General features: G+C 37.6%; 2 protein-coding genes across 2 annotated transcripts; both read right to left on the reverse strand.

Annotated features, from left to right (window-relative positions):
* Window positions 1–20,979: 20,979 nt before the first annotated feature.
* LOC111914997 (rac-like GTP-binding protein RAC2) lies at window positions 20,980–23,526 on the reverse strand (the record flags this gene model as incomplete). The annotated part of the gene is made up of 3 exons (XM_023910697.1): window positions 20,980–21,092; window positions 23,269–23,356; window positions 23,443–23,526. Coding segments are annotated over 3 exons (285 nt in total), but the record flags the coding sequence as incomplete, so codon positions are not given.
* A 45,615-nt stretch (window positions 23,527–69,141) lies between these two features.
* LOC111914999 (guanylate kinase 2) lies at window positions 69,142–71,979 on the reverse strand. The gene is made up of 11 exons (XM_023910700.3): window positions 71,671–71,979; window positions 71,312–71,347; window positions 71,115–71,222; window positions 70,962–71,032; window positions 70,741–70,870; window positions 70,284–70,646; window positions 70,076–70,197; window positions 69,847–69,982; window positions 69,719–69,764; window positions 69,559–69,640; window positions 69,142–69,468 (listed from the first exon to the last, which is right to left on the reverse strand). Exons 2-11 carry the CDS (start codon window positions 71,312–71,314, stop codon window positions 69,387–69,389), a joined length of 1,143 nt encoding a protein of 380 aa, XP_023766468.1. The 5' UTR covers window positions 71,315–71,347; window positions 71,671–71,979; the 3' UTR covers window positions 69,142–69,386.
* Window positions 71,980–72,089: the final 110 nt, after the last annotated feature.

Consider the following 72,089-nt stretch of genomic DNA (forward strand, 5'->3'; position numbering starts at 1 on the left):
AGGTAATACCCACTCTTGTATGACGTCCCATTTGCTACAAACGGCACATGATATGATTTGCCAAGGTAGATGTCGTTGATTAACATTGATGTCGTTGTTGGCATCCGATGAACCAAAAAATGCATGCCAAATTCAATGCTCATATGGTGCCACTACTTCTAAAATAATCGGCGGCTGCTTTTGATCACCTCGCATAAACTGACCGCGCCATGTATTAGGGCACACTACCCACCCCTAATGCATAAAATCAATACGACCAAGCATTCGAGGGAACCCATGCTTGTTTTCATGTGTTGTATATAGTTGATGGATGTCACTAATTGTAGGATTACGTAAATAGAGACTGTGATATAGGATAATCACAACTTTAGCAAATTTGTATAGACAATCCGTGTCGTGCGCTATAATATCCTCAAATACTTATCCCATGATTCCGGTCTCATGTTGAATGCTAGTTGACGAATTACAGCCGTACATTTTTGGATTGTGGAGAAACCTTTTTCTCCTCTTCCGTCAACCCCCTGCCGAAAATATGGAAAAAGATTTTGTATATCATCAACAATGCGTAAAAATAATACCTTATGCATCCAGAACCGACGCCTAAATTTTTCCGCGAACACTGCATCATCAGAAATGTAGTCGTTCACCAGTTGGTTGTGCCCGACTTCACAATTTCTCCGTAGAGGAGTATTTGTTGTGAAATTTTGCCTTCATTTTCTTGTAAATAAGCAAGTGTTGTACGCATGACGTCCCCGATAAACCCTGCTTCCCGCAATGCCAACGTATTGAACGAAGTAGACAAAGAAGAAGACATTTTAAAATAAAGTTTTTGAAAAATCTAGAGAGAGTTTTGTGTTTGTTGGTGATTTAAATTTGAGAACTGAAGTTTAATTTATAGGGAAATTAAAAAAAAAGACAACAACTACTTTCCAAACGGTCAAAAGAAATACTATGCAGCAAAACCATCACCATCTTCCCGCATATCTCATTTTTTTGGTGCCTCGGTATAGTGTTTACTGCATACCACGGCTTACCGTGATATGTGATACAAGGTGCACCGTCTAGTCTTAGCAATAAACAAGTATCTTACATAGTTACATTAACTTTATATTTTTTAAACCGATGTATAAAATTACATAAAATCAGCCAAATAAGCAGTTTAATAATAAAACCATGGATAGATAGGTCTCATGCCTCTCTGCCTCTAACAAACTTTTATATAAATTTAAAAAACATGATAAACCATTGATTTTTTTTCGAGGCCTTCAACATCTTATACTATACACTCATAATGTCTCAAATTTTACTTGTCATTTCAAATGAGTGTTGCGACAATATGTAGTATGTGATGTCATTGGAGAATGCATGTTTTGGTTATTGAGATATCTTCATGTGAGAGGGGTGCGTGACATGTTATCCTAACTCTTTTTTTTTGAAAATTTTAAGATGGTTTTTTTCTTTATTAAGAAGATATCTTAATTCGATTTATTGAAAGCCTCATATCTATGAGACATATTATCCTTGCTCATTTTGTGATATTTTTAAAGTGCTTCTTTGCTATCTCAATATATAGATGTAAACATGTAAGATAAGTTTGCTTATATTATTGATAGGATCGTTTGTATAGATTAGATCCTAGAGTTTAGGATCTATTGTTAGTTCTTATCTATAGCCTCATGTACCTATATATTTATCAATACAATCCCATTGGGATATTCACGCTAAATACTCTGATTTTCTTGGTATCAAAGCCAGATCCTTTCAAAACCCTATAACACCACATCGACTCTCTGGTTCCTTTTCTAAACGAGTATCTCTCTCAGAATGTCTACATCAAGCGCACCAGTAAAATCATCCACCATCGCCACTGCTATTTCTTGCAAATTAACTCGTACAAACTTCCTACTATGAAAGGCTAAAGTCATTCCTATTCTACGCGGTGTTCAGTTATTTGGCCACCTCGATGGAACCATCCCTGCGCCACCACATACCTTACCTGTACCAACCAGTGCTGCTGCAAAAGAAACCACTGAGGCTCCAAAAGAAACACCCAATCCCGCATACAATACTTGGGTGATTCAAGATTAGGCTGTTATTGGGGGATTGTTATCCTCCATGACTGAAAATGTCTTACCTCAACTAATTCGTTGTATTGGCACAACTCAACAGCTGTGGACGTCTCTCCACACTATGTTTTCAGCCCAACACCATGGAATTTCGATTCAAATTCGTACTCAATTATCAACTACAAGGAAGGGCGACATGAGTGCAGCAGAATACTACCAAAAGATGACGGGTTTCGCTGATACTATGGCAAATATTAATCGGCTATATATTAGCCGGTTTGGGACCTGGACATGGTGATCTTTTCACAGCCATTACTATTCTCAGTAATGAATGCAAGGTAACTCTCCGTGAATTCTATTCACATTTGATTGCTCATGAGGATCAATCCACTGCCATGGGCACCACAGTGGAGTTCACAACATCAGCCAATAATGTTACTCGACAAGATACATCATCAAACCCCCCCTCGTCGCAATTTCAACAACACCAACGGGTATACCAACAACAATAATACACAGCAAAATAATTACAGAGGAGGCCATGGCAGGGGACGTGGCCGTGGTCGTGGAAGGAGCAATGGTACGCGATGTATTGTGTAACATACCTGGTCACACAACATTGAACTGTCGCAACAGGTTCAACTACTCCTATTAACCAGAGGAGTATCAGAGTGGAAATAGTGTAACCAGTGCAGGTTACAATCCCCAAAGCAGTTGGTACATCGACACAAGAGCTACAGATCACCTTACAAGTGATCTGGATCAGTAACTGTGCACGACCATTATCATAGAAAGGATCATGTTCAAGTTGCAAATGGAGCAGGTCTGTCAATTTCTCATATTGGTCAATCAAAAATTCCCAGTTTAGGTCGTCCACTTGTTCTTAAAAATGTCTTATATGTTCATAATATCAGTAAACATCTTTTATCTGCTCATAAGCTTGTTACTGATAATGATGTTTTCATTGAATTTTATCGTCATATGTTTCTTGTTAAGGATCTGGTCACGAAGAAACCACTTCTAATCGGTAGAAGCAGAGGAGGTTTGTACCCGGTTCCAATCAGTCGTTTAAAGTCTCAACATCATGCAACATCTAGTGTCAAAGTCTCCCCATCACAATGGCATCGGCGTCTCGGTCATCCCGCACCAACAGTTGTCAAGTCTATTTTGAAGTCAAATAAGTTAGAGTGTTCTTCTAATATTGGGTCGTCTGTTTGTGATGCATGTCAACGTGCTAATAGTCATCAACTTCCTTATAGTACTTCTGTCCGTGTCACTTCCTCCCCACTTGAGCTCGTCTATACCGATGTCTGGGGACCGGAGCAAGTATCTAGTGGAGGTTTTAAGTATTATGTCAGTTTTTTGGATGATTTCAGTCGTTATACTTGGATTTATCTTATTAAAAATAAATCAGATGTTGAGAAAATCTTTTATAATTTTCAAAATCATGTTGAACGTATGTTGAATGTGAAAATATGTAGTGTCCAATCTGATTGGGATGGTGAGTATCGCAGGTTACATACTTATTTCCAAAATACCGGAATCACTCACCGTGTGTCGTGTCCTCATACATCACAATAAAACGTCATTGCTGAACGCAAACACCGTCACATTGTTGAAACAGGTTTAGCTCTTTTGGCACATTCATCTCTTCCTCTGCGTTTTTGGGATGAGGCATTCTTAACAACATGTTATCTTATTAATAGAATGTCTAGTCGTGTCATAAGTAATATTGCTCCTATCACACGACTTCTAAATAAAAACCCTGATTACTCTTTTCTACGTACTTTTGGATGTGCATGTTGGCCTAGTCCTAGGAAATATAATCATCATAAACTTGAGTTTTGGTCTAAATTGTGTGTTTTTCTTGGATATAGCTCTTTGCATAAGGGCTATAAGTGTCTAGATCAAAAATCTGGTTGTATCTACATCTCACGAGATGTCATATTTGATGAGTCTTTGTTTCCGTTTGCTCAATCAGTAACTTCTATTAGTCTGTCTCACTCATCCAAGTTTGTTTCTTTTCATACAACTGAACTGGGGATTCACAATGACCATGTGAGACACTATGACCTGTCTCTTTTACTATCTAATGATATTCATAAACCTGCAGCTCCATCAGCCTTATAACCCAGCTTGGTGCCATCTCAACTACCACCACTAAATGCTCCTGTGATACCTCCTTCACCTGGTCATACAACATCTAATTCCCATGATATAGCTTCTTTAAGTACACCTGATGCTTCACCAGCATCCCAGTTGATCAGCGATCTTGAATCACCATCAACACCACTGATGGTTCATGAGTCGTCATCATCATCTCCTGTTTCAGCTACAGGCTCTCTGCCAACAATTTTTGTTCCTGCTGGCAGCTCTTCTGTTACTCCTCTGCTAGGTATGCCTACACGAGGGCAAGTAGGTAAAGTTTTTCCGAAGAAGTTCCATGATGGCACCATCCCATATGATCCAAAGAAACGAGCTTTTTTGGCTGAACCGACATCATAAGATCGCTTTGACTGATCCAGCTTGGCGAACTGCAATGGAGGATGAGTTTTGTGCTCTTACAAAGAACAATACATGGTCTCTTGTTCCAAAACCTTCGGGTATCAATGTAGTTGGATGCAAGTGGGTATTTAAATTAAAACAACATACAGATGGAACTGTTGACAAACATAAGGCTCGTCTTGTTGGCCGTGGTTTTACTCAACAACATGGAGTAGATTATCATGATACGTTCAGCCCCGTGGTCAAACCCTCTACAGTTCGCTTGGTCCTTTCTGTTGCTGTCTCACGAGGGTGGTGCCTTCGTCAAGTGGATGTTAGTAATGCGTTTCTTCATGGACTCCTGAATGAAGAAGTTTATATGCAACACCCCCTGGCTTTGAGGACTCACAACGACCTAACTTTGTTTGTAAATTACAAAAAGCAATATATGGTCTAAAGCAATCCCCACGTGCCTGGTTCTCTTGGTTGAGTGAAAAATTATTTCAGCTTGGTTTTCATTCATCCAAGGCTGATACATCTCTTTTCTTGTTTCATCAAGATGGCATTACTATCTACATGTTGGTTTATGTAGACGACATTGTAATTGTTGGATCATCTCAACACGCAGTTGATCAACTTCTTCGTGCCTTATCCACTTCTTTTCCGATCAAAGATCTGGGTCGGCTGAATTATTTTCTGGGCATTGAAGTACTTCACAATTCAAGGGGCATTGTATTGATGAAACAAGATCTACTTAATCGTTTTAATATGATGAATTGTAAAGGCGTTTCAACCCCTATGTCAGTATCTGATATGCTTGCTCTTGACTATGCAACTACACTAAATAGTGATGATACAACCAAGTATAGAAGTATGGTGGGAGGACTGTAGTATCTTACATTGACAAGGCCATATATCTCCTTTCCTGTCAATAAAGTATGTCAATATCTGGCTCGACCCACGACTGTACACATGGAAGCTGTGAAGCGAATTTTGCGATACATCAAAAACACTATATCAACTGGGCTTAGTATACAGAGGTCCTCTTCTACATTGTTGAGTGTATTTACAGATGCTGACTGGGCAGGTTGTTTAGACTATCGAAGATCAATTGGAGGTTTTGCTATTTTCTTGGGTCCAAATTTGATTTCATGGAGCTCAAGAAAGCAACCTATTGTTTCTAGGTCCAGCACAGAGGCAGAGTACAAGGCTTTAGCTAATGGTACATCAGAGGCAACATGGATACAATCGTTACTCAAGGAATTGCGGATTAATCAGCCACGACCTCATGTGCTTTGGTGTGACAACTTGGGAGCTACATATCTAACTGCAAATCCGGTTTTTCATGCAAGAACCAAACATATCGAAGTAGATTTCCATTTTGTTTGAGAGAAGGTGGCAATGGGTGCTTTAGATGTTCAATTCATTTCTTCTAATGATCAACTTGCAGTCGGATTCACAAAGCCGGCTACACGTGACATGTTAAATCGTTTAAGATACAATCTTAACCTTGTTACGGTTAAGATTGAGTGGGAATGTAAACATGTAAGATAAGTTTTCTTATATTATTTATAGGATCGTTTTTATAGATTAGATCCTAGAGTTTAAGATCTGTTGTTAGTTCTTATCTGTAGCCTCATGTACCTATATATTTATCAATACAATCCTATTGGGATATTCATGCCAAATACTCTGATTTTCTATAGATAATAAAATATGGGTTTTTAGTACCAACAACCATAAAAAAAATTATGGTGTAATATTTGTCGATTCTCCATGTCATTAGGTTTTTTGCACTAAGGCTGTGGGGAGTGGTCATCACCAACCCACCGAAAAAGTTGTGCCACCTTTGCGCCACGTCAACTCCACCACCAACCTACTAGACATTCGAAATGGTTACCACTTCACAATATTTAATTTTTATTTATTAACATTAAGTTAAATAAAAAAAACATAATTAATAAAAGCGTAGATGATGATAATAATAATAATAACTAGAATGGTTTCCCGCGCGTTGAGCGGGACGGAAAGTGTTAGTTTTTTGTGTATGTTCATTTGTTTTATACATTACTATTATCTGAAGTACAGTGGCTGAATGACATCCATAGTAAAATACGTTGCTATTCTATGTAATTTGCCATGAATCGAATGAAACAAACTTGTCGTTAGTGGCTAGCAAAACAACATCAATAGTTCAATACCACCATCAACTTTCTTAGTGAATTAATTACAAAATTGCAACCATTTTGAAAGTTAAATGTTTATTTTCTCTAAAAGTCAAAACCATGCAAATTTATATCATGTACTTATACTTGAAAGTACAGTTGGTCCATTGCTCCAACATATCACCAAGATATATTACAAATGCTCTGAAAAGGATATTTTAAGGCCATTAAATGATTTGTAAATGCAAAAAGACACATAATTTATCATCTTAGTGACAATCTTCTTATCCAATGGTGTAAAGTGTCAATTTTTTTATTTTTTACTTAATGGTCTTACCCTTCTAACAGTTCAACACACAAAAATCCAAGGGCATTTTGGAATCCTATTATGCAAAATGAGAAATTTTAGTTATATTGATTTTTGAGTGTAAAGTGTTAGGACAAAAGTATACAATCAACAAGATTAACAGAAATAAAACAAACGAAATTGAAATATATGTATGAAATATACAAGAATCAGTTTGCAGAAAACATACTTGATGGTTTATGCTTACAACAGAAACACAAAAACGAAATTATGTAGATTGAGGCCTGCAAATTGCAGTGTCCTAAGACAGAAATTTCCCTGGTGGGGATCTGTCTAGAGGATACAACAATCAATCAAGAACTTCTCTTGATTCTGACGAAATTCCTATGTTCCCTTCATCTTTGGAAGAACGAATTTTTAAAGAGAATTCTGTGGTGTGAATGATGATATTTTCCAACCCCTTTCAGATGAATGAAACAGGTATTTATAGGTATTAGTTATGACAGTTGGAAACTGTCAAAACCGAAAATAACTGTTAAAAACCTGTCATTCAGTAATTACGAATTTAATAATAAAAAATAAAAATTAATTTCGTAATTAAAAATTATCTAATTAATCAGGAAGACCCCAAGGCCCAAGGCCCATCTTTTGACCATTAAATATTCTCTTGATATTAGCCCATTTTCAATCCAATTAGGCTAATCCAACACCACAACCCAAGCCCAATATGCTTAACCCCTTACTTGACCCATTTAGTTAAATGAGTAGGACTAGACATATAAGGTGGGAGAAGGTTTTCTCTTTCACCAATGTGGGATAAGTCCCACATTGTAATTTTGTAGTCAAAGTTCCAACATAAAGTTACTTGGGTTGTGTGTAAATGCGGCCCCAAAAGCCGATGTCTTTTAGATAAAAATATGTAAACACATACCTGCATGTTCTCCATCAAAACACGACGAAAAAAATACACCAGGGGTTCAAACACACAAGCTGCTTACTAAGCTGAAGAGGGCAAGACAACCCAAGTAAGCATGACTATAGTTTAAAAACAACAGAAAACATTTATAAAATAAAAGAGTAATAATAAAAGTTTAGTTAAATAAGTACCAAATTAGAGAAACTATTAATTATAATAAATCTATGATGGTTTACCATCTTCATCAAAAGCATAGCGTCAACAAAGTTGACCGCATCCGACTTGAAGCTAAAAAAAGTCGGACATTGAGTCTTGAAAATGAGAAAATAATGACAAAAGAAAAGAAAGGTAAGAGAAATATGTGAGGTTGAGCCATTTAATGTAATCCCATAACCAATCAATTTCTAACAATACGAATTCTGCTTCAAGCCCAACTATAACTTGATAAATATCAGGAGTAGCAATAGTCAAGTACCCAATGAACCGTATGTTGCATCAGATGATAACCGCAATTTACACATAAAAGAGTATTTCAGTCATTTACATAAACGAAAGAAAACGTACTGGGACTAAACGTCGATCCTCGCTCCGCGAGGGATGACAATGCTTTTTTTTTTTTTTCTTTTTTTTTTATCAAGTATATTTACTTGGGTTTCTTTTATACCTCTAACCTAAAAAGAAACAAATTTTGGGTTGGATTTTTACGCTCACATTATCATTTTTTCATTCAGCTTGTTATGCAGGAAAATGGAGATGTACCTGTCGTTTCATTGTAACGACCCGTTTCCGGTATGTTAATTCCTTGGTAATTGTTGTAAGTTTTGCAAGAGGAACTCGGCGAGTTCATAGCCTGACTCGCCGAGTAGGGTCGCGGCTGCGTGCACGCGTGAGCCGGGGACTCGGCGAGTCCATATCCTGGACTCGGCGAGTCCATCCGTCTGGGTGAAACCCTAAATCCCCGGGTTGCCCACTATTTAAACCACCTTATAGCCCCATTCTCGCCTCCCTCACCCTGAGAACACAGTGAGAAAACCCTAATCCTCCCTTGAGAGCTTATAAGTGATTTGGTGCCATTTTGTGAAGGTGTGAAGAAGGAGAAGAAGAAAGAAGCAAGGAAACGAGTTGTAGTGCAAAGATCCAAGGGCAAATCTGAGTTTATTGAGGTATTTTCGGAGTTCCCTTCTTGTTATATGCTTTAAACTTCCATTAGAGCTCTTCTAAGAGCTATTTGATGTTTGTTCCAAGCCTTATGTTTGCATGAATGTCTTAATAAGTCGAAATACCTTTGGATCTGAATGTTGGGGTGTTGTAGAGCCCAGATCTACTGTCTTTTTGGAGTTACTTTGCATATTAATCATAGATCTACCCATTTTATGCATCTTTTAGCCTTATTTCCCTTATTCATGAGGTTGTGCACGTAAAGTTGGAAACTTTACGTGGTAAATCAGCTTATTGGACTCAGATCTATCAATTGTATGTGTTGGATTCAAACAAAATCGAGTAGAAATCAGTTGCATGGCGGCAACTCGGCGAGTCGGGAAGAACGACTCGGCGAGTTGGGTCGCGAGTTCCTGAGTCCTTCATTTTGATCAGTGTCGAGTGAATCCAGTGAGTTAGAGAGTGGACTCAGCGAGTTGAGGGTAGACTCAGTGATGGAGGGACTCGGCGAGTTGTTCATACAACTCGGCGAGTCCAAGGCAATCTTCTTAGGATCATGAACAACTCGTCGAGTTTGTTCATACGGCTCGGCGAGTCGGATGAAGATTGTCTGAGTTCTTGGATCAAGAGTGTACTCGTCGAGTCGATGCCACACTCGACGAGTAGCAGCGTGTAGAACTGAGAAGTGAGAGTAGGACTCGGCGAGTTGGGTGGCCCAACTCGGCGAGTCAGCCCCAAAAGTAAGTTGACTTTGACCAAGGGTAAAAGAGTCATTTTACCCCAAGTGCAGTGTTTAGTATTTGATTGAGTGTGTTCATGGGCTTGTAGCCGAGGAGATTCAGGAGCAGCAGCCGGTAGCTTTCAGAGACACACACTCAGCCGCCAGTTTACGAGGTGAGTTTCCTTCCAGTAGGGACGGGTCTAAGGCCACAATGCCGGCCCGTCCAGTTAGTAGTAGTTTCCGGACTTGATCCGATGCAGTAGTTAGTATGTTTGATGCCTTCGTGGCTCAGACAGGATTTGTGAGCTATGTTTTATGTGTTATGTATTATGTGTTCCGGGCTACGGCCCGATGTAGTATGCAGTATATGTGTTCATGCTAGTTGTTATGATATGCTATGCTATGTTCAGTCCCGGACTTCAGTCCGATGCAGCCAGTTCCGGACTTCGGTCCGATGCAGTTAGTTCCGGACTTTGGTCCGATGCAGGGGACAAGGTCCCAGTCAGTTCCGGACTTTGGTCCGATGCAGGGGACAAGGTCCCAGTCAGTTCCGGACTTCGGTCCGATGCAGTTAGTTCCGGACCTTGGTCCGATGCAGGGGACAAGGTCCCAGTCAGTTCCGGACTTCGGTCCGATGCAGTTTCCGGGCTTCGTCCCGATGCAGTGGGCAAGGCCCGATATGTGTTTATATGATAATGCTATTGTATGGTATGTGGTATTTTGGGGGAGCTCACTAAGCTTCGTGCTTACAGTTTCAGTTTTGGTTTCAGGTACTTCCGCAAGCAAAGGGAAGAGCTCGGGATGACGGCATCGCACACACCACCGCCTCAGCTTTAGCCTGGGATTGATTTAGTTGTTTTGATTTGATGTAGTATGATACAGTTTTCCGCACAGTATTTTATTATGTTTTGGAATACATCACGCATGGTTTTATTATATGATGCTCTGATTACAGTTTTGATTATATTAAAAACAAAAATTTTTGGGTCGTTTCATTCATTCTCTATAAAAAACTGAATTCGATTCTGATTCCTTCTACAACTTAATATTTCAATTTGATTATCCACATGTTAGATGTTAATGGCAGAGGGGTATAATAATCATAAAAATAGATATATCATAATTATATTATTAACGCACTATTCCAATTGTTTGTTACAGACTTTTCCATCTGAAATCAAATAGTATTGGCGCCCCTTCTTCTCCATAGACATTGACCTGTTTTACACAAAATTTCAATCTGGGTTAAAACTATAACACCCCAAAAATACGAGCCAAAAATTTTGTTTTTAAAAAACAAGTACACGGCAAAACATTAGAAATAAAGGGTTCAACGATGATATCATTTCACAAAAGATATTGCATGTCTAGAAACATTTTTATATAACATTAACGTGTCAGAGTACAATTTTCTAGGAGGATCTCATGATGCGGAAAGCAAAGCATGTGTGTGACGTATTGCTACCGCGCCGGCTCCTTCCCCTTCGAAGAAGAGGTACCTGAAACCAAAACTGAAAACTATAAGCACGAAGCTTAGTGAGTTCCCCCATTGTACCACATACCATATAACCACATATCATACATGTATTGTCAGGCATATTTGGGTGCCCAACCTACCCCTTCGGTCCTCTCGACTGGATGTTGCCTAGCATATCTGGGTGCTGGCCTCCCCTTCGGTCCTCTCGACCGGATACTGCCTAGCATACCTGGGTGTTGCCCTCCCTATCGGTCCTCTCGATCGGATACGGGGGACTATCTCCCCCTACTGTCACTAGCACATAGCATCATATCATACTAGCACATAAACATAACACAGGTAGCAGTAATCTCTAGATGAATATCACAGAGACAATCATCTACATACAACTCCTACTGGTGGGCCGGCATTGTGGCCGTAGACCCACCGCTACTAGAAGGTAACTCACCTCGAAAGTAACTGCGGAAGTCTGCTTGCTAAGCGCCTGACTGCTGAATCAGAAATCCTCCGGCTATAAATCATAAACATAGGTTAGCCTCTCATTCACACCCTTAGGTCAGATGACTGACCCTCCCTTCGACCCAGGTCAACTCCTTAGTCGAGGTCAACTTCCAGTTGACTGGACTCGCTGAGTCATGGCACCGACTCGCCGAGCCCTTCTCCACTAACCCGGTTCCACTCTACAAGCCCCCTTCTTCCACTCACTGAATCGTCCTTAACTCACTACTCGGGACGATGGGACCGGCTCGCGATCCGAATCGCCGAGTCCATGAACAACTCGCCGAGTCTATGAACAACTCGCTGAGTCCATGAACAACTCGTCGAGTCCATGCAAGCAGACTTCCCACTCGCTTCCAGATCCTTATCCAAACATCCTTCATGAGGATCTGGGGTTTCTGGGACTATCGGAACACGTTAGATTGCTAATCCTTCGTGCAAACGCGAAGGGTTGGACTTCTGACACTTAAACCCTTCGTACACAATACAGTTCATACAACTCGCCGAGTTTGAAGAACAACTCGTCGAGTACTAGGAAATCTTCATAGGACTCACCGATTTATTCATCCAACTCGCCGAGTCTAAGGCCATATTCATAGAACTCGCCGAGTTCCACCTTGGGACTCGCCGAGTCCCTTGACCCATTTGCCATATGAGCCAAATCTGAGACATGCAACTCTTCAAAACCACAGATCTATGATCCTAGGGCATGCTTAACACGTAAAGTTGCAAACTTTACGTGCATGCATGGCCCTATAAGCTCAAAATGCAATTCCAAGCTCTTTAAGAGGTCATGCACTCCATGGGGGTCCTCAATCACTTCAACCACAACAACTTTATGCTTCTAACACGTCCATAAAGTCTAGATCTGAAGTCCTTTCGGATTATTAAGCACAAACACATGGAGTTTGGTGTTTTAGGGCTTGAAAACCACCAAATTGGGACAAAATGGGATCTAATGAACTAAAGATCAAGGTAGAGACTTTACTACCTGAATGGAAACTTCTCCCAAAGTAGATTTTGGATCTACTCCCTCTCTTGCACTCTTCAAACTCTTCTTTTCTCCTTCTAAGCGCCAATGTGCCCCAAAAATCCTTCACAAGGCAAAAAATCACTCAAGCTTACAAATGGAGGCTAGGGTTTCGACAAGGAATGCTCTGAGGATGATAGAGGCTGAGATGGGGCTATAAGGACATTTAAATAGGGTGCAAACCCTAAGGATTTGGGTCTCCTCCTGATTGGCCTACTCGCCGAGTCCAGGCGTGGACTCGCCGAGTAGATCACTTAAAGCCCGCACCCATCTCGACATCTACTCGGCGAGTTAGGGCTACAACTCGCTGAGTAGCTCTACCAAAAAGAACCTTTAATCAAAACAAATACGTACCAGGAACTGGGTGTTACAAATCTCCCCCACTTATCTTAGACTTCGTCCTCGAAGTCTGCTGACTCCTGAAAAAAATCTGGGTAGTGCTCCCTCATCTCCTCCTCCGCCTCCTAGGTCCACTCTGAACCCCTCCGGTGCTGCCACTACACCTTCACCAACTGAACCACCTTGTTCCTCAAGGTCTTCGTCTTTCGATCTAAGATCGCAACTGGTCTTTCTATATAATTCAAGTTGCTATCAACCTGAATATCCTCCAAGGGTACAACTGCCGACTCGTCCACCAAACACTTTCTCAACTGAGAAACATGAAAAGTGTTGTGGATCTGGCTAAGCTCTGCTGGAAGATCCAACCTATAGGCGGCCCGACCCACCCGGGCCAAAACCCTAGAAGGACCAATGAACCTGGGGCCCAACTTGCCCCTCTTCCGGAACCTAATGACACCCTTCCAGGGTGATACCTTCAGGAGGACCATGTCACCCACCTGAAACTCCAAGTCTGAACGCCTTCTGTCGGCGTAACTCTTCTGCCGACTCTGCGCAGTCTGCAGCCTGCTACGAACCTACTGGATCAACTCTGTCGTCTTGAGCACCACTTCGTGCTCCCGATAACGCGCTGACTGACCTCGCCCCAACAAATCGGGGTCCTGCACTTTCTCCCGTAGAGCATCTCGAAAGGAGGGCGGTCAATACTCGCATGGTAGCTGTTGTTATACGAAAACTCAGCCAAGGGAAGATAGGTATCCCAACTGCCACCGAAGTCTAGCACGCACGCTCGCAACATATCCTCCAGAGTCTGGATGGTCCGCTCGCTCTGACCATCTGTCTGCGGGTGAAAGGCGGTGCTAAAATGCAAACGAGTGCCCAACTCGTCATGAAATCTCTTCCAAAACTTGGAAGTAAGACGCACATCCCTGTCCGAGATAACCGATACTGGCACCCCGTGCCGCGCCACGATTTCCCTGATATAGATGTCGGCCAGTTTCTCGGCCGATATGCTTTCCTGAATCGGAATAAAATGGGCGCTCTTAGTTAATCGATCCATGATGACCCAAATCGAATCTACTCCACGCGTAGTTCTGAGAAGCTTTGTGATAAAATCCATCGTGATATCTTCCCATTTCCACAACGGGATGTCCAACGGCTGCATCTTGCCATGCGGTCTCTAATGTTCGGCCTTGACCTTCCTGCAGGTCAAGCACCGCTCAACGTACCAAGCCACATCCCGCTTCATGCAGGGCCACCAATAATCTAGACGAAGATCCTTATACATCTTCGTCGCCCCTGGATGAATAGAGAATCGGGATTTGTGCGCCTCCTCCATCAAGATCTGGCGCACGCCCCCGTGATACGGCACCCACACCCTACGGTGTAATGTCAATAGTCCTCGACTATCATAATCGAAGGAGGAAACCTGACCCACTACACGCTCGCTCTTCCGATGTTCCTCCTTAATAGCCTCCCACTGAGCCTCCCGAATCTGCACTAACAGTGGAGTTACCACTTTCATCCTCAGACAGATATTCCTGAGTGGCGCTGCCTTGCGGCTAAGCGCGTCGGCCACCACATTGGCCTTGCCCGGATGGTAAAGGATCTCGCAATCATAATCCTTCACCACGTCTAACCATCGACGCTGCCTCATGTTCAGATTCGGATGATCCATAACGTACCTCAAACTCTTATGGTCCGTGTATATGGTACACCGGACTCCATAGAGGTAATATCGCAAAATCTTGAGGGCGAAAACAACTGCCCCCAACTCCAAATCATGCGTCGGGTAGTTCGCCTCATGAGGCTTGAGCTGCCTCGAAGCATAGGCAATGACATGCCCCCTCTGCATCAGTACCGCGCCCAACCCTGAAATGGACGAGTCGCAGTAAACCACAAAATCCTCTACGCCCTCTGGCAGGGCTAAGATTGGCGTCTCGCACAATCTCTGTCTCAGCGTCTCAAAGGCAGCCTGCTGCTCGGGTCCCCATCGAAAGACTACAGCCTTCTTCGTCAGCCGTGTCAGGGGTACGACTATCTTGGAGAAATCCTGAATGAATCTCTGATAATAGCCTGCTAATCCCAAGAAGCTCCGAATCTCAGATGGAGACTTTGGAACCTCCCATCTCATCACGGCCTCGACCTTGTCCGGGTCGACCAGAATCCCGTTCTGGTTGACAAGGTGTCCGAGAAATTGCACCTCACGCAACCAAAACTCACACTTGGAGAACTTGGCATACAAGCTCTCCCTCCTCAGGGTCTCCAAAACCTCTCTCAGATGCTCCTCATGCTCTTCCTGTGTTTTGGAATAAACCAAGATATCATCAATGAAGACTATCACAGACCGATCCAACATCGGTCAGCATACGCGGTTCATGAGGTCCATGAACGCGGCAGGAGCATTGGTGAGCCCAAACGGCATCACCACAAACTCATAATGGCCATAGCGCGTCCGAAACGCGGTCTTCTGCGCATCCTCCTCTCTGACCCTCATCTGATGATAACCCGAGCGCAAGTCAATCTTGGAGAACCAAGATGCTCCCTGAAGCTGGTCAAAGATGTCATCAATTCTCGGGAGTGGGTACCGGTTCTTCACCGTTACCTTGTTCAGCTCCCGATAATCTATACACATCCGATGCGACCTGTCCTTCTTCTTCACAAACAGAATCGGGGCTCCCCAGGGTGAACTGCTCGGTCTAATGAATCCCTTGTCTAGCAGCTCCTGCAGCTGCATAGACAACTCCTGCATCTCAGGAGGAGCCAACCGATACGGTGCCTTGGCTATCGGAGCCGCACCAGGAACAAGGTCAATCTTGAACTCCACCTGTCGCTCTGGAGGTATCCCAGGAAGCTCCTCTGGGAAAACATCTGTGAAATCTCGCACCACCGAAACCTCGCTCACTGTCGCCTTACCCGCCTCCCGGGTATCCATCACGTGCGCGACATATCCTGCGCATCCCTGCTGAAGGTAGCGTCTAGCCCTCGCCGCTGAACATATTGCGGGTCCACACTGCGGCCTCTCGCCATGAATCACTAACTCTCCCCCACCTGGGGACCTGACTCGCATTAGCTGCTGCGCGCAATCTATCACCGCCCCATTAGGGCTCAACCAATCCATGGCTATAATCACTTTGTTCCCACGCAACGGAATGGGAACCAGATCCACCAAATAGCGCTCCTCGAATAACCTCAGAACACAATCTTTGAACACTGATGACGCTCGCACTGATCGATCGTCGGCAATCTCCACCTCCAAAGGGCAATCCAACATGCCCGAAGACTCAGTGAACTTCTTGCTAAGCGCAAGGGAAACAAACGATCGGGTAGCACCCGAGTCGAACAACACCTGGACTGGGATACCGTTCACATGGAACGATCCTAGCACATATATATACATATACCGAGCACATATCAATATCATAACATCATCTAAATAAATGAGAGGGAAAGAATCATACCCGTCACTACATCGGGTGCTGCGCGTGCCTCCTCGGCGGTCAGCTGAAATGCCCGGCTCCTCACCACTGGAGCCTCTTCCTTTCCATGTCGGCCATCTGTGATCCGCAGGGTCGCTGGAGCTGGCGCCTTCACTGGCACTGCAACTATCAACTGGGGGCAATTGGCCTTCTTGTGGCCCCTCTGGTTGCAGTGGAAACACAACAACTCAATCGTCTGAATAACTGCTGCCGGAGCAGTGCAATCCCTGCTATAGTGCCCAGACTTGCCGCACTTATAGCAACCTGATGATCCTAACCTACACGCCCCCCTCGTGCGTCTTGCCGAATTTCCTTTAGCGGCCCCGTCCCTGTTGGCCTTTCGACCCCAAATCTGATCCCTTGGGCTTCTTCCCCGAAGCCCCTCCAGACTGTCACTCTTCTGCCTTCCATTTCCGGATGTGCTCCAAATCTATCTCCATCTCCCTCGCCCTGGCAATCATGGAGTCCAAGGTGGGGCAAGCTGAAAAACTAACGTGCTCCCGTATATCAGCTCGGAGCATGTCATGATAGCGGGTCCTCCTCATGTCCTCATTACCCGCATATTGGGGCACCAACAACACCCTCTACCGGAACTTTGCGGTGATCTCCGCCACAGTCTCTGTTGTCTGCCTCATGTCTAAAAACTCCCTGGCCAGCTGCTGAAGCTCGACAGCCGGCGTAAACTCTGCCCTGAATCTGGTCACAAAGTCCGATCATGTCATAGCCTTGATCGCTGAGGCTCCCAACGAGTCATCCACTGACTCCCACCAGTCTCGAGCTCGGTCTCGTAAACACCCTGCTGCATACCTCACCTTCGACCCCTCGGGGCAGAAGCTAGTCAACTGTGCAGACTCGATGTCTGCAATCCATCGTCTGGCGGCAATGGGGTCTTTCGCCCCATGAAAATCCGGCGCACCACTGCCCCGAAATTCCTTAAAGGACAGTGTGCGAGATCCCGACTGGTCAGATGCCATGTCGCTCCTGAATGCCCGAAGGCGATCTTCCATCAACTCGATGATCCCCTCCTTGATCGACCCGAAGATAATGGGGGTCGACTCAAGGATACCCCTGGTGATCTCTGACGCGATGAACTCGCGTAATCCCTCATCCACTAGCTCAGAACCTAATCCCGAACCTGACCGCTCTCCTGAACCCCCATCTATCGGCCTTGATCGTAGTACCACCATTCTGCAATACATAATAACAATCATTAGTGATACTGATACTTCTTGAGGGATCACGACTACTTACAAGTTCCCTGGTCTTATCTTGGCCTTCCTTGGTTCGGGTACGGATCCTCTGCTTTCAGTAGTACGGGCCCATACTACCTTCCACATCTATCCGTACCTTCTTCAAGGACTGCGTCGACTCCACCAAATCCCTTCCACTACTGCTGATCACCGCTATACTCATCCTAGGCTTGCCCTAGGGAAATCTCAGGCTCCACCCTACCGTCTCCTCAGCTGCTGAAGGCCTCATCGTAATGCCAATTAACCATTACCTGAATACCATCACATGTGGTGAGGCTCGGATAATCCTTCAAGTAACAGACTTGTCCCTACAACGGTTAGACTCAAACGAGAGCTGCACAATAGGGCCAAATCCAGCACTCTAAGATTATTCAACCCTGATCACATGTGACGTGACGTATTCACCTAATGGACAACTCCCAGCACTCAGAGTCCCACAAAGCACAAAGCAAGCAACATTCGAACTAAGGAAACAATCTCAAGCAAATCCGCCCTCATAGAGAGAAACTGAACTAGCACACCGAGCTAAACTCATACTATCAGGCATAACCTAACAGGCTATCCTACTGCCGTCTACTCAATTCTAGCATGCAATTTTCATACAGTGAAACACATAAAGAAGGCACATAAGGCATCACTCCTAGATCCTTAGTTCTATTCTAGCATGTTGTTCTACTGAAACCGATAAACATGACATAAGCTTGTATGGGTACTTTGGGGAATACTTACATGAGCTCGGCCGGTTGCGCACATCACACACTTCGTTCTTTCTCAAAACCCTTTTCTTAATTCTTAGAAAACATTTTTTTGGAAAATCTTTTAATCCCTTGATTTGAGTTCAGACACCCCCGAAGGTGAGTCCGAATCCCTCAAACCAGGGCTCTAATACCCACTTGTAACACCCCAAAAATACGAGCCAAAAATTTCATTTTTAAAAAACAAGTACACGGAAAAACATTAGAAATAAAGGGTTCAACGATGATATCATTTCACAAAAGATACTGCATGTCTAGAAACATTTCTATATAACATTAACGTGTCAGAGTACAATTTCCCAGGAGGATCTCATGATGCGGAAAGCAAAGCATGTGTGTGACGTATCGCTACCGCGTCGGCTCCTTCCTCTTCGAAGAAGAGGTACCTGAAACCAAAACTGAAAACTATAAGCACGAAGCTTAGTGAGTTCCCCCATTGTACCACATACCATATAACCACATATCATACATGTATTGTCAGGCATATCTGGGTGCCCAACCTACCCCTTCGGTCCTCTCGACCGGATGTTGCCTAGCATATCTGGGTGCTGGCCTCCCCTTCGGTCCTCTCGACCGGATACTGCCTAGCATACCTGGGTGTTGGCCTCCCCTTCGGTCCTCTTGATCGGATACGGGGGACTATCTCCCCCTACTGTCACTAGCACATAGCATCATATCATACTAGCACATAAACATAACACAGGTAGCAGTAATCCCTAGATGAATATCACAGAGACAATCATCTACATACAACTCCTACTGGTGGGCCGGCATTGTGGCCGTAGACCCACCGCTATTGGAAGATAACTCACCTCGAAAGTAGCTGCGGAAGTCTGCTTGCTAAGCGCCTGACTGCTGAATCAGAAATCCTCCGGCTATAAATCATAAACATAGGTTAGCCTCTCATTCACACCCTTAGGTCAGATGACTGACCCTCCCTTCGACCCAGGTCAACTCCTTAGTCGAGGTCAACTTCCAGTTGACTGGACTCGCCGAGTCATGGCACCGACTTGCCGAGTCCTTCTCCACTAACCCGGTTCCACTCTACAAGCGCCCTTCTTCCACTTACTGAATCGTCCTTAACTCACTACTCGGGACGATGGGACCGGCTCGCGATCCGACTTGCCGAGTCCATGAACAACTCGCCGAGTCCATGCGAGCAGACTTCCCATTCGCTTCCAGATCCTTATCCAAACATCCTTCATGAGGATCTGGGGTTTCTGGGACTATCGGAACACGTTAGATTGCTAATCCTTTGTGCAAACGCGAAGGGTTGGACTTTTGACACTTAAACCCTTCGTACACAATACAATTCATACAACTCGCCGAGTTTGAAGAACAACTCGTCGAGTACTAGGAAATCTTCATAGGACTCGCCGAGTTGTTCATCCAACTCGCCGAGTCTAAGGCCACATTCATAGAACTCGCCGAGTTCCACCTTGGGACTCGCCGAGTCCCTTGACCCATTTGCCATATGAGCCAAATCTGAGACATGCAACTCTTCAAAACCACATATCTATGATCCTAGGGCATGCTTAACACGTAAAGTTGCAAACTTTACGTGCATGCATGGCCCTATAAGCTCAAAATGCAATTCCAAGCTCTTTAAGAGGTCATGCACTCCATGGGGGTCCTCAATCACTTCAACCACAACAACTTTATGCTTCTAACACGTCCATAAAGTCTAGATCTGAAGTCCTTTCGGATTATTAAGCACAAACACATGGAGTTTGGTGTTTTAGGGCTTGAAAACCACCAAATTGGGACAAAATGGGATCTAATGAACTAAAGATCAAGGTAGAGACTTTACTACCTGAATGGAAGCTTCTCCCAAAGTAGATTTCGGATCTACTCCCTCTCTTGCACTCTTCAAACTCTTCTTTTCTCCTTCTAAGCTCCAATGTGCCCCAAAAATCCTTCCTAAGGCAACAAATCACTCAAGCTTACAAATGGAGGCTAGGGTTTTGACAAGGAACGCTCTGAGGATGATAGAGGCTGAGATGGGGCTATAAGGACATTTAAATAGGGTGCAAACCCTAAGGATTTGGGTCTCCTCCTGATTGGCCTACTCGCCGAGTCCAGGCGTGGACTCGCCGAGTAGATCACTTAAAGCCCGCACCCATCTCGACATCTACTCGGCGAGTTAGGGCTACAACTCGCCGAGTAGCTCTACCAAAAAGAACCTTTAATCAAAACAAATACGTACTAGGAACTGGGTGTTACAAAAACCATAGGAAGTTATGAAGAATCGGAATCACAGAAAGATGGTACATATCTACCCAATAACAAAAAAGGACTTTAAACCTTTATATCAACTTTGAGAAGTTGTTTCATCGTCTAAGAAAACGAAATGTTTTCATAGCTAGGTCTGCTGATAAGAGAGAAAGCTAATAAAAAGAGATATGTTCCTCTGTAACTCAGTGGTCTTAGTCTATTATAATCCTCCTGACCTGATTTTTCATAAATTTACTGTAACATCCCAAGTTCGAAACAAGAAGTGGAGGGTGCTAAGTGTAAATAAAGGAAGGGACTCGACGAGTAGGCACGCTTACTCGCCGAGTCGGAGCGGGTTTGGATCGCAAATTAAGTGACCAACTCACCGAGTCAGAAGCTGGACTCGACGAGTTGGTTCTGGAATGAGAAAACCCTAATCTCAGAGTTTGCACCCTATTTAAAGGACCTTATGTCCTCTCCTCATCCCCCTTGTCGTCCAGAAGCTTCAATAAGCGACTCCAAAACCCTAATTTGAGTAAGAGGAGGAAGAAAGTGAGCTTGAGGCTTTTGCAAGAGGAAGATTTGGAGGTTTCGACCACTAAGGAGTTGCGGGATTCAACTCTGTGGTTGTGAGCATCAGTTGAAGGTAACAATCTGTCACTTTGCCTTTTTTGCTTCTAGATCTTTCCTTGGATGATGTTTTGGGGCCATTTTGGCATGTTAAGGAGCCATTTCGAGTTAGAAGTCTAGATCTAAGGTTGCTACTTCAGATCTAGGTTTGTTTTGGTCCAAAAACCCGTAAAGTATCAGCCTTTGGTGTGTTGGTGAGGCACATTTGTCATAAACCCTAGCCCTAGGGTGTTTTAAGCATATAGCTCCTTGGTTTCACGTGATGTTTTCAACTTTACGTGAAGGGTGGGCATTAGAAGAGTGGATCTACAGTTTGGAGCCCCTGCATGGCTCGAAAAGCCATTGTATGGATTAAGAACTGAAGCGACTCGGCGAGTCACATGGGTGGACTCGGCGAGTTGTATGATGATGGGCAGGAACTCGATGAGTTGGAAGAACAACTTGGCGAGTCTGTTGAAGATTGCCTTTGACTCGGCGAGTCAGATCGCAGAACCCCAACCTCTTTTGGTTAAGCCTTGGATTAGTGTGTAGGTTGGCGACGCAGTGAGTTGGACAGGATGGGACTCAGAGATCGTTGGGCTCGGTGAGTCTTGGGGCGACTCGGCGAGTTAAGTGTGTTATGTGAGTTTTCTAGGTAAGGGAACTCGGCGAGTTGACGGGGTGACTCAGCGAGTAGAGTCAACCAGGAAGGTTGACTTTTACTTTGACGTTGACCAAGAGTTGACCAGTTTGAATTCCAAGGGTATTTTTGGTAATATTGGTATTTGTGGAATTGGTTCTTTGGTAGTGTTCAGTGGTGAAGATCGTGTCGGTGGTCGGAGCAGCTTGGTCTAATCTTTCAGTCGGCAGTTGTGAGGTGAGTTCTCCTCACTATATCAACAGGGTCTAAGGCACCAATTCTGACCCTTATTAGATTGGTATCCGTGTAGTTAGGATGGTGATATGCTTAGTGACCTGGTTAGGTCGATATCCTGGAATATAGGATGATGCTATGTTAGTGATCGGTTAGGTCGGTATCCTGGTTATAGGATGTTGCTATGCCATTCGGTATGTTAGATCGGTTGACTGTTATATATGCTAGTGTATGATATGTATGTGCACATGTTTGTTGATTGGGGGTTGGGTTGAGACGGTCCTGCTTTGTGCTGAAGGCCAACATACCCAGGGCGGTCCGGATAGACTATAGACCCCGAAGGGTATGTTAGTCAGACCGAAGGCCTAACAAACGGTCCGGATAGGCTGAAGTCCCGACGAGGCGGTCCAGACGTGCCGAAGGCTCGGAGAGCGGTCCAGATAGACTGAAGGCCTGTGAGGCGGTCCAGTCAGGCTGAAGGCTCATCATGCATGTTGTTTTGTATTTGCTGTTATGTTATGAGTATGGTTTTATGAGGTTGGTATCTTGGGGGAATTCACTAAGCTCTCGGGCTTACAGTTTTAGTTTATTGTTTCAGGTACATCAGGGGATTGCTGCAAGGTGATGGCGTGATCGTACAGCTCCTCATGTTTTATCTATGTCTCTGGGAAAAAAAACTCTGATATTATACATTTGAAAACAAAGTTGTAATGATTTTTAATGGTTTGAAATGTTTTTAAAAATTTAAATTGGTTTGAATTTTAGGGTGTCACATTTACACCTTTGGTATTGTTAATTTATCACAATTTTCATAAGTAAATCATCAATTATGACTATCAACAACTCGAAATGCATCAATTTTGTCCAAGCGTTTTTGCAATAATCACGTAACCTAATTGGATCGGAAAAGAGGTAATAGAAATAATTACATGTAGTATCCCAAAGGCCGAGATTAACAGTGGTTTCACCAACAACCACATTAGCGCTGAGGTTATCAAACACAGTAGGAACATAATCCTACAAAAAAAAACAGAAATCGAAATCAGATAATTAAAGCTTGTAGGGGTCCTTCAATTATGAGAGATGGTTAATAAAATGCGTACGGTGGGGAAGTTATTTCTGGTGTAGGATATGAGCTTGCACGTCTTTCCCATGGCGATGTCGCCGACAATGACGCACTTGATGAATCATGGGAGTCGACGACATATGGCGGTGAGCGGGAGTGGATTCGCTTCTTCGAGTTCCTCGTGAAAAACCCTAAAACACAACACGTATCAACCGGACACGATTACCGGGGGAGACGATGAAGAAAGAGATGTGTATGATTTAGAGTAGAGATAAGGAAATCTGTAGAAGGATCGGGAAGTAAACACCCTCACCATAGTGGTCACCAGAGGAAGGAGGCAGAGAAATGGAAACGGAGGATGAACGAAAGAGAAACACAAAAGAAAAAGAAAGAATGATCTAGAAAGTAAAAAGTAAAAGAGCAGGAAGAATACACGTGGAAAACACAAACATTTGACACGAAGGAGGAAAGAGATTTAAAAAATATTATATACATATATCTTTACCAATAACCAGGAATAGAAAGAAGATAAGTGAGTGACCAATACAACAAAAAAATGGAAACAAAATAAGAAAGTGATAAATACAGGAAAACATAAGGACCTACAACTGCAGATATAACAAATGCAACTAGGAGCAAAAGAGAGAAATATGGTCCATATTTACTGTTACTATTCTTCAGAACTATAATATATAATAATAATAATAATAATAATAATAATAATAATAATATAAAAGTCTAGGGTGGAATTTATAAATTTTATAAACCAATTTAAAATTAGGAACATGGTTTGTTTTCCCATTGACCCAAACTTAAGGTACCATAGTTGAGAATTGTTGAAAAATGTGTGTCTTCTTCCTGATTAAAAAACGACGCCTTTATCATCTTCTTCATTTGAATACATGCAAATGTGAAAGACCACTTTTTTTTTGTATTGCCTCAACGACCTGAAACAGTCAAAACAGGAAGCCAACCAATAGCTTCGTCCGTCTTCGTAGTGACGCCATACGCAAACCACTGGGTCGGGGACGGTGTTCATGTGTCTTCAGACCCTCCAGCTCAGCTCCACGCGTGGGTTGAGCTGCCCACTCCGAATAGCCTAACCACATACATTTGAAAAAGTATTACAATTTCACATACTCTAGCGACAACTGCCAATTTTAATTTTCAAGAAGTTCTTTATTTATTTATTTGTTTTTTGCATCGTGTTTAAAATTGATTTATTTTAGTGAAGAAAAATATCGTCTTATCATGGACGCGGTGAACTGACAATATAGGTCAAGGAACTCATGGTCGTCTCTGTGATGTTTTTTTAAATAAAATGGTTTTAATAAAACAAATAATATAAGATAAAACCAATAGAACATCATTTTTTATACATTTTGTCCTAAAATAAACACTATAAGAGCATCCATAATTATGAGTTTAATGGAAATATTGAATGAGGTGACAAACCTATTTGTCATTCAATGGATTAAAGTCTACCATAGTGAGATGATATCATGACATTCAATAAATTTGGAGTTCAATAATCATTGAACTCTTCACTGAAAAAATAATGAACAATTTTAGTTCTTAAATATATACTATAAATTAATTTTTGTAATTTTATATTGAATTTTATAGAGTTTAATGCATTAGACCAGACAGAATGGACCGCTGGGAAACCGCGGGACCGGTTCCCGCATGAAGACACACCGCACTGTGGGTGCGGGAAAGGAGTAGTGGGAAGAGGGTGGGGGGAGAGAGTCCCGCTCGCTCTCTCTCTCTCTCTCTCTCTCTCTCTCTTTCTCTCTCTCTCTCTCTCTTCTAACCATTGGCTGTGCGATTTTTTTTCTTTTTTTATTTCAAACGGCTATATATATATATATATATATATATATATATATATATATATATATATATATATATATATATATATATATATATATTCTTTTTTCTTTCCCTTTTCTTAACCTATAAATACTCAAACATTCTATCATTTTTTTAACCCATAACCTATATTTCTCTCTAAAAAATATTATTCAAAATATCATCATCTTCATCATCCAATTCAACGGCTGTAAAGGAGACTAAGTTTATCGGTTCCGTTATGGCGAAAACAGTTGCATACTATCAAAACCGACTAGGCGAAATATCACGTGCATGACCTAACCTAAGAAAGCCGTCGTTACGTAGAAATCACGAAGCTGGACACGATCGCCTTATAGAAGATTATTTTGCAGATGACGCCATCTGCGCAGTAAAGTTTTGACGTCGGTACCAGATGAGAAAGAAACTATTCTTACGTATTGTTGGCGATTTGGAAGGCCGTTTTCCATATTTCCAATGGAAAATGGATGGAAGGGGAAAAAAGGTTTCTCTCCTATTCAAAAATGCACGAATTCAATTCGTCAGCTAGCATACGGCATGAGCGCAGACAAATGGGACGAGTATTTTAGGATGTCAGAGTGTACCGTGCGGGAGTGTGTGTACAAGTTCTGCAAAGCGATCTGTTTGGTTTATGGGCAACGATATTTGCGCAAACCAACTATCAACGATATCCACCAATTGTATACGATGCATGAAGGCAAGCATGGATTCCCTGAAATGCTAGGTAGTATCGATTGCATGCATTGGAGTTGGTCATTATGCCCCAACGCATTGCGTGGTCAGTACATGAGAGGCGACCACAAAGAGTCGACGATCATTCTAGAGGCTATCGCATCACATGATCTTTGGTTATGGCATGCATTTTTTGGTCCAGCTGGTGCAAACAATGACATCAATATGCTAGACCAGTCGCCGGTATTCAACGATATCTACCTTGGAAAGTCACACGATGTACCTTTTCAAACAAATGGGGTGACATATAAGCTGGATACTATCTTACTGACGGTATATATCCTCCCTTGTCTGTTTTTGTAAAATCGTTTACATGTCCTAACGACCCGAAAAGGAAAAAGTTTAATGAGGCGCAAGACTCAGCTAGGAAGGATGTGGAGCGAGCATTTGATGTACTTAAGAGACGTTGGCAAGTACTAACGGTCGCGGCAAGGTCATATAAGGTGAAAAGGTTACAACACGTAATGTATGCATGTATCATATTGCATAATATGATTCTTGAAGACGAAGGAAGAGCGATATGTCGATACAACGAATGAAGTTTTGCCAAATGTCGAAGGAGTAGCCATTGGTACACAAGAGTATAGGGTCAATAGAAGAGAAGTACACAATCGCGACATTCATCAGGCCCTTCGTGCTGATTTGGTGGAGCACATTTATAGGGCTCATATTCAGTCCTCGTACAAGTTATCTCACGATAATTTGTTTGACGAATCAGACGAGGATTCTGATATGTTAGTCGAGAGTGAAGATTCCGACGACGAGAGTGACGTTGGGGAGAATGATGCAGACGATCAAGGCGATGACGAAGACGATGATTATGAGTGACATATTTTGGTTTAAATAAAATTAGGATATTAATTATGTTTTCTATGTTGTAGGTTGTTTATTTATTTATTTTTTTTTGCGGTTTTTTTATTATTTTTATTTTACTACTTATTTAAATATTAGGGTTAATGTAATTTTTATTTTAATTAATGAAATGCTTTTTATTTTTAATTAAATTTTATGTTTGATATTAATTTAAAAATTATAAATAAAAAAATATATTTTATTTAATATAAAAAAAATGAGGGAAGGGTTTCCCACTTATTTCTTGACTTTTAGGTGAGGAAAAGAAAAATGAGGGGAAAAGGGTATGACCCACAAAAAATGAGGGAAAATTCTCTCTCATACCCTCCGGTATTATAAAAAAAATTGATAGAGTTGTAATGACTGACGATCCATGAAACTTTATGAAATTCAATGCATCATGAATACCATAAAAAATAGTCATTATATATTCATGTTGTTCGAACTTGGACGCCGTTGTTAAAGATTACATCACCATCGTAAATTAAACACATTTTAAATTTTATGTTTAATAAATACAAATAATTAATTTATATTAAAATCAAAAGCACGAGTTGATGAAAATTCGAGTAAAGATGTAAAAAAAGGATGTATACTTTTGCCCTTTTGCCCTTTTCTTTTCTTTAAACTAGACCACTAATTGTTTTTGGAGTGGCAATTTTTTGCATCTCTTTATGCACTTTTTATCCTGTTAAAGGGTAGAGTACGAAAGCACATATTATAATTTTTATTCATCAAATTTGTTATTTTAAAATAGGAAAGTTATAAAAAATATATTTAGTTCTCACAATAATTCAACCTTATACGATAAAAGCTTAATTTATTGTTAATAAATTTAATTTCTAAAATACATGTATTTGATTTTTATAAAATAAAATCTGTTTTTGAATTTTCGCAAAATATTTATGTTTTCGTATGAACCTATTTATGTATGTGTGTGTGTGTGTGTGTATATATATATATATATATATATATATATATATATATATATATATATATATATATATATATATATATATATAGGTTTAGGTTCTATGGAAAACAAAAAACCTTAAACAAAACCCTAAAAATCATTAAAATGCATATAAAAAAAATACTTAGAGATCACAAAACTTCATTTTGAATTTTTTTTATCAAAAAATCGCAACTTTTAGGTCAAAATTGCTTAAAAAATTTTGAAAAAAAAATGATTTTTTATTTTTTTTTCAGCGAAATTGTAAAAAATGCTGCGATTTTTTGATAAAAAAATTCAAAAAAAAGTTTTGTGATGTCATGGTATTTTTTATACATTTTTATGATTTTTAGGGTTTTTTTGTTTTCCAAATAACCCTTTCCTATATATATATATATATATATATATATATATATATATATATATATATATATATATATATATATATATATATATATATATATATATATATATATATATATTGAGAGAGAGAGAGAGAGAGAAAGAATTGACGAATCAAACTCGGTCACACATTTATTTTACTACAAAACACTCTGTGATAACGACAAAAATGTAATATTCATATGAATATAAATTTGAAAGGTATGCACATATGATTTTAAAGTATATTAATCATTATCTTAATATATGCAAAAAAAATATTTTTTTTTAATTTTTAATAATATATTTTTATCAAAACCGATTTTAAATATATCAAAATATCATTTTTTTATTCTCTATAAATAGACACTCATACTGATATAGTTTTATATAAAATTCAAATTTTATTTTATGTGGTTTTATCTTTCGTTATTCATATGTGAATAAAAGTGCATCAAAATTTTATTACAGTACATTCGTTATTAATTTACAAATAAACCGTATGATTGATTATTATTACAATTTAAATATAATTCATATATGAATATAACATTTAATAAAGTTTTTTCTTAAATAAAATATATTTGTATTAATATATTAATAAAAATGTATCGGATTTTTATTAAATTATATTCATTATTCATGTATTATTAAATTGTATGTTTAATTTTTATTACAGCTTTAATATTATTTATATATGAATAAAATATGTAATAAAAAAATTTCTTAACTAAAATATATTTTTTACATCAGCTTTCATCACATTTTATATTCACATATGAATAAAACGTATATTAGCTCTCCTCACATGTTATATTCATATGTGAATAAAACATTTATCAAAATTTTATTATAATTTATTTGTTATATTCATATGTGAATAAAACTTGACAAAAGTTTATAATTGGTCCATATGGTTTACAAAAGATCTCACTTTGAGGACTTACAGGGAAAACGTCATGTCATTGTTCCTTGTGGTTTGCAAAATTACATGAAAGGTCCTCCGTTGTTAAATCTAACTTTCCAATCGTTAGATTTTAATGAAAAAGACTATTTTACCTTTATACCAAATTTGCAATATACTACAAATCTCAAGGACCATTGTGTAATTTTGTCAATTTCAATATATATATATATATATATATATATATATATATATATATATATATATATATATATATATATATATATATATATATATATAATTTCAATAATTTAATTATTTTTTTAATCTTTTTGACATTTTGTTTTCTATTTTTATTTATAATTTTACTTATTTAGGAATTTTTTATTGTTTTTATTTATTTTGATTTAAATAAATAAACATAAATTCGATAAACCATGTTGAAATCGTTTTTTCTTTAATTTTTTTTAATTGTGAATTGAAACGTTAATGTTTTTTTATAACGTTACGGTTCATGTTTTTTTTACTTTTATGATACATAATTACTATCGTTAGTAACTTTATGTTTGCATTTATCGTTGTCATTATTTCACCTTTTGATTTCTATTTTTTTATATAATTTTGGTTATTTATTATTCTTCTATTGTTTTTATTTATTTTGATTCAAGTAATGAAAAATAGAAAAAACAAAAAACAAAACTCAAACACCAAAATTGTAATATACTCTAATATATTAATACATTTTACACTTTTCATCTTTTTTTGTTTTTTTTTTTATTTTTTTAAAAAAAATTTGTATTATTTTTTAACTTTTTCCCATTTTTAATTTTTTCGTTGTTTCGTTTTATTTTTCATCAATTTGATAACTTTTTTTTTATATTTTCAAAAAGATGTAAAATGTATGAATACATTAGAGTATATAACATGAAACACCAAAATTGTATTATCTCCCTATACTAATAAAAGAGTAGTTGTTTTGCCATGTGTCACCATGTTAGGCATTGTAATAAATATCATGACACTTTTGTAATTAATATCATGACACTTATCAATCTATTAATTCTTCATTTCAAATTTCAAATTTCAAAATTTAAATCACACTTTAACTACATTAAATTAATAATATTAGAACAAAAATAAAATAAAATTTATACAAATTATAATAAAATAAAATTTATACAAATTATAAGATGATATATTTTACGTATTTATTTGACTCAACGATTATAATTTTATATATAACTAAAAAAATATCTATTAATTAATAAGTTATTTAAAATTATTAATTAATAGTTTTGAGTTTTTACTTAGAAAGTATAATTAATTTTTTAACTGTGGTTCCCACGGGTTATAAACTAGTACTCTAATATATTCATACATTTTACACTTTTTGGAAAAGGTAAAAGAAAAGTTATTAAATTGATGAAAAATAAAACAAATCTACAAAAAAATTAAATATAGGAAGAATTTTAAAAATAATACAAAAAAATTAAAAAAAAAAAAAAGGATGAAATGTGTGAAATGTATTAATATATTAGAGCATATTACAATTTTGGTGTTTGAGTTTTTGTGTTTTGTTTTTCTATTTTTCATTACTTGAATCAAAATAAATAAAAACAATAAAAGAATAATAAATAACTAAAATTATATATATATATATATATATATATATATATATATATATATATATATATATATATATATATATATATATATATATATATATATAAATAGAAAACAAAATGTGAAATAATGATAATGATAAATGCAAACATAAAGTTGTTAACGATATTAATTATGCAACATACAAGTAAAAAAACATGAACCATAACGTCATAAAATTAGGAAAAAAAACATTAACGTTTCAATTCACAAATAAGAAAAATTAAATAACAAACGGTTTCGACATGGTTTATCGAATTTAAGTTTATTTACTTGAATCAAAATAAGTAAAACATTAAAAAAAACCATAAGTTTATTTACTTGACTGATCCAAACGTATTTGACTGGATTGCTAAATTGTTGACTGATATATATATATATATATATATATATATATATATATATATATATATATATATATATATATATATGTGAGAACACGAAAACAGTTGTAGACCAATCATTCCCTAAGAGCATTAAAGGAATTTTACAATGTAATTAAATATAGATAATTAATTAATTTCTACAATCATGGGATGTTATCTAATTAATTGATTTTTTTTACCTAAATACTAGAAATAAATACAATCTATTTTAATCAATCAGAATATTAAAAAAAAACACTTTTTACCATGATTAAAAAATGTTTTTTATTTTTTTATTTTTTACCAGTATATCAAAAATATTGATGAATTAATCATTTCAACCAAATATGTATAATCATACAAAAATAAAAACATATTTGTGTTGTAATCGTCAATAAATAGAAGAATTATGTTATAATAATAAACGAATATAACACAATTTATAGAGAAAAATTACAATACAACTATAATCATAAAATAAATAAAACATATTGGATACTTATATCTAGATTACACATCTATTTATAAATAACAACACAAAAGGTTACAATGTAATACCTATCATAAATAAATAGGCCGAGATCTTTTCTACTTTGTATTGTTTGGTTGTAAATTAGCGCTCCAACATTCCGTTTGTAGAAGCATCTCGATTTCCTCTACACACTGTCAAATAAAGAAATAAATACAATTAACAATCAACTAAATGAAAAAGATTTAGAAAAACACATATGACGTCAAATTATATATGAAGAGACATGAACAAAATATAAAATACATATGAAATCCTATAATTGTAATTATACTCATAAACGGATATATATCATTAATCACGAATGAATACACTTCTAATCATAATGAATACCACTCTAATCATAAATAATTACCATAGATATCGATCCCATGAGGCACATGACAAAACCCATTGCTGACTTAGAGAGTGTTACAAAAGAGATCAGAGGAATCAGAAGAATAACTCAACTAGTCAGCAAAATAAAGCCTCAAGTCAAATTTAACCCTAAAGTAAAAAAAGAAAAAAAGATCACACATGAATATAAGAAAAGAGTTGTTGTCCTCTCGGTTTCAGCCCTCAATTCATCCATCTTATCATTCCTTTTTGTCAAGTATTACCACACCAAAAGCACCCTTTTAATGCTTAATTTGCTGCTGAAATCAAAGACCAAGAACAACTACAAAAACATTACCTTTCTAGTCATTGTTAGTTGCTGAATTTTGAGTAAATCAAGACCCAAGAAACCTTCATTGAACCTGCTTTTTGCTGTTGAAATTGATGAACTGATTTCTGCTCCTTTCTCACTCTTCTTCTTCGTTTCCTGCCAAGAATAACCACCAGGATGGGGTTGTGTTTTCGGCGAAATCAAAAGAGGCAGCAGCCTTTTGGCTTTTTCCCCTCACCTCGGACCAGCCTCCTCCTTTCCCTTCGTATTGAACTCCCAGAGTAGAAGCGAAGCAGTTGGCAAGCTGCTTGAGCATCCCCTCGCTACCCCCTTTGAGATCGACAATAGCTCTATTGCTTCCATCCTTCTCCTTTCTTTAATCGAACCAAGAACCGATGGTCTTTTTTCCCCTCCTCTTTGCGATCAATCTGCCACCACCGAGCCCTCCTTCTTTCCCTTTCTTCTTCTTCATTTGCTGCTAAGAATAACCACCAAGAGGGTCTGATTTAGACGAAGTGGTTGAGACCGATGTATAGATGAGGGAGGAGTTCCCTAGGCATAGAGAGAAAGATGAAGTCAAAAATGGTGGAGTGAATGATGAAGTCGTAGGTTTATATAGAGAGAGATTGAGAGATTTTAGGAGTTGTTTAAAATAAGGGAATGGTTAATTACCATGATACCCTTTTCTTATATTAATTCAAACTAATTGAATTTAAACATTTTAACAATAACAATTTTTTTAATTAATTATAGCCTTAGATATAAGATAACAGATTGATGAGATCTGTTCTCGCGTTCTCAACCTTTTAGGTGTTCTCATTTGATCCTACTCCTATATATATATATATATATATATATATATATATATATATATATATATATATATATATATATATATATATATATATATATATATATATATATATAATTTCAAATTTACAAAATTAAACAAATGGTCCTTGAGGTTTGTAGCATATTGCAAATTTGGTACAAGGGTAAAAATAAGATTTAATGATAGGAGGACCTTTCTTGCAAACCACAGGGACCGACGACGTGATGTTATCCTTGAAAGTCTTCAAAGTGAGATATTTTGCAAACCATAGGGACCAATTGTGAAATTTTGTCGTAAAACTTTTATGTAAGTTGTTTATCTCATTTATGTTGGATATTAGACTGAACGGAGTGGCCGGTTGCTAAGGATTCGTTACGATCGTTGTGAAGAAGATAGCACCGCCCCTAGCGCTCCCTAGGGAGCTCGTTATGCCATACTCGTTAGCTGTTTGGCGCAAGGAAAGAGAAAGGATTAGAAAGTTGTGACTGGTCCAAACGTATTTAACTGGATTGCTAAATTGTTGACTGATATATATATATATATATATATATATATATATATATATATATATATATATATATATGTGTGTGTGTGTGTGTGTGTGAGAACGCGAGAACAGTTGTAGACCAATCATTCCATAAGGGCGTTAAAGGAATTTTACAATGTAATTAAATATAGATAATTAATTAATTCCTACAATCATGGGATGTTATCTAATTAATTCATTTTTTTACCTAAATACTAGACATAAATTCAATCTATTTTAATCAATCAAAATATTAAAAAAAAAACTCTTTTACCATTATTAAAAAATGGTTTTTATTTTTTATTTTTTACCAGTATATCAAAAATATTGATGAATTAATCATTTCAACCAAATATGAATAAGCATACAAAAATAAAAACATATTTGTAGTCATATATGAATCCGTTGTAATCGTCAATGAATAGAAGAATTATGTTATAATAATAAACGAATATAACACAATTTATAGAGAAAAATTAAAACACAACTATAATCATAAATAAATAAAACATATTGGATACTTATATCTAGATTACACATCTATTTATAAATAAAAGCACAAAAGGCTACAATGTAATACATATCATAAATGAATAGGCCGAGATCTTTTCTACTTTGTATTGTTTGGTTGTAAATTTGCGCTCCGACATTCCGTTTGTAGAAGCATCTCGATTTCCTCTACACACTGTCAAATAAAGAAATAAATACAATTAACAATCAACTAAATGAAAAAGATTTAGAAAAACACATATGACGTCAAATTATATATGAAGAGACATGAACAAAATATAAAATACATATGACATCCTATAATTGTAATTATAGTCATAAACGAATATATATCATTAATCACGAATGAATACACTTCTAATCATAATGAATACCACTCTAATCATAAATTATTACCATAGTTATCGATCCCATGAGGCACATGACAAAACCCATTGCTGACTTAGAGAGTGTCACAAAAGAGATCAGATGAATCAGAAGAATAACTCAACTAGTCAACAAAAAAAAGCCTCAAGTCAAATTTAACCCTGAAGTAAAAAAAGAAAAAAAGATCACACATGAATATAAGAAAAGAGTTGTTGTCCTCTCGGTTTCATCCCTCAATTCATCCATTTTATCAGTCCTTTTTTTCAAGTATTACCACACCAAAAGCACCCTTTTAATGCTTAATTTGCTGCTGAAATCAAAGACCAAGAAAAACTACAAAAAGATTACCTTTCTAGTCATTGTTAGTTGGTGAATTTCGAGTAAATCAAGACCCAAGAAACCTTCATTGAACCTGCTTTTTGCTGTTGAATTTGATGAATTGATTTCTGCTCCTTTTTCATTCTTCTTCTTCGTTGCTTACCAAGAATAACCACCAGGATGGGGTTGTGTTTTCGGCAAAATCAAAAGAGGCAGCAGCCTTTTGGCTTTTTCCCCTCACCTCGGACCAGCCTTCTCCTTTCCCTTCGTATTGAACTCCCGGAGTAGAAGCGAAGCAGTTGAGAAGCTGCTTGAGCATCCCCTCGCTACCCCCTTTGAGATCGACAATAGCTCTGTTGCTTCCATCCTTCTCCTTTCTTTAATCGAACCAAGAACCGATGGTCTTTTTTCCCCTCCTCTTTGCGATCAATCTGCCACCACCGAGCCCTTCTTCTTTCCCTTTCTTCTTCTTCATTTGCTGCTAAGAATAACCACCAAGAGGGTCTGATTTAGACGAAGTGGTTCAGACCGATGTATAGATGAGGGAGGATTTCCCTAGGCATAGAGAGAAAGATGAAGTAAAAAATAGTGGAGTGAATGATGAAGTCGTAGGTTTATACAGAGAGAGATTGAGAGATTTTAGGAGTTGTTTAAAATAAGGGAATGATTAATTACCATGATACCCTTTTCTTATATTAATTCAAATTAATTGAATTTAAACATTTTAACAATAACAATTGTTTTAATTAATTATAGCCTTAGATATAAGATAACAGATTGATGAGATCTGTTCTCGCGTTCTCAACCTTTTAGGTGTTCTCATTTGATCCTACTCCTATATATATATATATATATATATATATATATATATATATATATATATATATATATATATATATATATATATATATATATATATATATATAATTTCAAATTTACAAAATTAAACAAATGGTCCTTGAGGTTTGTAGCATATTGCAAATTTGGTACAAGGGTAAAAATAAGATTTAACGATAGGAGGACCTTTCTTGCAAACCATAGGGACCGGCGACATGATGTTATCCTTGAAAGTCCTCAAAGTGAGATATTTTGAAAACCATAGGGACCAATTGTGAAATTTTGTCGTAAAACTTTTATGTAAGTTGTTTATCTCATTTATGTTGGATATTAGACTGAACGGAGTGGCCGGTTGCTAAGGATTCGTTACGATCGTTGTGAAGAAGATAGCACCGCCCCTAGCGCTCCCTAGGGAGCTCGTTATGCCATACTCGTTAGCTGTTTGGCGCAAGGAAAGAGAAAGGATTAGAAAGTTGTGACTGGTCCAAACGTATTTAATTGGATTGCTAAATTGTTGGATACTTATATCTAGATTATGTGAGAACGCGAGAACAGTTGTAGACCAATCATTCCATAAGGGCGTTAAAGGAATTTTACAATGTAATTAAATATAGATAATTAATTAATTCCTACAATCATGGGATGTTATCTAATTAATTGATTTTTTTACCTAAATACTAGACATAAATTCAATCTATTTTAATCAATCAAAATATTAAAAAAAAAACTCTTTTACCATTATTAAAAAATGGTTTTTATTTTTTATTTTTTACCAGTATATCAAAAATATTGATGAATTAATCATTTCAACTAAATATGTATAATCATACAAAAATAAAAACATATTTGTAGTCATATATGAATCCGTTGTAATCGTCAATGAATAGAAGAATTATGTTATAATAATAAACGAATATAACACAATTTATAGAGAAAAATTACAACACAACTATAATCATAAATAAATAAAACATATTGGATACTTATATCTAGATTACACATCTATTTATAAATAAAAGCACAAAAGGCTACAATGTAATACATATCATAAATGAATAGGCCGAGATCTTTTCTACTTTGTATTGTTTGGTTGTAAATTTGCGCTCCGACATTCCGTTTGTAGAAGCATCTCGATTTCCTCTACACACTGTCAAATAAAGAAATAAATACAATTAACAATCAACTAAATGAAAAAGATTTAGAAAAACACATATGACGTCAAATTATATATGAAGAGACATGAACAAAATATAAAATACATATGACATCCTATAATTGTAATTATAGTCATAAACGAATATATATCATTAATCACGAATGAATACACTTCTAATCATAATGAATACCACTCTAATCATAAATTATTACCATAGCTATCGATCCCATGAGGCACATGACAAAACCCATTGCTGACTTAGAGAGTGTCACAAAAGAGATCAAATGAATCAGAAGAATAACTCAACTAGTCAACAAAAAAAAGCCTCAAGTCAAATTTAACCCTGAAGTAAAAAAAGAAAAAAAGATCACACATGAATATAAGAAAAGAGTTGTTGTCCTCTCGGTTTCATCCCTCAATTCATCCATTTTATCAATCCTTTTTTTCAAGTATTACCACACCAAAAGCACCCTTTTAATGCTTAATTTGCTGCTGAAATCAAAGACCAAGAAAAACTACAAAAAGATTACCTTTCTAGTCATTGTTAGTTGGTGAATTTCGAGTAAATCAAGACCCAAGAAACCTTCATTGAACTTGCTTTTTGCTGTTGAAATTGATGAATTGATTTCTGCTCCTTTTTCATTCTTCTTCTTCGTTGCTTACCAAGAATAACCACCAGAATGGGGTTGTGTTTTCGGCGAAATCAAAAGAGGCAGCAGCCTTTTGGCTTTTTCCCCTCACCTCGGACCAGCCTCCTCCTTTCCCTTCGTATTGAACTCCCGGAGTAGAAGCGAAGCAGTTGAGAAGCTGCTTGAGCATCCCCTCGCTATCCCCTTTGAGATCGACAATAGCTCTGTTGCTTCCATCCTTCTCCTTTCTTTAATCGAACCAAGAACCGATGGTCTTTTTTGTTGGAATAGTGTCTAAGGCTGCAACTATATTAGGCAAGTATTTGATCCGGTTGTGCATGGTCCTTTTGGGTTGCCTTCACCATAGCAACTTGATAGGATGATTTATTAAGAGAGAGTAAATATTATTAATATATATTATGTGAATAATATAATCAATAATATATTGTTATTTGATTAATATATGTCATAGAATTAATTAGAATTAATTTGGTGACTTAAAGAGATTAATTAAATAAAGGGGTATAAACTGTCAATTGATTGATAGTTAAGCTTTAGACTGTAATTCCATTTGGATATGGTATGGACGAATTCTAAGAGGTTTAGGATAGCTAAAATCGTCCATATGCTTATCTTAGGAATGGATTTGGATAGCCTTAAGAGAAGATTATCCAATTAGGGTTTAGGTTGTAACCCTTAAGGAGTCTACAAGTATAAATAGACCCTATGGCATAGGGAATTCGACACATCTCCTAAAGCAAGGAACCTCTGGTCGAATTCCTTCCCTCTCCTCTCTCCTAAATCATTCTTATTGCTATTGGTGTTTGTAAGCCATTAGAGGAGTGACACTTGTGACTCTAGAAGCTCCAAGACCTCAAGATCAACAAAGGAACTCAAAGGTATGATTCTAGATCTGTTTCAATGTTGTTATTTAACCTAATTAGTCATTAGAAGACTTGGATTCAATGCATGTTTATTAGAAAGCCTAGATCCAAGCATTAGGGTTTTGCATGCGCACATAGGAAAGTTCTTATGGCTAAAACCCAACAGTGGTATCAGAGCCTAGCTTGGTTTTCTTTAAATTGTTGCTTGATTAACTGAAACAAACCTGCAAAATTCGATTTTTTGGTTTCTGTGTCACTGACTCGGCGAGTCCCAAGGTGGACTCGGCGAGTAGGCCTGACTCGGCGAGTCCCCTTGTGCACTCGGCGAGTCAAAGCGTCAGGAATGGCCAGATTCGGGATTTCTTTGTGTTTATCTTATGGAAACTTACCTTAATCATAATAGATCAACCTAAATCCGATTTTATGATAAATATGACTATTATCTTGATCTAGAAAAAGGTAATTATCAACTAATTAAATATTTAATTTCCTTATATGATAATTAATTAATTATTTAACTATTTTGGTAATTATCTTTCAAAGAAATCTTGAATAAATCAAATATAGATAATTAGGATATTAATTGTTAATTGGAATTATTTGTTATTTGATCCTCCATGTTTTAAATGTTTAAAAACCTACCCTCATGTTTTGAAATTTACTTTTGTGATTAAAAGTTTTAATTTAGACAACTTAAATTTCAAACCCTAGATTTTAAAAGTTTTAAAATACAACACTATACAAATATGATATTACTAGAATAATATATATATGTATAACTAAATGCTAGTCTTACCGTTAGTAGGCCTCATTCACGAAGCCGATCTATAAGGTGGGTATAAGGTTGCGTCCTATAAAATGGCGCTTAATGGGTGTACACTCACACCCACCGCTTGCTTGATTGGTGGAGGGTCGTTAGCCGAACGGGTAGGATAGGGCAACCTCATTCTCTCATTAAAAGTATAATAAGAAATATCAAGTAACTACGTATATTTTTTAAAATTTCCCAATCCTAGTTACTTTAGGAAAAGTGAATTGATGCAATCCCATGAAATTACACTTTGCACCTTGCTAAGATGTTAGTGGAGCGTGTGTGGTTTACCGGCACACTAATTGGTTCTAAGCGAAGGTGGCAAAGGGTGATTCATTGTTTATCATAGTTCGATGGAGCGTGTGTGGTTTACCGGCACATCGAATAGGTGATTGTTACAATGAAGGCACCATGTGAATTTGCATGGTAATTCACACCCGCTTTGTGATCCTCGGCATCCCAGTCACAAACGAGAGGGGCATATCGAGATTTAAACATGCCATTGAATAGTTTCAATGAATCTCATCCGAACCTAGGAATTCTCAAAAACACTTAGGACTAATAGTGTAAGTTTTATGATGGAGAATTAGTGAATCGTCATTCACTTACCTTCAATTTATTTGCATGTTAGATTACGGCATCCCTTTTCTAGTATGTAAATGTTATTGTTGGATCCTAGCCCTAATTTTCTTATTGGGTGGTAATTGGGGATTCTTATTCTAATCTATCTTTGTCCTTTTCTAATTATAGATGTCAAACGCAAACAACGCTGCTGCTAGTTCTTTCACGTTGATGAGCCTTTGCCAAAAGGTCACCTTCGATGGAACGAACTTTAGCGAATGGATAAGATACATTCGCACCATTGCTCGCTATGAGGATAAGGAGTATGTCCTCGATGAGAAGCTCGAGAAAATCAACCCCGAAATTGCTACTCCCGCCGAAATCACCGCCTTTGAAACTCATGAGCGAGATGCAACGAAGGTACATTGCATCATGATCGCCACCATGAACTCCGAATTCCAAAAGTCCTACGAGGACATGTACCCGTACGAGATGCATCAAGACTTATTGGAGAGGTACCACCAAAACGCGAGACAAGAGAGGTACGAGATTTTCACTAACATGATTTCCGCGAAGATGGGTCATGGAGAATCTCTTACCGTGCACTTGCAAAAGATGCAAAGGTATGTTGACCGCCTCCGCAAGTTAAATGTTGACTTCGGTGAAGACTTGGCGATCGACATGGTGCTTCACTCTTTGCCTCCGATGTACAACCAATTTAGGATGACCTACCACATGAACAAAGAAGAGGTCACCCTAAGCAAGCTCCAAGGTCTCTTGAGGGTTGCTGAGAGCAACTTCAAGGACAAGTCTGTTGCACCCACTCCCAATCCGCCCGCTGCTCCTGTCTTGGCTATTGGACAAGGGAAGGGAAAGAAGAGGAAAGCTTCATCGAAGAACTATCGCAAGGTGAAAGCCCGAGATGGTGCCTCTTCTAGTGGGACCAAAGTTGATCCCGCCAAGCCCTGCTCTAACCCGAAGGAGGCAGAGTGCCACCACTGCCACAAGATAGGACATTGGAAGAGAAGCTGCCCGGATTACCTGCAAGCAATCAAAGAAGGAAAGATCAAGCCATCTTTCGCAGGTATATATACAATCAAATCTAACGATTCTAATCATGCTATTTCTTGGGTTCTTGATACCGGTTGTGGTTATCACATTTGTTCTAATGTGCAGGGACTAAGAAGAAGTAGGGATGTGGAGCAAGGAAGGATCAATCTAATCATGGGGAACAGAAGATCGTCGCCTGTGACCAAGATTGGAGTGTATTCCTTAGTGCTTAGGAATAGTTTAGTTTTAGATTTGAATAATTGTTGCTATTCGCCAGAAATGGCAAGAAACATCATTTCATTTCATGGTTTATATAGACAAGGATTTAGATTTTCTTTTAATAATGAGAATGGTTCTATTTTGGCTTATCTAAATGGTGTCTTTTACTTTGAAGCTATACCATGTAATGGAATATATGAAACCATTATGATTGTTGATAACTTAGGAAATGATGTTTTGAATATTGATTCTTCCACTAGTATGGATAAAGCATCCTTGTGGCATTGTCGTCTTGGACATGTCAACAAGAAACGCATAGCCCAACTCCAAAAGGATGGAGTGTTGGAGTCATTCGACCTTAGGGAAGATGACACATGCGAGTCTTGCTTGCTTGGAAAGATGACTAAGTCGCCTTTCACGAGTACATGTGAAAGGGGCGAGGGTCTATTGGACCTAATACATACCGATGTGTGTGGACCGTTTAGATCAACCACGAAGGATGGGAACCGCTTCTATGTGACTTTTACCGATGACTATAGTAGATATGGGTATATCTACTTAATCAAGCAAAAGTCAGACACCTTTGAAAAGTTCAAAGAATTCAAGAATGAAGTGGAGAATCAATTGGGCAGGAAAATCAAGATGCTTCGATCCGATCGAGGAGGAGAGTACCTAAGTCTTGAATTCCACGATTATCTCAAGGAGTGTGGAATAGTTTCACAATTGACGCCTCCTAGGACACCGCAGTTGAATGGTGTGGCAGAAAGGCGTAATCGAACCTTATTGGATATGGTTCGCTCTATGATGAGTCGTGCTTCGCTACCAATCTCTTTTTGGGGGTATGCCTTAGAGACTGCCGCCCATATCCTTAACCGAGTCCCTACTAAGAAGGTTGCCAAAACACCTCACGAGATGTGGACAGGGAAAGCTCCCTCGTTGGCACATATCAAGGTTTGGGGTTGCGAGGCTTTCGTAAGACGAGATACTCACGACAAGCTTGAACCTCGAAGTGAGCGATGTATTTTCATCGGCTACCCGCAGACATCCTTTGGATATCTCTTCTATAGACCGAAGGACAATGTTGTCTTCGTTGCAAGGAGAGGAGTTTTCCGAGAGCGAGAACTCATAAGCCAAGGAGACAGTGGGAGGCAAATCGAGCTTGAAGAGATTCAAGAGTCAATAGATGAAGGAACCTCTACCGCTGGCACTCAACCCGAGGAGGAAACTCCGGTTGAACCGATTGACGAATCCTTACCTCTTAGACGTTCCGATAGAGTTAGAGTTCTACCCCAGTTTTATGGTTTTCATATTACTACCGAAGGGGACACGTATATTAGTGATGGTACACTAGTGAATCTTGATGAACCTAATAGCTATAAGGAAGCCATGGCAGGCCCGGAGTCTGCAAAATGGAAAGAGGCAATGGATAGCGAGATCCAATCCATGTATGATAACCAAGTTTGGAATTTGGTTGATTATGTGCCCGGACGTAAGACCGTTGGGTGCAAGTGGATCTTCAAGAAGAAGACCGACGTGGATGGAAACATACACACATATAAAACGCGATTGGTTGCGAAGGGCTTTACTCAAACTCCTGGAGTTGACTATGATGAGACCTTCTCACCAGTTGCAAAGATTAAATCTATTAGAGTGATGCTAGCTATTGCCGCATTTCATGATTATGAGATTTGGCAAATGGATGTCAAGACTGCTTTTCTTAATGGGAAGTTGGCTGAGAATGTTTACATGGCTCAGCCCGAGGGGTTTGTGGATCCGAAGCATCCGAATAGAGTGTGTAAACTTGAGAAGTCCATTTATGGACTTAAGCAAGCGTCTCGCAGATGGAATCTTTGCTTCGATGAGAAAGTCAAAGAGTTTGGATTTGTACGAAGCGAAGACGAGTCTTGTGTATATGTCAAAGCCAGTGGGAGTATAGTAAGCTTTCTCGTCCTATATGTCAATGACATATTGCTCATAGGAAACAACATCCCGACTCTGCAGGAAGTTAAGTCCTGGCTCGGGAAGTGCTTCGCTATGAAGGACCTCGGAGAAGCTTCTTACATTTTGGGAATAAGGATAGTGAGAGAAAGAAGTAAGAGACTAATTGGACTTAGTCAGAACACTTACTTGGAGAAGGTACTGAAACGTTTTAGTATGGAAAACTCAAAGAAGGGAGAATTACCGATACAAAGTAATGCCAAATTGAGTAAGACTCAAAGTCCGAGTACCGAAGCTGAGATAGCAGAAATGAGCCGAGTACCATACGCTTCCGCAGTTGGCTCAATCATGTACGCTATGACTTGTACTCGCCCTGATGTAGCCTTCGCTTTGAGCATGGTTAGCAGATATCAAGGGAATCCTGGCAAAGCACATTGGATTGCGGTGAAGAATATCCTTAAGTACCTTCGGAGGACAAAGGAATGGTTCTTAGTCCTCGGAGGGAGTGATGACTTGAAGGTGCGAGGGTATAGTGACGCCAGTTTTCAGACCGACAGGGACAACTACCGTTCGCAGTCGGGCTGGGTCTTTACCCTAAATGGAGGAGCAGTGACCTGGAAGAGTTCCAAGCAAGAGACCGTAGCTGATTCAACGTGCGAATTAGAGTACATTGCAGCGAGCGAAGCGTCGAAGGAGGCAATATGGCTAAAGAACTTCATCGGTGATCTTGGAGTCGTACCTGCCATAAAGGAGCCCATGGAGATTTTCTGTGATAACGAAGGTGCGGTTGCCTTAACCAAGGAACCGAGGGATCATGGTAGATCAAGACATATCGACAGAAAATATCACTTCATCAGACATCGTGTAGAAGAAGGACAACTCGTAGTGAAGAGGATATCATCAGAAGATAACCCAGCAGATCCGCTTACGAAGGGACTGAGTAGGGTTAAGCACTTACAGCATGCTAGGAGTATTGGGCTGAAGGATGATATTAGCATAGATTAGATAGTATTAGAAACATGTAATAGATAAATGTAAATTGACATTTGATGATTAAATAAAGGAGTTTTATTTATGATTAATGATACTATCTTATGTTAATTGTTTAGCTATTGTTTCACTTTGCATGTTTTGACTTCCAGAATAATTGAGGTTATTAGGAATAATCGAATTATTCAAATGGTCCACAATCGTTCATATGTTGGGAGTAGATATGAAAGAAGATTGTCATGAATTGGTGTGTAGAGTGTCTAAATGGTGTTAGACATAGCAAAGGATTGCTGCAACGTTCATGAGTGCTTATGAACTAGTTTTGAGCATTGGAATAAACCCACGCTTGCTGGAATCACCTTGTGGAATACGATATAAAAGGTGATCGCAAGACGATAATATCATATAGTCTTAAAACCTAGATATATGGTTTATTATTTGTTAATTGATTGTACATTGATAATATGAAAACGCATCAGTAACTTGGTGTTATAAAACGTATTGTTGTGTATAGTTGGTTAATGAATAAGTAAATGCATATAAGTCGAAGTTTATCTGTAACTTTTATCTAAGAAGGTAAAAGCGATATCTCGGCCGCTCGATGATTTGATTTGACTTATGTGCCGGGCCCGGTCAGAACTGAATTGATGTGTTCGATTAAGTTCTATGTCGAATAAATCAGAGATCGAGAAACCTAAATGCTTGACTAACCATTCCATAGGATTGTCAGCATGATATCTAACAGAGGACTGTACGTTCCCTTATCTAAAGGACAAGATTGATTAGATCAGAGTTGACAACGTCTTTGAGAGCTATGATTGCAAACCGAATTGTACTTGTATAGTTGCTAGACTTATCCAAGTGGGAGACTGTTGGAATAGTGTCTAAGGCTGCAACTATATTAGGCAAGTATTTGATCCGGTTGTGCATGGTCCTTTTGGGTTGCCTTCACCATAGCAACTTGATAGGATGATTTATTAAGAGAGAGTAAATATTATTAATATATATTATGTGAATAATATAATCAATAATATATTGTTATTTGATTAATATATGTCATAGAATTAATTAGAATTAATTTGGTGACTTAAAGAGATTAATTAAATAAAGGGGTATAAACTGTCAATTGATTGATAGTTAAGCTTTAGACTGTAATTCCATTTGGATATGGTATGGACGAATTCTAAGAGGTTTAGGATAGCTAAAATCGTCCATATGCTTATCTTAGGAATGGATTTGGATAGCCTTAAGAGAAGATTATCCAATTAGGGTTTAGGTTGTAACCCTTAAGGAGTCTACAAGTATAAATAGACCCTATGGCATAGGGAATTCGACACATCTCCTAAAGCAAGGAACCTCTGGTCGAATTCCTTCCCTCTCCTCTCTCCTAAATCATTCTTATTGCTATTGGTGTTTGTAAGCCATTAGAGGAGTGACACTTGTGACTCTAGAAGCTCCAAGACCTCAAGATCAACAAAGGAACTCAAAGGTATGATTCTAGATCTGTTTCAATGTTGTTATTTAACCTAATTAGTCATTAGAAGACTTGGATTCAATGCATGTTTATTAGAAAGCCTAGATCCAAGCATTAGGGTTTTGCATGCGCACATAGGAAAGTTCTTATGGCTAAAACCCAACATTTTTTCCCCTCCTCTTTGCGATCAATCTGCCACCACCGAGCCCTTCTTCTTTCCCTTTCTTCTTCTTCATTTGCTGCTAAGAATAACCACCAAGAGGGTCTGATTTAGACGAAGTGGTTCAGACCGATGTATAGATGAGGGAGGATTTCCCTAGGCATAGAGAGAAAGATGAAGTCAAAAATAGTGGAGTGAATGATAAAGTCGTAGGTTTATACAGAGAGAGATTGAGAGATTTTAGGAGTCGTTTAAAATAAGGGAATGGTTAATTACCATGATACCCTTTTCTTATATTAATTCAAATTAATTGAATTTAAACATTTTAACAATAACAATTTTTTTAATTAATTATAGCCTTAGATATAAGATAACAGATTGATGAGATCTGTTCTCGCGTTCTCACCCTTTTAGGTGTTCTCATTTGATCCTACTCATATATATATATATATATATATATATATATATATATATATATACTCATATATATATATATATATATATATATATATATATATATAATTTCAAATTTACAAAATTAAACAAATGGTCCTCGAGGTTTGTAGCATATTGCAAATTTGGTACAAGGGTAAAAATAAGATTTAACGATAGGAGGACCTTTCTTGCAAACCACAGGGACCGGCGACATGATGTTATCCTTGAAAGTCCTCAAAGTGAGATATTTTGAAAACCATAGGGACCAATTGTGAAATTTTGTCGTAAAACTTTTATGTAAGTTGTTTATCTCATTTATGTTGGATATTAGACTGAACGGAGTGGCCGGTTGCTAAGGATTCGTTACGATCGTTGTGAAGAAGATAGCACCGCCCCTAGCGCTCCCTAGGGAGCTCGTTATGCCATACTCGTTAGCTGTTTGGCGCAAGGAAAGAGAAAGGATTAGAAAGTTGTGACTGGTCCAAATGTATTTAATTGGATTGCTAAATTGTTGGATACTTATATCTAGATTATGTGAGAACGCGAGAACAGTTGTAGACCAATCATTCCATAAGGGCGTTAAAGGAATTTTACAATGTAATTAAATATAGATAATTAATTAATTCCTACAATCATGGGATGTTATCTAATTAATTGATTTTTTTACCTAAATACTAGACATAAATTCAATCTATTTTAATCAATCAAAATATTAAAAAAAAACTCTTTTACCATTATTAAAAAATGGTTTTTATTTTTTATTTTTTACCAGTATATCAAAAATATTGATGAATTAATCATTTCAACCAAATATGTATAATCATACAAAAATAAAAACATATTTGTAGTCATATATGAATCCGTTGTAATCGTCAATGAATAGAAGAATTATGTTATAATAATAAACAAATATAACACAATTTATAGAGAAAAATTACAACACAACTATAATCATAAATAAATAAAACATATTGGATACTTATATCTAGATTACACATCTATTTATAAATAAAAGCACAAAAGGCTACAATGTAATACATATCATAAATGAATAGGCCGAGATCTTTTCTACTTTGAATTGTTTGGTTGTAAATTAGCGCTCCAACATTCCGTTTGCAGAAGCATCTCGATTTCCTCTACACACTGTCAAATAAAGAAATAAATACAATTAACAATCAACTAAATGAAAAAGATTTAGAAGAACACATATGACGTCAAATTATATATGAAGAGACATGAACAAAATATAAAATACATATGAAATCCTATAATTGTAATTATAGTCATAAACGAATATATATCATTAATCACGAATGAATACACTTCTAATCATAATGAATACCACTCTAATCATAAATTATTACCATAGTTATCGATCCCATGAGGCACATGACAAAACCCATTGCTGACTTAGAGAGTGTCACAAAAGAGATCAGAGGAATCAGAAGAATAACACAACTAGTCAAGAAAAAAAAGCCTCAAGTGAAATTTAACCCTAAAGTAAAAAAAGAAAAAAAAAAAGCCTCAAGGCACATGACAATGTAATACATATCATAAATGATTACGCCTTTCTGCCACACCATTCAACTGCGGTGTCCTAGGTGGCGTCAATTGTGAAACTATTCCACACTCCTTGAGATAGTCGTGGAATTCAAGACTTAGGTACTCTCCTCCTCGATCGGATCGAAGCATCTTGATTTTCCTGCCCAATTGATTCTCCACTTCATTCTTGAACTCTTTGAACTTTTCAAACGTTTCTGACTTTTGCTTGATTAAGTAGATATACCCATATCTACTATAGTCATCGGTAAAAGTCACATAGAAGCGGTTTGCATCCTTCGTGGTTGATCTAAACGGTCCACATACATCGATATGTATGAGGTCCAATAGACCCTCACCCCTTTCACATGTACTAGTGAAGGGTGACTTGGTCATCTTTCCAAGCAAACAAGACTCGCATGTGTCATCTTCCCTAAGGTGGAATGACTCTAACACTCCATCCTTTTGGAGTTGGGCTATGCGCTTCTTGTTGACATGTCCAAGACGACAATGCCACAAGGATGTTTTATCCATACTATTGGAAGAATCCATGCATAAAACATCATTTCCTAGGTTATCTACAATCATAACAGTTTCATAAATTCCATTACATGGTATTGCTTCAAAATATAAGACACCATTTAGATAAGCACAAATAGAACCATTCTCATTATTAAAAGAAAATCTAAATCCTTGTCTAAACAAACCATGAAATGAAATGATGTTTCTTGCCATTTCTGGCGAATAGCAGCAATTGTTCAAATGTAAACATAAACCATTCCTAAGCACTAGAGAATACACTCCAATCTTGGTCACATGCGACGATCTTCTGTTCCCCAATGATTAGATTTATTCTTTAATGCTCCACATCCCTATTTCTTCTTAGTCCCTAAAATTCAGAACAAATGTGGTAACCACACCCGGTATCGAGGACCCAAGAAATAGCATGAGATGAATCATTAGATTTAATTGTATATATACCTGCGAAAGATGGCTTGATCTTTCCTTCCCTGATGGCTTGTAGGTAGTATGGGCAACTTTTCTTCCAATGCCCTATTTTGTGGCAGTGGTGGCACTCTGCCTCCTTTGGGTTAGGGTTAGGCTTAGCGGGATCAACTTTGGTCCCACTAGAAGAGGAACCATCTCGGGACTTTCCCTTGCGGTGGCTCTTAGACGGAGCCTTCCTCTTCTTGCTTCTTCCTTGCCCAATGGCCAAAACAGGAGCAGCGGGTGGATTGGGAGTGGGTGCAACAGACTTGTCCTTGAGGTTGCTCTTAGCAACCCTAAGTAGACCTTAGAGCTTACTTAGGGTGACCTCTTCCTTGTTCATGTGGTAGGTCATCCTAAATTGATTGTAACACGGAGGCAAGGAGTGAAGCACCATGTCGATCGCCAAGTCTTCCCCAAAGTCAACATTCAACTTGCGAAGACGATCGACATACCTTTGCATCTTTTGCAGGTGCACGGTTAGAGATTCTCCATGACCCATTTTAGCGGAGATCATGTTAGTGAAAATCTCGTAACGTTCCTGCCTCGCGTTTTGATGGTATCTCTCCAACAAGTCTTGGTGCATCTCGTACGGATACATGTCCTCATAGGATTTTTGGAATTCGGCGTTCATTGTAGCTATCATGATGCAATGAACCTTCGTTGCATCACGTTCATGAGTCTCAAAAGCAGTCATTTCAGCCGGGGTAGCGATTTCTAGGTTGATCTTCTCGAGCTTCTCATCGAGGACATACTCCTTGTCCTCGTAGCGAGCAATCGTGCGAATGTATATTATCCATTCGCTAAAGTTCGTCCCATCGAAATTCACCTTTTGGCAAAGGCTCATCAATGTGAACGAGCTAGCAGCAGCGTTGTTCGCGTTCGACATCTACAAATAGAAAGGACAAAGATAGATTAGAATTTGAATCCCTAATTATCACCCAATAAGAAAAATTAGGGCTAGGATCCAACAACAATATTTACATATTAGAAAAGGGATGTCGTAATCTAACATGCAAACAATTTGAAGGTAAGTGAATGACGATTCACTAATTCTCCACCATGAAAACCTAACTTTAAGTTATAAATGTATTGAGAATTCCTAGGTTTTGATGAGATTCATTGAAACTTTTCAATGGCATGTTTAAATCTCGATATGCCCCTCTCGTTTGTGACTGGGATACCGAGGATCACAAAGTAGGTGTGAATTACCATGTAAATTCACACGGTGCCTTCATTGTAACTATCACCTATTCGAAGTGCCAGTAAACCACACACGCTCCATTGAATTATGACAAACAATGAATCACCCTTTTCCACCTTTGCTTAGAACCAATTAGTGCGCCGGTTAACCACACGCACTCCACTAACTTCTTAGCAAGGGTGCAAAGTGTAATTTCATGGGATTGCATCAATTCACTTTTCCTAAAGTAACTAGGATTCGGAATTTAAAAAAAAACATGTAGTTACCTTGTATTTCATATTATACTTTTAATGAGGAGATGAGGTTGCCCTATCCTTCCCGTTCGGCTAACGACCCTCCATCGATCAAGCAAGCGGTGGGTGTGAGTGTACACCCATTAAGCGCCATTTTATAGGCAGCAACCTTATACCCACCTTATAGACCGACTTCGTGAATGAGGCCTACTAACGGTAAGACTAGCATTTTTAATTATACATATATATATATATATATATATATATATATATATATATATATATATATATATATATATATATATATATATATATTAATCTTGTAATATTATATTAGTTATAGGGTTGAATTTTAAACTTGTAAAATTCTAGGGTTTGAAATTTAAATTGTCTAAATTAAACTTTTAATCACAAAACATAAATTTCAAAACTTGAGGGCAAGTTTTAAACCTTTTAAAACATAGGGGATCAAATAACAAATAATCCAAATTAACATTTAATCACATAATTATCCATATTTGATTTATTTAATTATTTCTTGCAAAACAATTTACCAATTTAATTAAAATAATTAATCAATTATCATATAAGGAAATTAATATTCAATTAATTGATAAATATCTTCAATTAGGTCAAGAATATACTCAAATATATCATAAAATCGGATTTATATTGACCTATTAAGATTATGGTAAGTATCCAAAAGATAAACAGCAAGAAATCCCGAAATTAGCTCTTTCTGACGCTCGAACTCGTCGAGTACCACAATGGACTCGCCGAGTTGAGCCTACTCGCCGAGTCCATTATGGGACTCGCCGAGTTCATCAGGCAGAATCACAAAATTCGAATTTTTCAAGCAACAAACAAGCAACCAATGCATCAATTCAATAGAAACCAATCTAGTCTCTGATACCACTAATGGGTTTTAGCCATATGAACATTCCTATGTGCACATACAAACCCTAATGCTTGGATCTAGGTTTCTCTAATTGAACATGCATTGAATCCAAGACTTCTAATGACAATTCTAGTATAATAACATAAGAAATCAGATTTGGAAGATTACCTTGAATCACTTGCTTGAATTTTCTTGTCCTTGGAGCTTTAGAGTCACAATTTTCACTCCTCTAATGGCTTACAAACACCAACTAGCAAGAGGATGATTATAGAGAGAGAGGAGAGAGGAGCTAGAAATCGGCCAGGTTTCTTCCAAAGGCAAGAGTGTCGATTTCATCAACCCCTTGAGTCTATTTATACTTGTAAGGCTCCTAGGGTTTCACCCTTAAAACCCTAATTGGATAACTTAGGCCCTAAGCAATCCAATACCCTAATGATAAGCCTTGGACGATTTCAAGGTCTATCCAAAGCCCTCAAAACCGTCCCCCTTATCCTTAAGGGATTATAGCCCAAAATACAACTATCATACAATTGACAGTTTATGCCCTTCTATTTAATTAATCTCTTTAAGTCACCAAGTTAATTTATGACTTATATTAATCAAATAATAATATTATTATTCCTTATATTATTCTCATAATATATTAATAATATTTCTTCTCTCATTATAAATCATCCTGTCAAGTTGCTATGGTGAAGGCAACCCAAAAGGACTATGCACAACCGGGTCAAATACTTGCCTAATATAGTTGCAGCCTTAGACATTATTCCAACACAAAGGTGCTAGCCTATAAATGGCTGCGAGAAGCTCCGGAAATCTCACAGCTTTCTCCACACTTTCTCTCTCTACTTTCTTTCTATAGGGTTTTAAACCCTCCCTAAAGCCTAGGTGAACCCCTCGCACCCGAAGGAAGCCCCGAAGCTCCCAGAGTCCCGAGAAAAACGGTCTTTCGGTTTCGAAACGCTGCTCCAAACGAAGCCCGGTTTTCATTAAAACTCGCTGTAAGTGAGCTATGCCTACGTAATTTTTAATATAGTTTTCAAATAATTATAGTAATGTTATTAGGTCCTTAAAATAATTATTTGGGCTATTATTATGAGTTATATAGAGTGTTTTTTAACGCTTATATAATAATAATAATAATAGCTAGACTATTGATTAGTCGCGGTTAACGTTAGACTAAACCTTAGTGATATTGATACTAGGTCTTATCGAGGGATAATTGCTTTGAGATAACGAAGCGTTGTTCGAGGGCAGAATCACCACCTTTTCAGGTGAGTGCATAGCCACTTTCAGCTTACACATAGATATGAAGTATTTAATATAAATTACGTGCTATGTGTGCATATTATCTAAGTACTTGTTGTCTATGATGGATGAACGATTTTATACATGTTTTTAATGATTTAAACCGTATATGTATTTTATATCTACGATAATGCTGGGGTAAAACATGGACAGATGTAATAGATGGAATATGAGTTGGATGATGAGTTGAGAGGTGTTATAGACCACGAGGTGAGAGTGAGAGGTGGACGATGTGAGAAGCATTTCCCAAATGATGTCCCCGTCATTCAGCAGAGTATGGATGACAACCATGGACTATTCTAGACAGTCTAGTGGAACACTAGCAGACTCGCAACCTGTAGGTTTTGTAAACGATGTGTTCACTGGTGTACTCTAAAAACCCATTGACATGTATTGCGAGTGGATTCTCGAAAACGATACTGTCAATAAAACCCTGGCAGATGTGCTTAAAGGACTTTACCGACAGAAGCGCCTAATAAAGAACCTCATAACCCCGACAGATGCGCCTAAAGGACTATACCGGCAGATGCGCCTTATAGAGGATGTCACAATTCTGGAAGCTGCGCCTAAATGATAGAACTAGCAGATGTGCTTGACAGCTGTGTCATATGCAACGATGGACTTCGTACCCATTCCTTAGGAATTCATGAATGAGAAATAGCTGATTCTTAGGGTAGACCCTTAAGAGTAAAGAAGATAATGGGGATGGGTAATTGGGTTAACTCTTTGATGATAAAACATAATAATTATATTATTGGGGATGGGTAATTGGGTTATCTTTCTGCCTAATTGATTCTTCTTATTCGTTCTGCCATTCATTGAAACTTTTCAATGATTCAGAATTACACTTAATCTTGTAAGCATAATAATGTTTACTAAGCCTTTAATAAATGATGACGAATAATCTTATTGTTATTTATGGTAGAATTGACTAGCGCACAACATTGTGAACTCGATCTCCTAGTCCTTCACTTGACTCTTTGTCAAGGAATTAACCTTTAAAATTTCTAAGTATCAAGATTTCCATACATCACATGATTCAAATCATATGATTCCAAGATTTTTTCCAATTGAAACTTGGTTGATGGGAATCTTTCCTTACTTAGAAAATTACCATAAATAATATAACCAAGAATCTCATCCACTTAATATTGCTTATAATAGAAACACATAGACATCAATTCTCATAATTGCCAACGCAAGGAAATATAATTAAGACAAAATCAAATTTTATTTTATTGAGGAAAAATATATCCTTACAACGCAAATGAAAACTATGCTATTACATATCCCTAAGCAACCGATCATAACTCTAAGCAGCAACTTAAAATCCAATCATCGAATCCATGCGATCGTAATCCATTTCTTCGCGATCAGACTCAGCTTGCTCCTTCCTTTAGGCTTCCTTTCTTTTCTTCGGTCCTTCAAAACATCAAAATGAAATCTTATCACATCATGTATTAAGAAACTCCAAATAGGAACTTAATGGAGTTAGATAGTGGATTTTACAGAGTCATACATCTTGACTCTCCCATCTCTAAGATCTTTTAGGTAGTGAGGGCAACTTCATAACCAATGCCCCTTCTTTTGGCCGTATAAACACATGGATTCTTCTGGAATGGTACACGGGACCATTTCAGACTCAGCCTTTCTCTTGCGTAGAGAAATCTTTTTTGGACTTCCAATGTTGCCATTTCCCATAGAAGGTTGGGATATTGATTTATCAGACAAAATTTGCTCGACCAGTGCGCAAAAATCATTTCTGATTCAGCAGCAATAAGCAAATGAGTCAAATCAATAAGGGTCATGTCATGGTCCATCATATAGTACTCTCTAAAGAACTTATCATATGATTCGGGAAGTCACTGAAAAATCAAGTCAACAGCCAACTTCCTTGAGACATCGACACCTAGCAATCTTGTCAATGTGTGACTTCATCTTTAAGACGTATGTACACACATACTTTACATCTTTGTGTCTTATTGCCAATAGGGCTTGAATGACCTTGAACTTTTCAAGTTTTTAAACACGTGGGTCGGGGAGAATTATTGGAGGAGGTGGAGAAATGAAGCATGATTTCCATTTCCACAATCCAACCGTGGAACATCATCTTCATGTGGAAAACCTTTTCCAACGGATTTAGGAAGACCATAGTTGTCAGACTTTGACATCTATGAAACGGGAGAAAATTCAAGTTTAGTTGATTGAGTCCTTAATAAAACACCCAAATGAGATATTAAGGCTAGGATCCAACACAACACCCTACAAATTGGAAGAGGGATGTCGTAATCCAACTTGCAGAACATTTGAAGGTAAGTGAATGACGATTCACTAATTTTCCACCATGAAAAACGAAAAAGGAATTTAAGTTTTGAATGTATTGAAAACTCCTAGATATTTTGAGATTCATTGAACTTTTCAATGACATGTTTAAATCTCGATATGCCCCTCGATTTTGTGACTGGGATGCCGAGGATCACAAAACAGGGTGTGAATAACCATGCAAATATACATGGTGCCCCTAATGTTACAATCACCTATTCGATGTGCCGGTTAACCATACACGCACCATTGAACTATGACAACCATCGAGTCACCCTTCTCCACCTTTGCATAGAACCCAATTAGTGTGCCGGTTAACCACACACGCTCCACTAACGTCTTAGCAAGGGTAAAAAAGTGTAATTTCATGGAATTGCATCAATGCACTTTTGCCTAAAGTAACTAAGATTGGGAATTTTATAAAACATTTAGCTACTTTACTTTTCATTATACTTTTAATGAGGAGATGGTTTGCCCTATCCTACCTGTTCGGCTAACGACCCTCCACCAATCTAGGAAGCAGTGGGTGAGAGTGGACACCCATTAAACGGCCATTTTATAGGCCATAACCTTATACCCCCCTTATAGATCGGCTTCATGAATGAGGCCTACTAACGGTAAGACTAGCATTTAAGTTATACATATATAATATTAGACTTTTAATGTTATATATAGTATAAGGGTGTATTTTACACTTTTAAAATACTATGTGGTTTAATTTTATAAATTACACTTTTAATTTAATCAAATATAAACCAAATGATGATGGATTTATTAACTTTCTTTTAATTATACTTTTAATTAACTTAATAAAACCAAAATGGTGAAATTTGAACTTTTCAAAACTAGGGTTTTAGAATTAACATTTTAAAATTAAACTTTTAATCGAAATTTAAATTCCAAAACTTGAGGGCAAGTTTTTGAAACTTTTCAAAACATAAGCAAGAACATTCTAGATCAAATTACAAATAATAATAATTAACCAATTAATTAGTAATTATCTAAATATGACCTAATTCAATTTCTTGCAAGATAATCTATCAAATAATTCAAATAAATCAAGTATATCACATAAGGCAATGATTATCTAATTAATTTGACAATTATCTTCTATTTTGGTAAGGATATCTTTTAAATTAAACAATTAATTTAGCCTAATCCCTTAAATCCCCTAAAATTCGAAATTATGGGAAGGGATAATTCAAAATCTTTAATTACCAAATTTAAACACTTCAAAGATAATTACAAGATATGACATTTATCCAAATCCCTAAAAAATAGGATCTTATCTTGGGGAAGGAGGCAAATTTCGAAATTCAAGGGTTGGATAACCCTAGAATTCGAAAACTTGGAGGCTAAGGAAAGGGTTTGGGAAGCCCTAACCAATTTCGAAATCTTGGAGGCTAAGGAAAGGGTTTGGGAAACCCTAACCAAATTCCGTAAATCAGGGTTCAAGAACCCTAATTTCGAAAATTCATGCCTCCTAGGGTTTATTGGTCATAAACCCTAATATGTCAAGTTCATACATTTGTATAATGCTAATTGAAAACAAAAACCAATGGCTCTGATACCACTGGTGGGTTTTATACAAACAATCCTATGTGTGCATGCAACCCTAGAGTTGGATCTATGTTATCACTATTCACTATTAGTTATACAACATTATGAACATGTGAAGAACCCAAACAAGTTTCTAGGGATTTATATATTCACAAAGAAAGATGAAATACATACCTCTTGTTGTTATATTGTAATAACAACTTAAACCTTGAATCTTCTTGTCTTTGAAAGCAAGCGCCACAAGTGTCGCGCCTCTAATGGCTCACAAATAAACCTAGCAACCAAGGATTACTATGGAGAGAGAAGGGAAGTGGAAAATTCTGCTCTAAGCCTCTCTTGGAGTGCCTTGGACGAAATCCAACCCTATAGGGGTTTATATAGGTGATAAGGAAGGTTTAGGATAAGGCAGGTGTATCTTAGAGAACCCTAATTCCTTAACTTCCTCCCTAAGGCTTCCAAGGCACCCTTAGACCCCAAGGAAATCCTAGGACACTCTAGATTTCGTTCCCCACCTCTAAGGGAGGTTCTAGAATGCTTCAATGCTCAACTTTTGAACATTGTCACCTTTAGTCCCTGCAGTTTCAATTAATTCCTTTAATCCTAAAATTAATTTCAAATTAATTTCTGATTAAATATTAATTAAACAATATGATTTCTAATCAATATATTATATCCATAATACATTAATAAATAATTTATCTTGATTTCAAATTAATTTATTAACCAAGTAATAAATTAATAAATCATTCTTCTCTCTCCAATAATTATCCTATTCCATTGACAGGTTTGAAGGCAACCCAAAATGACCATGCACAATCGGGTCAAGTACTTACCAAATATGGTTACGGGCTTAGACACTAATCCAACAGTCTCCCACTTGGATAAGTCTAGTAGCCATAAATGCAAGTACAACCCGATTGGCAACCATAGCTCTCAAAGACGTTGTCGAACTCTGAACTTATCAGTAACCTGTCCTTTAGATAAGGGATCATATATTACTCCATTCTAGATATCGTATAGACGTGAGACATGGATTGAAATCATTCTCCCAGTCTATGTGTTGTTTCCTGATTTTCGATTTACGACGACTGACTAATTGAACAAATCAAATTAGCCCTAGCCCGGCCGAGCATTTACGTTTATCATCACTAAATCATTGAGGGCCCCACAGATATCGCTTTTATCCCACTTTGGGTAAAAAGAACGGATAAACTTCGACTCAATGCTTGCTTGCACTCACTCACCAAATCACACACAACAATATGTTTTATAACACCAAGTTACTGGTGTGTTTACATATTATCAGTGTGTAACCGATTCACAAGATACAACTCACACATCTCAGTTTCAAGAATACAAGATATTATCGTCTCACCAGTCGCTCGTGATAAAATCCATGAAGCGATCCAAGTGAGAGTGGGTTTAATCCAATGCTCAAAATCATATTCATAAGCACTCATGAACGTAATTTTTAATATAGCTTTCAAATAATTATAGTAATGTTATTAGGTCCTTAAAATAATTATTTGAGCTATTATTATGAGTTATATAGAGTGTTGTTTAACGCTTATATAATAATAATAATAGCTAGACTATTAATTAGTCACAGTTAACGTTAGACTAAACCCTAGTGGTATTGATACTAGGTTTCATCGAGGGATAATTGTTTTGAGATCACGAAGCGTTGTTCGAGGGAAGAATCACCACCTCTTCAGGTGAGTGCATAGTTACTTTCAGCTTACACATAGATATGAAGTATTTAATATAAATTACGTGCTATGTGTGCATATTATCTGAGTACTTTTTGTCTATGCTGGATGAAAGATTTTATACATGTTTTTAATGATTTAAACTGTATATGTATTTTATATCTACGATAATGTTGGGGTAAAACATGGGTAGATGTAATAGATGGAATATGAGTTGGATGATGAGTTGAGAGGTGTTATAGAACTAGAGGTGAGGGTGAGAGGTGGACGATGTGAGAAGCATTTCCCAAATGATGGCCCCGTCATTCAGCAGAGTATGGATGACAACCACAGACTATTCTAGACAGTACTGTGACATCCCCAAAATCTCAGCCAGAAAAGACCGATTTCATTTATGCTTTTTAAACATTTTCAAAGTAAATTCTTTTAATTTAAAAGAGATGCGGAATTTGTTCCCAAAAACAAAACATGATAAAATAGATATTTATCAAAACATTTCATAAAGAAATATGATTTCATTTCATAATCAAAAGTCGGGATGTCATGTTCCGATACAGATCATAAAGCATAAACGATAGCATTACAAGTCATTCAACAAAATATATACATATACAGACTTGTAAACAAAACAACTTGATGATTCGCCCATCTTAAGCTCTTGCGCCACTTCCTGTAATACAAATAAACTGAGTGAGTCAGGCTTGGGAGCCTGGTGAGCATATAGGGTTTTCAACCCACAATAATTATATTTAATTTCAACAATCCACAATAAACCTGATTACCCATTCCCGTTATCCTCACTTTACGTCCCTAAAATAACATCTATTATAAGGAACCTAATTCAGGATTTTCATCGGGACGAACATTATTGTAGAGGGGCTTCCTCAACAATACGTGTCCTAAAGGTAACCATGTGGGAGATAGAGTACACCGGTGAACACGTCGTTCACAACACCTACAGGTAATGAGCCTGCTAGTGTTCCACAGGACAGTCTAGAATAGTCCGTGGTCGTCATCCATACTCTGCTGAATGACTAGAATAACACCAATAACACCGAGGCCTCTCATACGTTTATTTCACACCAATTATCTACCCATGTTCTACCCAACATATTAGTAGATAAAAATATATATTTTTATACATTGTTTAAAAACCTTTATTGCATGCTTTAATCAATACATATTCCACATAACAGATGAGGCATACACACATAACACGTATTTCATAGAGAATATATCAGATCTATGAGATAAAAGAGAGTGAATATACATTCACACATATAACAACAAAATATATACACATAGCACGTATTTTTATATAAGATACTTCATAATATTGCGTTGGGATAAAAATGACTACACACTCACTTGATCAGAAGATGATCGGGCAGCACCACGACTTGCAGAAGTAGTGTCTCTCTGTAGATCTGGAAGATCTTCATAAAAACCGGGCTCCTCGCGGGCAGAGCTTCGGCTCGGGAATAACGCTCTTCGGGATCCTCAGGGATTCGGATCTTGCTTCGGGGCTCGGGAATATTACCGGGGATTCGAGGTATAAACGACACGCAAATAGAGGCAATAGATGAGAGAAAATGGAAGGGTTTGTAAAAGAAAATCGGTTGTCTTCGCATCCCCTTTTATAGGCTGATCCTCGGGGTTACGTTGGGCGTAACTTCGGGGTTACGTGGGGCGTAATGCCTCGGTTGCCGTCATCCCTTGCGTCATCCGGCCCTCTACGTCATCGCTTACGACTCCGGAGCACTTGAGTGGTACGCTGGGCGTACTTCGGATGAGCCTGCTGACTCCTCTTCGGATAATATCGAAAATTGAGTTAAAATTTAAATATTAAATATTTAATAAATTTTGAAAATTCATATCTCCTTCATACGAACTCTGTTTTTGACGTTCCTTATATCCACGCGTAGGTGAGACTATGCTCTACAACTTTCGTTTAGACTCCGTTGGCTAATTTTGAATTTATTTTTATTAATTATTTTTAGGAGGCCGGGACAGAAAAACTTCGTTATAAATTAATAACTTCTTCTTCCGACGTCTGTTCTCGCCTATCTTTTCATCGTTTCACTACTAACAACGAGATCTTCAATTCTTGTTTAGATTGTTTCGGCTAAAAACCGCTCGATCTCAAATCGAGTATTCAGGCTGCATACCGCTAAGTCGAAACTTCAGAAAATCATAACTTCCCCATACGAAGTCAGATTTGGGCGTTCTATATATATTCGGAAACGTCGTTTCAACTACTACAACATTATCCAATGATATCAAGTTTATTTTACTCTTAAATTTTGACGCTCATTTTATTCTTAATTCATTAAATTATAATAATTAAGAAAACACACATAATTCACATAATTCACAAATAATACATTTTTATTATTTCACATTGGGGTTACAAAGGTTAACCTAGACTATTACATTGCTAAAATGGCAAGCCCAGAAACACGGGCGTTACAATTCTCCCCACCTTGGAATGATTCCGTCCCCGGAATCACACATCAACAAACAACTGCGGGTAGCGACTCATCATGTCACTCTCCGTCTCCCAGGTGAGATTTGGCCCATTTGTGTGTTTCCATCGGACAAGCACTAACTCAACCATCTTACGTCGCAATTTCTTAGTCTTCCGGTCAACGATTGCCTCTGGTTCTTCAATCAACCTTTTGTTTTCATCGATCCTCAACTCCGAAAGTGGAATTATGTCGGGAACTTCTCCCGTGAACTTCCTCAAATAACACACATGAAAAGTTTTGTGAATTCCATTCAGTTCTTCTGGTAGTTCGAGCTTGTAAGCTTGGTTCCCAATCCTCTAAAGAACTTTAAGCAGTCCAATAAACCTTGGACTCAACTTTCTCCTTTTACCAAATCTTATAAGTCCCTTCCACGGCGAGACTTTAAGCAAAACCGAATCTCCAACTTCAAAAGTCATTGGCCTTCGCTTCTTGTCAGCATAGCTCTTTTGACGATCTTGAGCTGCTAACATTCTTTCCCTGATCACTTTTAACTTCTCAGCAGTCTGATGGACCATCTCGGGACCCATAAACTGCTTTTCCCTAGCCTCAAGCCAACACGACGGCGTACGACACTTCTGTCCGTACAAAGCTTGATAAGGTGCCATCTTTATGCTCGAGTGGAAACTATTATTGTAGGAAAATTCTACCAAAGGTAAATGTTCATCCCAGTTACCTAGGAATTCCAAGGTACATGCTCTCAACATATCTTCAAGTGTTTGTATCGTTCTTTCACTCTGACCATCAGTCTGTGGATGGTAAGTTGTACTTAAACACAACTTGGTACCCATTTCCTCTTGTAGACTTTTCCAAAACCTTGAGGTGAAACGGCTATCACGATCCGATACAATCGTTAACGGAACACCGTGAAGCCTCACAATTTCCTTCACGTAAGAATTCGCAAGCTTTTTCATAGACCATTTCTCGTTGGCTGCTATGAAATGCGCACTCTTAGTGAATCGGTCAACGACCACCCAAATCATGTCGTGACCACTTTTTGTTCTGGGCAGTTTAGTGACAAAATCCATAGCAATGTCTTCCCACTTACCCATAGGCACAGGTAATGGTTCTAAACTACCGTATGGTTTCTGATGTTGTGCCTTGACTCTTGCAAAAGTCACACACTCGGACACATACTTCGCAATGTCGAGCTTCATCGTCGGCCACCAATAATAGGGTTTCAGGTCCCTATACATTTTTGTGCTACCGAGATGAATTGAGTACATGGTTTTGTGAGCTTCTTCCATTAGAAGATCTCTGACTCCTCCTGTCTTAGGTATCCAAATCCGATCTTGGAACACCTTCAGTCCATGACTGTTTATACTGAACACCAACGTTTTTCCCAAACGTTCCTCCTTTCGGTCATTCTTCTCAGAAGCTTTGCTTTGAGCTTTCTTTATACTTTCCAAAATAGTCGAGACAAATTCAATTCTCAACACTCTTGGCCTTCTCTTTTCAAGATTGATCTTTCGACTGAGAGCATCAGCAACAACATTAGCCTTACCGGGGTGGTAAAGTATCTCGCAGTCGTAGTCTTTAAGTAATTCTAGCCAGCGTCGTTGCCTCATATTCAATTCTTTCTGACTAAAGAGATATTGGAGACTCTTATGATTAGTTAAAAGTTTGCACTTCGTGCCATAGAGGTAATGCCTCCATATTTTTAGAGCGAAAACTACCGCTGCCAACTCCAAATCGTGAGTGGGGTAGTTCTTTTCGTGCTCTTTCAATTGTCGAGATGCATATGCTATCACCTTTTCTCTTTGGGTCATAACACAACCCAATCCAACCCTAGAAGCATCGCTATAAACAGAGAAGTCTTCAACTCCATCGGGTAGAGAAAGAATCGGTGCCTCGCATAGCTTCTTCTTTAGTTTCTCGAATGCTTCTTTATGCTTATCACTCCAAGCATAAGTAGCTCCTTTGTGGGTCAAAGCTATCAATGGACTAGCGATCGAAGAATAACCTTGGATAAACCTTCGGTAATATCTGGCTAATCCTAAAAAGATTCGGATCTCCGTGGGACTTTTTGGTTGTTCCCACTTCATTACAGCTTCAATCTTTGCTGGATCAACCATTATATCGTTTTGGTTGACCACGTGACCCAAGAATTGGACTTCTCGAATCCAAAAATCACATTTGGAGAACTTCGCATACAACTTCTCCTTCTTCAAGACTTCCAACACTTCTCGCAAGTGTCTGTCATGCTCTTCTTGGATATTTGAATAAATCAGAATGTCATCTATGAACACTATCACAGATTTATCAAGGAACGGATTACAAACTCTGTTCATTAAATCCATGAATGTTGTTGGAGCATTGGTTAGTCCAAACGACATAACCAAGAACTCATAGTGTCCATATCGCGTTCTGAATGCAGTCTTCTCTATATCCTGCTCTCTTACTTTCAGCTGATGATATCCTGACCTTAGGTCGATCTTTGAAAAATAACTTGAACCTTGTAGTTGATCGAATAGGTCATCAATCCTCGGCAACGGATATCTATTCTGTATTGTTTCCTTATTCAGCTCTCGATAATCAATGCACATCCTCATGCTTCCATCTTTCTTCTTTACGAATAACACCGGAGCTCCCCAGGGTGATGAACTAGGTCTAATGAAACCTTTGTCCAATAACTCCTGAAGTTGCATCATCAGCTCCTTCATCTCCGTCGGTGCTAATCGATAAGGTGCTTTTTCAATTGGCGTTGTTCCGGGCAACAAGTCGATACGAAATTCTACTTGCCAATCGGTCGGTAATCCAGGAAGATCTTCGGGAAATACTTCCGGATAATCACACACAACGGGAATATTTTGCATCACCTTCTTTTCCTTCTTAGCATCGATCACGAATGCTAAGTATGATGTACACCCCTTGGTCAAACATTTTTTGGCTTTCATTAGGGAAATGATTCTAGAATTTACTCTGCGTTTGTCTCCATACACCATAAACGATTCCTTTCCAGGCGGGTTTACTTTCACTATTTTCTTTTTGCATAAAATTTCAGCATCATTGGCGTTAAGCCAATCCATTCCCAACACGATGTCGAAACCATTAAGTTCGATAGGCAATAATTCCTCGTGGAACTTATTCTCATTCAGATCAATTAAGATGTTTTTCACACGATGGCTAACAGGTACAAACTTGCCACTAGCAACTTCGACTAATAAAGCATTATCTAGTTTATCGACAGGCACAACTAGTTTTCTACCAAATTCATGCGAAATAAAGGAGTAGTTGGCTCCAGAATCAAATAAAATTTGGGCAGGCAATTTGTTAACGAGAAAGGTACCTGAAGCGACATCAGCTTCATCTTTAGCAGCTTCCAGTGTCATCTCGAATGCTCTCGCCTTCGGCTTTGGTGGAATGTTGGGTTTTGTTGTCTCCTTCTTCTTCGGACAATCTCTCGAGATGTGCCCTTCCTCACCACAACCATAACAAAAATTTTTGGTGAAGGTGTAGTCGTTGGCATAATGCCCTGGCTTTCCACATTTGAAGCATGTGGTTTCCCCGCCACACTTCCCATGATGCTTCTTCTTACACTTTTCGCACCATTTCGCTTCACCTCCTCCCCCTCTCGAACTAGACTTCGAGAATTTACTTTTCTTGCTGGACCCTGAAAATCCATTGATTTTCCTTTTCTCACCAACCTTTGACCTTTCCAGACCTTTTTCCCTGATCTGGGTCTCAACATTTCTAGCAGCCCAGATGGCGGCTTTCAATGTGGTTGCTTGCTTAACCATTGGACCATAGTCCATTGGTAGTCCAAGGGCAAACTTGATGACCTTAGAGAGTTCTGTAGGCACCAAATATGGGATAAACTTCATCTTTATTGTGAAACTTGCAACGTATTCAGTAACGCTCAATTTCCCCTTCTTCAAATTCTGAAACTCATTACTGATTTCCAGAAGGTCCTGCTCGGAGCATTATTGCATTTTTAGTTGTTCCACGAAGTCTTCCCAAGACATTTTGCTTGCTTCTCCCTTGGGCATAGAGTCAGCTAATAGCTTCCACCAACTCAACACCCCAGATGTTAGTAGAGGGATTGCAAGAGCAGTCTTCTGCCTGTTGCTGAATTCACAAATTTCAAACATAGTCTCCATTTCGGAGACCCAGTCCATAACTTGCATCGGCGTCGGGCTTCCGGATAGACATGGTGGTTTGGACGCCATGAAATCCTTATACTTGCACCCACGCCCATCATTTCCTCCATACTAGTTATTACGTCTAACCACTGGTGGGTTGTCTTGACCAATGATCCCACTAAAGTTTTCTCCTTCAGATTGCCCTCCATTCTCCTCGGGCTCTTCTACTTGAATTGACGGTTCTTCAAGATTCTACCTAAGCAGGAGTCTTGTTTCTTCCATCTGACGATCCAACATCGTTTGAATCATCATTTGTACACCAGTCATTGTTATCGGCTCAGGTGTAGCAGCTACAACAAGTACTTGTTGATTTACAGGCGATTGATTCCTGTTTTCATCAGCATTTCCAACTCCGCTTCTTGTTCTCACCATTTTTGATCTATACACCGAATAAGGTGAGTGCATAGTTACTTTCAGGGAAGCGTTGTTCGAGGGAAGAATCACCACCTTTTCAGGTGAGTGCATAGTTACTTTCAGCTTACACATAGATATGAAGTATTTAATATAAATTACGTGCTATGTGTGCATATTATCTGAGTACTTTTTGTCTATGCTGGATGAACGATTTTATACATGTTTTTAATGATTTAAACTGTATATGTATTTTATATCTACGATAATGTTGGGGTAAAACATGGGTAGATGTAATAGATGGAATATGAGTTGGATGATGACTTGAGAGGTGTTATAGACCAAGAGGTGAGGGTGAAAGGTGGACGATGTGAGAAGCATTTCCCAAATGATGGCCCCGTCATTCAGCAGAGTATGGATGACAACCACATACTATTCTAGACAGTACTGTGACATCCCCAAAATCTCGGCCAGAAAAGACCGATTTCATTTATGCTTTTTAAACATTTTCAGAGTAAATTCTTTTAATTTTAAAAGAGATGCAGAATTTGTTCCCAAAACAAAACATGATAAAATAGATATTTATCAAAACATTTCATAAAGAAATATGATTTCATTTCATAATCAAAAGTCGGGATGTCATGTTCCGATACAGATCATAAAGCATAAACGATAGCATTACAAGTCATTCAACAAAATATATACATATACAGACTTGTAAACAAAACAACTTGATGATTCGCCCATCTTAAGCTCTTGCGCCACTTCCTGTAATACAAATAAACTGAGTGAGTCAGGCTTGGGAGCCTGGTGAGCATATAGGGTTTTCAACCCACAATAATTATATTTAATTTCAACAATCCACAATAAACCTGATTACCCATTCCCGTTATCCTCACTTTACGTCCCTAAAATAACATCTATTATAAGGAACCTAATTCAGGATTTTCATCGGGACAAACATTACTGCAGAGGGGCTTCCTCAACAATACGTGTCCTAAAGGTAACCATGTGGGGGATAGAGTACACCGGTGAACACGTCGTTCACAACACCTACAGGTAATGAGCCTGTTAGTGTTCCACAGGACAGTCTAGAATAGTCTGTGGTCGTCATCCATACTCTGCTGAATGACTAGAATAACACCAATAACACCGAGGCCTCTCATATGTTTATTTCACACCAATTATCTACCCATGTTCTACCCAACATATTAGTAGATAAAAATATATATTTTTATACATTGTTTAAAAACCTTTATTGCATGCTTTAATCAATACATATTCCACATAACAGATGAGGCATACACACATAACACGTATTTCATAAAGAATATATCAGATCTATGAGATAAAAGAGAGTGAATATACATTCACACATATAACAACAAAATCTATACACATAGCACGTATTTTTATATAAGATACTTCATAATATTGCGTTGGGATAAAAATGACTACACACTCACTTGATCAGAAGATGATCGGGCAGCACCACGGCTTGCAGAAGTAGTGTCTCTCTGTAGATCTGGAAGATCTTCATAAAAACCGGGCTCCTCGCGGGTAGAGCTTCGGCTCGGGAATAATGCTCTTCGGGATCCTCGGGCTCCTCTCTGTAGATCTGGAAGATCTTCATAAAAACCAGTTGTCGAAGGACGACCCGTTTCTTTAGTGGTTTGTTTATGAAGTGTGGTTTTTTATGTATTAAGTCATGTTGCTATGTACTAAGTCATGCATGTCAGTAGGCATGAGCAAACGAACCGAACCAGCCCGACCCAGGAACCAGCTTCGGCCAAAATCAAGAACCAAATCGGCTCGGCGGTTCTACTGGTTCCGGTTCCGGGTCCGGTTTTTGCCGGGTTTTCGATTTTGGAACCGATCTTATTTGACACGCTTTCTTGCAGGACTTGTAACTCAGTCAATTTTTAACCAAATCAAGCGTTTTTATAGTCTAAACTTAACTACAATACCTAAACTAAGTGTAGGAAAAAGATTCAGGTCAAAAAAAACTTAAATTCAGTGAGTTATGCACATTTAAACAACAAAGTCAGATTACGTTTAATTGTTGTAACATGAAAAAATTCTGATTTGACACATTTCCTTGCAGGGCTTGTAACTCATTCAATTTTTAACCAAATCAAGCTTTTTTATAGTCTAAACTTAACTAAAAATCCTAATCTACATGTTGGAAAAAGATTTAGGTCAAAACAAGTTAAATTGAGTTAGTTATGCATATTTGAACAACAAAGTTAGATTACGTTTAATTGCTAAAACATAATTTTTTTTGATTTGACATTCTTCCTGCGGGGCTTGTAACTCATTCAATTTTTAACCAAATCAAACATTTTTATAGTCTAAACTTAACTACAAATCCCAATCTACATGTAGGAAAAATATTTAGGTAAAAACAAGTTAAATTGAGTGAGTTATGCACATTTGAACAACAAAGTCAGATTAAATTTAATTGTTGAAACATAAAAAAAAATTCTGATTTGACACTCTTCCTTACGGGGCTTGTAGCTCATTCAATTTTTAACCAAATCAATCATTTTTATAGTCTAAACTTAACTGCAAATCAAATCTACACGTAGGAAAAAGATTCAAGTCAAAAAAAAGTTAAATTAAGTGAGTTATGTAACTTTCAAAATTTGAGTGGGTTATCCGATCCGGTTCCCGATTTTAGGCCGGTTCCAACGACCGGTTCCAAAAATTAACAAAATTATAGTGTTGGTCCTGACCCGACCGGTTCCATCGGGTTCCGGTATCGGCTGGTTCCCAGGTCCATGTTCATCCCTACATGTCGGTGTTAAGTTATGTCTGTCGTGGTTTGAATTATTATATCATGTTTCTAGGTATTAAATCGTGTCTGGTGTTAAATCATATTTTTCGTGGTTTGAATTATTAATTCATGTTTCTAGGTATTTTAAGTTTTAACTTATTGTAATTTTTTTAATTTAATATGAAATGTTTGTGTTTTAAAAAATATAATTTATACTATATTAATTTTTTGTGGTTTAAAAAAATAAAATTTGTTCAATATTTATGCATAAAAATGTTTGTGTAATTAAATAAAGCAGTTAATTAAATTAGAAAAAGAAAAAAATGGAATGATATGAATATTACCACTCTCTACCAAATACTAAAATTACGTGTTAAATGAAAAAAAAATAAGATGACTCAAATATCTACATGATAAAGTGTTAGGAGTATTATTATTTCCTTTATGTGTACCTGACTTATATCAATGTTAATTGACTTATATCAATGTTAATGAAGATTAAATTTTCCAAAATAAATCCCTATTTTATTACAGTCACCAACAAAGAACTTACAGTTTTACAAGAACTTGTATACTCACCAAACAGTCACTTGGACAATGACAAGACATTGTTACAATTTCTATGAAGTGTTGTGGGTAAAGCATTTACTTCTTTGTTTCCCCACCACATATTTGCAAGTGGAAAGCTGCCCCATTCTAATTTCTGGCACCGGCAGTTGCAATGAACCAACTGCCACTGAAAAATTTGACCAATCACAGAATGACAAGTCATCGTCCTAAATACACAAGATCCAACACACCAACAGCTAAAAAGATCATGGTGTAAAGACCTTTGGTTAGAACAAACCAAATGTTTTGGGTCCCATCTCTGATAAATCCAATCATCTAGAAAAGATTGCAAAATCTAAAATATGAGAATACAATATCGTTTATTTTGTATTTTCACAACAATAATGAAAAAGTTGAGCGTTGAAAATAGAAGACCAAAAGTGAGCCTTTCTTTTTTTTTTTTTTTTAAGATTTAAGATGCCTCTTTTTTTAAAGATTTTGTTCTTATGAAAGTATATTATTGAAACCGTAGTGCTTGACATTTTCTTTGGTTTAAAATTGTTGTTTTTGATGAAGAGCAATAACTGGTTAACAGAAAGTCAAAGTATCATGCTTTACAAAATAATCACTTAAGCATAAGATCTGATTTGCATAACCAAATTGTTATGAGAAACAAACCACCTTTTTGTGGATATATATATATATATATATATATATATATATATATATATATATATATATATATATATATATATATATATATATATATATATATATATATATATATAATCACCAAAATGACCGTTTTCCATAAGATGTGGCGTGAAACGTGAATTACAAGATCCAGGAAAAGGTATCTTTGAAAAAATGTTCAGATGTTTAATGAAATATATTAGTATATTTTTGTTAAACAGGTTCAATCTTCAATAACAATATATATGTTCATGCAAACTAACCTAACTTTGACATGTTTTGTTCACATTCATGATAGTTAGCATTTTTCAACATACCATAAGTCAAAAAAACTGTATATCGAGATAAATGACCAAAATTAATCTCATTTGTAATTGTCCATTCCCCCAAAATTGAAATTCTCAAAAGTTACTCCATCCCTCATTCAAAATGAACTTTAAAACAAGAAAAAAGGAACCCCAGAAAATGGGAAATCTAACTACAAGTTACTTTTCTTTTGTCTTTTTTCCTTCGAACATGAAACTATAATGGTAATTCATGTCTACTTAAGGTACCAAAAAGATCGGTTTAAAAGTTGCACTTTCCATAAATGAATCAATCATAATTCACATGCATCTCTAGTCCTCTTGTCCGACCAGGTGCCCCTCCTTTCATCAAAGATAAATCAAGCACAATCCTGCAATCATCAAATAAACTTCACAATAAATTAAAACTTATTACCAAAAAAATAATTTAATATCGTCTGAAAAAAAAAATATACACATACTCCTGTTCAGCATTCTTTATGATGATCTTTTCGCTGACTTTGGTCAACGTGAAGTCCACAGGCAAGTCAAACACCTTACTTGCTGTATTCAACAATGTAACACATCATCAAAACCATTTAAATTTTGTACATAAAGTAACTGAAAATTGCAATAACTTACGGGTTTTGGGAGCAAAGTTCTTGCTTTCACTAATACCCAAAAGATTCTACAAATTAAATTAGAAATTATCATTGTCAGATTCTACAACAAAATGACAAATATCATAAAGGGCTCAAATGTCTTTTCACCTTAAGTCGTTCATAGCAAGCTTCAAGATCATCATTCACCAAAATATGATCAAAAAGACCTGGAGATTTTCCTTGTTCAAGCTCAGCCTTAGCATTTCTAAGTCTTTTCTGGATTTGTTCTTCGGTTTCTGTTCCTCTGTTGACCAAATCAAGAAACCTTTTAGTCAACTTACTTTTTTACCCCTGATAACAAGAGTAAAGCATGTTGATAAAGATTAAAGCTCAAAACCTTGCACGAAGACGATTCTCAAGCTCCTCAAATGAAGGAGGGCGAACAAAAATAAAAACAGCTTCAAGAGAACTCGCCCTCACAGATCTTGCTCCTTGAACATCAATATCAAGAATACATCTCTACAAATATAAAAATTCACTAATTATTATATTCCTATTTTCAAGAAAAAGATGAAATGTTTGCAGAAATACTACAGAGTACTGACCTTTCCAGCATCAGCAACAACATCAACAGATTCAATGCTAGTTCCATAAAGATTGCCATGGACTGCAGCAAATTCAAGAAATCTCCCGGATTTGATCTCTTCTTCCATAACACTTCGTTTTGTGAAATGATAATGCTCTCCATTTATCTCCTTTTCTCTTGCTAAACGGGTTGTGTGGCTAACAGAAAACCCAAACATTGTTGGAAAATCTTTCATGAGCTTGTTAATTAAGGTACCCTTGCCTACACCAGATGGGCCACTAATCACCACAGGTTGCTCGGAATTACCGATAACGCCCTTGCTCCATGCAACTACTTCGGTGTCACATTTCATCTTTTGGTCACGAATGAATTGTGTGTCCACCTTTAAAATGTAGATCAAAATCAAGTAACGAGTGAAAATGTGGAATAAATTTACATACTTTTTGATGAATTTGATTATTTGAAGAAACACCCACCTCGAGGAACCAAACGCATTCGTTAGATTTGGAATTGTTTTTGATGATCAAGATTCTGTCTTCGTTCAAAACGACAGATGAGTGTCCTTTTAGTGACTTTGGTTTTGTCCCTAGAACAGTTGGAATCACCCTGTATGTGACAAAAGAAAAAGATCTTTTAGGTTTACGAAAAACAAGATCTTCATCCTTAACAGAATTAAAAAAAAACGAGGAAGACTCACCATTCGCCTGTAGACTTGTTGAAGACACGAACTCCACTTGAGGTTGGACCATCAGTGCCATTAATGACATACTGGATACGAAATTGAAATCGTGTTTATAATGGGAGAAGGTTTTAAGAAGAGGAATGTAATAGAATTGATTTAATATCATACTGTTTTGCTTCCGATAACAGTGGCTGTTTCGAAGCCTTTGAGTTTCAGATCAAATCTGTCTGAAAAACTCTTTTGCATGTCATCAACAAGGAAAGCCGGGGCTTCTCCCTAATTTCCAAAACAAAACAAAAAAGAACAAAGTCAGAGCAAATCAGCATTGGATTTTGTTAAAACGTCGTTACGAAGATTTCACTCACCATTAAACAAGTTCTTCAACAGACTAAGGATTCAACCTGATGAAAACAATTACCGATTAATTAAAATAGATCAATGTGCGAATCGTGTATTGAATGTTGGAAAGATTGATGTAAACATCAAAACCCAAAACCCAGAACCAGGGATTTACGAAACCCTAAAATGAAATGAACCAAGAAATACTAGAAATACAAGCATTGAACAGGGTAATTGAAGAGAATACAGAAACAACCGACAAAACAACGACTCTGTTTTCATTAAAAAATATAAAGAACTCATGCATACAAAACAGATATTTTCAAGAACCCACCAAAAATTAACTCGAATTAGATGAAGAAACCGCAGATTTGAATGGGATTACCTGAAGGAGAGCGATATTTAATAGGATTAACAAAATCTGACGAACGAAAGCGGGTCAATAAAGGAGCAAAATTTGAGTGATCTTGTATTCGAAGTATTGAAGACGCGAGATCCCTTAATTAAAGAGAAGGTAACTTAGGGTTAGAAAAGTGAAGATGGCGGAGGAAAGAAGTGACGATGCAAGAACAGAACGTAGACAGCCATATTTGTAGAGAGAGAGGAAAAGGGTGTTTGAAGGAGAGAAGGGAGATGGTTCTTTGGTCGCATTCGGTTCAAGAAACTTGCATACCGACCCTCTTTTATTTCTTATTTTTCTTTTTCCCCTTTTCTACCTGTGACATTAGATCTCTATGATCCAAAATAAAAATCAGCTTTTCTTTTCATCTTAGAAATCTAGATTTACGTATTTGTCTTTTAATA

This window comes from Lactuca sativa, chromosome 8 (genome assembly GCF_002870075.4).
Source record: "Lactuca sativa cultivar Salinas chromosome 8, Lsat_Salinas_v11, whole genome shotgun sequence".
In the NCBI taxonomy this organism is placed as follows: domain Eukaryota; kingdom Viridiplantae; phylum Streptophyta; class Magnoliopsida; order Asterales; family Asteraceae; genus Lactuca; species Lactuca sativa.

Coding starts and splice junctions, on each gene's coding strand:
- LOC111914999 (XM_023910700.3), bottom strand. Junction 71,033..71,114: donor CTGTTATCGGAAGCAAAACA/GTATGATATTAA, acceptor TTTCGTATCCAG/TATGTCATTAATGGCACTGA. Junction 70,647..70,740: donor AATGCGTTTGGTTCCTCGAG/GTGGGTGTTTCT, acceptor TACATTTTAAAG/GTGGACACACAATTCATTCG.